Below are 50,656 nucleotides of genomic sequence, written 5' to 3'. Positions count from 1 at the left end.
TTCCAAAGAAGGAGCCTCCACCACACTACAGGGCAGAGAGTTCCACTGCTGAACAGCTCTCATGGTCAGGAAGTTCTTCCTCATGTTCAGATGGAATCTCCTTTCTTGTAGTTTGAAGCCATTGTTTCGCATCCTAGTCTCCAAGGAAGCAGAAAACAAGCTTTAAAAAATGACTAAGGTCTTCTGGATAAGGCAGCTGGGTTTTTTTTTTTTTACTCAGTCCAGAGAACACAGTGAGACGAGAGAGAGAGAGAGAGAGAGAGAGAGAGAGAGAGAGAGAGAGATTATGATGGCGAAGAATAACACTGGTCCCACCCAGCTCATGCCATGTTTTTAAACTTGCTCTCAGTCTGCAAAGGGGGAAATTCAAAACAGAGTTGAAACTCACATGTCTAGAACTTGATAAGGGAATATCCCTGTTCAGTTTCAGTTTCCCTCAAACTTTCACTGTAGGCAATCTCCCAAATTTTCCCTGAACATATCAGGTGGTTTTATGCAAATTGAAAGTTGCTTTTTTCCAGATTTGCATGAACAGCTTAAAATTGAGAAAGGAAGAAGCAAACATATGATTAACAGAACAACTGAAAACCGTTATAAGTTCAAGAAAATATATCCCTTTAGTGTTCCACATCTGAAGGTTTAATTTTTGTGGATTTTATTATACAGAGACTTGATTAAGATGTATTGGGGAATCTGAACTGGACACATTTTCATTCCAGGTGAAGTCTGGCCAAAGCATAATGGAGGAGGGACTATTTATTCCCTTGATTTATACTAGAGGCTTCCAAGCTGTGTGTCATGACACATTAGTGTGTCAGCTGTAGTGTGTAGGCGTGTTGTGCAAACATCTAATTATGTAAAATAATTATGCAAAATAAATAATAAATTATATATATATATAAGATTTTAATGAGAAACTTTGTCTCCTCATACATTTCATTATTACTATTTCTATGTTACTGTGTCACGAAATATTTTTTTTGGTCGTGTCAGGAGTGACTTGAGAAACTGCAAGTCGTTTCTGGTGTGAGAGAATTGGCCATCTGCAAGGACGTTGCCCAGGGGACGCCCGGATGATTTGATGTATTTATCATCCTTGTGGGAGGCTTCTCTCATGTCCCCGCATGAGGAGCTGGAGCTGATAGAGGGAGCTCATCCACCTCTCCCCAGATTCGAACCTGCGACCTGTCGGTCTTCAGTCCTACCAGTCCTACCAGCACAGGGGTTTAACCCACTGCACCACCGGGGGCTCCGTGTCATGAAATGATGCATGTCTAAAAAGTATGTCATTAACATGAAAAGTTTGGGAAGCTCTGATTTCAACTTTTTAAGCTACTGCATTGCACTATTGGCTCAAGTTTGTGGTTTACTAAGACCCCTAGATGCCTTTCACATGGACCGCTGCCAAGCCTAGGATACAAATGTTGAAAATGAATAATCACGGCCATTAAGGAGAATAGTAGAATCATAGAGTTGGAAGAGACCTCATGAGCCATCCAGTCCAACCCCCTGCCAAGAAGCAGGAAAATCACATTCAAAGCACCCCTGGCAGATGGCCATCCAGCCTCTGTTTAAAAGCCTCCAAAGAAGGAGCTTCCACCACACTCCGAGGCAGAGAGTTCCACTGCTGAACAGCTCTCATAGTTAGGAAGTTCTTCCTAATGTTCAGGTAGAATCTCCTTTCCTGTAGTTTGAAGCCATTGTTCTGCAACCCAATCTCCAGGGCAGCAGAAAACAAGCCTGCTTCCTATGACTTCCTCTCACATATTTATTTATTTATTTGGTGCATTTGTTAACCGCCATTCTCAGCCCTAGGGCGACTCATGGCGGTGTACAACATATAAAAGGCAGTTTACAAAAGGCAATTACAAAACAACATATTAGCAATACAACAATTATATAGTTACAACTAAATAATCCGCTTCGTCTCATAGTAGAATCGTAACCAATCTCATATTCCTTATTCCGTTCCAGTCATCTTTACCACATTATTATAGCACTTAATTAAATGCCTTCTCGAACAGCCATGTCTTTAGGCTTTTACGGAAGGACATAAGGGAGGGCGCCTGTCTGATGTCTACAGGGAGGGTGTTCCACAGCCGGGGGGCCACCACCGAGAAGGCCCTCTCTCTCGTCCCCGCCAGACGTGCCTGTGAGGCAGGCGGGATCGAGAGAAGGGCCTCCCCAGACGATCTCAAGGTCCTCGTGGGCTCATAGGCCATGATGCGGTCCAAAAGGTATTTTGGGCCGGAACCGTTTAGGGCTTTGTAGGCCAAAACCAGCACCTTAAATTGGGCCCGGTAGCAGATCGGCAGCCAGTGGAGCTGGGACAACAAGGGCGTTGTGTGCTCCCTGCATCCCGCTCCAGTTAGTAGCATGGCTGCCGCGCGCTGAACCAGCTGAAGCTTCCGGGCTGTCTTCAAGGGCAGCCCCACGTAGAGAGCGTTGCAGTAGTCAAGGCGGGATGTGACCAGAGCATGTACCACCGTGGCCAAGTCAGACTTCCCGAGGTACGGGCGCAGCTGGCGCACGAGCCTGAGCTGTGCAAATGCTCCCCTGGTCACCGCTGAAACCTGGGGATCCAGGCTCAACGATGAGTCCAGGATCACACCCAAGCTGCGAACCTGCGCCTTCAAGGGGAGTGCAACCCCATCCAGCACAGGCTGTAACCCTATACCCCATTCGGCCTTGCGACTGACCAGGAGTACCTCTGTCTTGTCTGGATTTAATTTCAGTTTGTTCGCCCTCATCCAGACCGTTACAGCGGCCAGGCACCGGTTCAGGACCTCGACAGCCTCCTTAGTAGCAGGTGGGAAGGAGTGACAGAGTTGGACATCATCTGCGTACAGATGACACCGCACCCCGAAACTCCGGATGATCTCACCCAGCGGCTTCATGTAGATATTAAACAGCATGGGGGACAGTATGGAACCCTGTGGAACCCCACAAGTCAAAGGTTGTGGTGTAGAACAGGAGTCCCCCAATAACACCTTCTAGGTGCGGCCCTCCAGGAATGACTGGAGCCACTGCAAAGCAATGCCCCCAAGACCCATTTCCGCAAGGCGCCCCAGAAGGATACCGTGGTCGACAGTATCGAAGGCCGCTGAGAGGTCCAGGAGCATCAACAGGGACACACTCCCCCTGTCTAGCTCCCGGCGCAGATCATCCACTAAGGCGACCAAGACCGTCTCGGTACCATGTCCCGGTCTGAAACCAGACTGTGCCGAATCCAGATAATCCGTGTCTCTCAAGAATACCTGGAGTTGTGAGGCCACCACGCTTTCCATGACTATCTTGTCTTATACATGGCTATCTTGTCTTCTCTCACTATTTGAAGTATTAGCAGGTTCTTGAACAAAACTAGTAGTGGAAAATGGATAGAGTTGCTTGATCCATGTGGCTTGTGCTGTGTACACCAACCAATCCTTTGCCTATTTCAGATTGGGGAAGTGGGTCTTACATTTCCTACAACTGAAGCGGCAATGTTTCTAAGGCCAGCCCAGGAAATGAAGAAATGGACCATGCTGAAATGCTCTTTTCTACAGATAGAAAAACTTTCAGTCCCAAACCCTTTGGAAAAGGGAAGGCCTCATTTGGAAAGCACAAAGCCGAAATAGAAACTGAACCCAGCTTATTTTCCAAATGGTACCAAAACAGGAACTGCAAAAGGTGAGAAACCCTCAATTTAAGTAATTGCAGTTGAGAATATCAGGGATTTTCCAGACTGGTAAACCCAAACTGAGCAAAACCCCTCATTTCTAAGTAACAGCTTTCACCATTCCCATGACCTTTTACAGCATAGTTAATTTTATTTATTAGATGATTGAATTTATACCTGCCTATCCTTTTCTCAAAAAAAAAATGCCCCATAAGTGTAGTTTTTAAATTTTATTTATCATGTCAGAAGTAAATTGAGAATACAGTTATAATGTATAGAAAAACCATAAACAAGGTTCTTGTGGGTTTTTTCGGGCTATCGGGCCATGTTCTAGAGGCATTTCTCCTGACGTTTCGCCTGCATCTATGGCAAGTATCCTCAGAGGTACCTACCTCTGAGGATACTTGCCATAGATGCAGGCGAAACGTCAGGAGAAATGCCTCTAGAACATGGCACGATAGCCCGAAAAAACCCACAAGAACCTAGTGATTCCAGCCATGAAAGCCTTCGACAAAACCATAAACAAAGTTAAAAACTTGGCATTATACTAAACTTCTTTGACCAGAAGTTGGCCACTTCGAGTGCCTCTGGTGTCACTACAAGTGCAGTATGTATATGTATATGTACACACACACATACACTTACTGTATGTCTAAATGTATCATCATTATCCTACTTTTTTTACAAGATGGCATTAAAGCACACAACAAAGACTACAATTAAATCATACAGGAGGTGAAAGAAAACTTATTCCTAGGACGGGAAAGAGGTATCATGAGGAAAATGTGTCTCCACAGAAGCTTTCTCACCAATCCTTGTTTCCACAACAAGCCCAATTTTGCAAAATCTAATTCTTACAGGGGCAGAAAGTGAGCTGAAATCCTCTGAACAGGAGTACAAACAGCAAAACAAACACCTCAGGGATGTTAACTCTTCCCTATGTTATGGCTGGAGTTACACTTTAAAATGTACCTGTTCCGACTTATACACAAATTCAACTTAAGAACAAACCTACAGAACTATTTTGTAGGACCTGTAGTTAGATATAACTACAAGACATTTTTTTCATAAACCTACATATTATGTCCATCAATAGACCTACAAGGTGAAACCTCCAAACTAATTTGTGTTTCAACCCTCAAATCCTCTCAGAGCTTTACAACTATAGTGGGGCTTCAAACCACATGGTTTTAGCTACACATGGCTCAAGCATAAACTATTGTTTTTGTTCTTGCTCTCTGTGTGTGTGTGTGTGTGTGTGTGTGTTAGTGAGCTGATTTTCTCAGATTTTCTGATATTTTATCTACATTATTGTGATATGAACCGGGCTTTAGCATAGCAAGTTCACTGCCAGCTGCAATAAATCTTGCCAACCAAAAGGCTGACAGTTCAAAACCTGGGTCACCAAGAGCTCCTGGTCTTTAGCCCAGCTTTTGCTTACCTAGCAATTTTGAAAACAGTAATGTGAGTAGATAAATAGGTACGGCTTAAATGGGGAAATATTCAAGGCACCCATAAGGAAATGCCAGACAAATGCTGGCGATTTGATAAAAGAGGAAGTTTACAAACAAAAGGCAAGGAAAATGGAGCGACAGCACACACACATGTGGCCAGAACCGAGCACAGCCTCCAAGATGCTGAAGATGGGAGAGCCTATATACACCTCTATCTATGTACAGTTGTCTGTCTTGTCTGTCTATAACAGCATTGAATGTTTGTCATATATGTCTTCTGTGATCTGCTTTGAGCCCCCTTCAGAGTGAAAAGGGCAGAATATAAATAAATACTGTAAATAAATAAAATAAATAAATATGGTCTGGTACATCAGGAGGTCCATAATGGTGACACCACTAATTATTGTACTGAATGGTATCAACCTTAGTGACACCACTGTGACATCCCAATGGATGCTTGAAACTTTTGAGACAGAGTGCATATGTCCAACTGAATATATGATTTGTTGTGTGGTTGTTACTAACAAAGAGAGAGGCTTGAACTACGATAGTGTGTGCAATATTTAATTGTAGCTGACAGCATAGAACCCAGAAAGAGCTATTATATATCCATATGCAGCTTTTATGAGTAACCACATTACCTGTAATAATATATTACTTTGTTTAGGAATAGGAGTGTATGACAACATTCTGAAGACCTAATTTGTTGTTATGAGATATGTTCTTTTTCTAACACTGTATGACAGAGCATTTTATTATACAAGCCTGGTCCAGCATTCACAATTTCCACATCCCCAATAAATGCAAACGAGACTGGGAAACAGTCACTCATTTAAACCACTGGTGAATTACCTGGAGCATCAAAGAAACATGTTCCATGAATTCAATTCAGCTTGGCTTCAGTGGCCCCGAGTCCCTCCCAATGGTTGCTATACCTTCATTTATTTTTCCACAATTAAGACTCACATCAGATCGACTCACCCTGGTTGCCAAGGGCCCTTCCACACTACAAAAGTATAGGTCTTCAGTCCTACTTGGTCATGGTCCCACGCTATTGAATGTAGGGATTTGTAGTTTCACAAGGTATTGGGAGTTCTCTGCCAGAAAGCAGTGAGTACCTGTCTAACATACAAATCCCAGACACCCACATGATACAGCCATGGAAGTTAGAGGACACCGTGATTATTTTGAGAGACCCTTCTCTCTATCCCACCACCCTCTCAATTTTGGCTGGTGGCAACAAGAGATGGGACCTTTTTGGTGGCTGCTCCCAAACTTTGGAACTCCCTCCCAAGGGAGGCCAGAATATTTTACCTTTCACCAGCAAGTTTAAAATATTCCTCTGCCATCAGACATTGATTAGGAGCCTCCGTGGCGCAATGGGTTAAACCCTTGTGCCGGCAGGGCTGCTGACCAAAAGGTCAGTAGTTTGAATCCAGGGAGTGGGATGAGCTCCCGTTTGTCAGCTCCAGCTTCTCATGTGGGGACATGAGAAAATCCTCCCACAGGATGGTAAAACATCCGGTGTCCCCTGGGCAGCATCCTTGCAGATGGCCAATTCTGTCACACCAGAAGCAACTTGCTGTTTCTCTAGTTGCTTCTGACACAAAAAAGGGCCTTGATAAAATGCTGTATGGTTTGGAGCTTACGATTTCAAAAAAGTATTCACATTTGTAATGTTTGCTTAATCATATAGATACAGATATAGATATAGATAGTGTTTCTATTGCTGTTAATTAGCATTGTTTTATATTTATTATTAGCTGCCTCGAGCAGGAACCCAAAGGAGCTAACAATTAATGAGTGAATAACTTTATTGTCGTTGTGCTATTGCACAATGAAAATAAATGCTTTCCCCAACACACACCACAAAACACACCCATACCTCAACCACCACCACACAGCCTCCAAATGCCACATCAATACAACACCATGGAGTTACAGATCTAGGATAAAAATTATCAATAAGTGTGTTTGTCCTTGTCTTTGTCACCCTGTACCATCTGCCCAATGGAAATAATTAAAAAAAAAGAATATGCTGGGTGAGATAGATCCCCAATAACATTCCGAGCTGCGGGACCTATAAAGATTTTCCAAAGAGGAGAGAAAGAGTGATTCTCTGTGCAGAAGTGGTGACCCTTTGGAGTGCCTTCTTATCTGCCACTGTGCAGTTACCAAACCATGCCAGATGCATAGGACACACTCTATAGCACAGAGTTACTAGCAGATTGGCATTCAGTTACTGGTTCCTTAGAAGTCTCATAATATAAAACAATATCAGGAGAAAGGTGAGATGAAAATTAATAATAATAATAATAATAATAATAATACACTTTATTTATATTCCACTCTATTTACCTGAGGGGACTCAGGATGGATTGCAATATACACATATATAGGCAAACATACATATGCAATGAACAATGACAAACAATATGCAAACAAAGCCAAAGGTTTCCCTTTCCATCTCCGGCGTCTGGAGGTGATGCTCAACTCTGGCCACAAGGAGGCGCTCTTATTCCATTTTCCAAGCCAAGGAGCCTGCTGTGCATAGACTCTCCTGGTTGTGTTTTGCTGGCATGGCTGCATGGGCGCCTTTTGCCTTCCCGATGAGGCGGTACCTATTGATCTACTCACATTACATGTTTTCGAACTCCTAGGCTGGCAGGAGCTAGGGCTGACAGCTGGGAGCTCACCTCGACACACGGCTTTGAACTCCTGATATTCTGGTCAGCAAGCTTTCCTGTAGCTAGTGGTTAAATCTGCTGTGCTACTGCAGCCCCTTCCCATGTCCTGATTGAAGGCCTTACATTCTTTAAATAAATGATGGATAAGAAGGCAAAGGAGATGCTGTCATAAAGGATAGCGTGTATGATACAATTGTCATATCCACAGGGGAATATCTTCTGCACTTCTCATGAATACTCTGAATAATGTATAATTGTGGTCCCTTTGGCCCAAGCATACCATAAAGTGGTGCTGGAGGATCTAGAAAAGACATGTTTTGCCAAGTGTGGATAAGTAAAAACATGGCTACTGGTCCCTTGGATACAGAGATCATACTGTACATGCAACTCCTTTGCAGAGCAGGGAGCTTGTTTCAACCTTCACTCCCTGAAAGAACATTTGCAAGAGCATTGCAATTGAGACTGAAGGCCTGCTTCGCTCTTTTCCTCTCCTCCAGACTAGTTTTCCTTTTATGTCATGTCTCTTATATTCTAAACCTATGAGCAGGTGCTGAATCATTGTTAGTCATTGTATGTGTTTGACTAATTTTCATTTTGGTGCATCTAAATAAATGGGTTGATGTAGGGTGCTCTGCTGTATCGGTCAACATTTCACAAATGTAAACTGGGGCACATGTGGCCAAGCAACATCACACTGTGGCCAGGAGTGATTTTAATTAATTCCTATCTTACCTTCACCTACGGATGTGAGAGCTGGACCTTAGGGAAGGCTGAGCGAAGGAAGATGGATGCTTTTGAGCTGTGGTGTTGGAGGAAAGTGCTGAGAGTGCCTTGGACTGCAAGAAGATCCAACCAGTCCATCCTCCAGGAAACAAAGTCTGGCTGCTCATTGGAGGGAAGGATACGAGAGACAAAGTTGAAGTACTTTGGCCACATCATGAGGAGACAGCAAAGCCTAGAGAAGACAATGATGCTGGGGAAAGTGGAAGGCAAAAGGAAGAGGGGCCGACCAAGGGCAAGATGGATGGATGGCATCCTTGAAGTGACTGGACTGACCTTGAGGGAGCTGGGGGTGGTAACGGCCGACAGGGAGCTCTGGCGTGGGCTGGTCCATGAGGTCACGAAGAGCCAGAGACGACTGAACGAATGAACAACAACATCTTACCTTCACTGTGTTTTTTAAAATCAGTTTTATCTTTATTTCAATCTAGCAGTGTTTCTCAACCTTCCTAATGTCGTGACCCCTTAATACAGTTCCCCATGTTGTGGTGACCCCCAACCATAACATTATTTTCGTTGCTGCTTCATAACTGTAATTTTGCTACTGTTATGCATCGTCATGTAAATATCTGATATGCAGGATGCATTTTCATTCACTGGACCAAACTGGGCACAAATACCCAATACATCCAAATTTGAATATTGGTGGGGTTGGAGAGGAGATTGATTTTGTCATTTGGGAGTTGTAGTTGCTGGGATTTATAGTTCACCTACAATCAAAGAGCTTTGTGAACTCCACCAGCGACGGAATTGAACCAAACTTGGCTCACAGAACTCTCACAACCAACAGACAATACTGGAAGGGTTTGGTGAGCATTGCCCTTGAGTTTTGGAGTTGTAGTTCACCTACATCCAAAGAGCACTGTGGATTCAAACAATGATGGATCTGGAGCAAACTTGGCACGAATACTTAATATGCCCAAATGTGAACACTGGTGGAGTTTGGGAACAATAGACCTTGACATTTGAGAGTTGTTGTTGCTGGGATTTATAGTTCACTTACAAACAAAGAGCATTCTGAACCCCACCAGTGATAGAATTGGGCCAAACTTCCCACACAGAACCCCTATGACAAATAGACAATACTGTGTTTTCTGGTGTTCCTTGGCGACCGCTCTGACACCCCCCATGACCCCCGGGTTGAGAAACATTGGTCTAGCACAGGGGTCCTCAAACTTTTTAAACAGAGGGCCAGGTCATAGTCCCTCAAACTGTTGGAGGGGTATATTATAATTTGGAAAAAAATGAAATACTATGCACACAGCACTACTATCTTATTAGTAGTTCAAAAAACACTTAAAAACAATACAATAATTAAAATGAAGAACAATTTTAACAAATATAAACTTATTAGTATTTTAGTGGGAAGTGTGGGCCTGCTTTTGGCTGATGAGATAGGACTGTTGCTGTTGCTGTTGCTGTTGTTGTGTGCTTTTAGGTCATTTCAGACTTAGGTTGACCCTAAGCAAGGGCCGGGTAAATGACCTTGGAGGGCCGCATCTGGCCCCCGGGCCTTAGTTTGAGGACCCCTGGTATAGTGTATTCCTTGTTTCCTTAATGTGATGAGGAAAGCAGAAAGAATGTGGTTTTTCCTCAGAATGTAGGCATTTTAGTTTGCTGGAGTCCATTTGGCTGATAGAGAGGTGCAATCAGTATTGCATTGTATTAGCTGACACTTTTTGGCACAAATGGTAGAAGGAAAGGTGACCACAACCTGAATGCTTTCACTTGTGCGTATAAACAAGAAAGTGGCATATTAATTTTAATTCACGTCCGACTGGCTGCCTCTCCCAGTTTCCTCTCATGGTTTCACTGGCTGAGTTGCCACAGGAAATTCATGCCTACAATGAGATTCCTCTATTACTCCTGCGTCAGTCTTGTTGGCAGGCCGTAATTAATTCACTCTCAGAACAAACAAAATAAGTTTCCTGGTCAAAATGTCTAGATCAGAGTTGTCTTTAGTGGGGTGGGCAGAGATGAAATATCTGGGTTTTTGTTTTTTATTTTGCAAGATATCAGAGAGTTGGAAGAGATCTCAAGGATCATCTAGTCCAACCACATTTTGTGATGACAGTAAACACTAGGCTTGCGTAAAATTTCGGATTAGATCAGAACTCGTATCTGATTAATTAAATTTGGGCATACAAAGGTGAGTTCCAAGGCATGCAGGTAAATTGTGTATGTGTGTGGGGGTGGAATTTAGAATTTGAATCACTTACCCATCCCCCCCCCCCCCCCCCCAGTAAATGTTCCTTAACATTTGAATGCCTCTCAAGGTCAGTTTAATTTTCACTATAAGCATTAAACAACTTTGGAAAAGCTGCTTTTAAAATGTATTGTCAAAGGCTTTCCAAAGATATATAAATCCAATTTTTCTAGTTTTCAACAGACCTCACAATCTCTGAGGGTGCCTGCCATAGATGCAGGCAAAATGTCAGGAGAGAGTGCTTCTGGAACATGGTCATACAGCCCGGAAAGCCTATAACAACCCATTGCTTTTAAAATCTTTTAAAATCTCATTCCTTTGGCCCCATCTTTTGCCGGTGCTGCCATAAGGTAGGCACTGTGGGCATGGCTAATCACAGCCATCTTAACCATAGTTTGGGAAGGCCAGGCTTCAAATGGTAGAGATTGCAAAAGGCTCTGCCTTAAACTACATTCCCCAGTATGACGCAGGAGGAGACTGTGCCAACCAGGAGAGGAGAGAGAAAATTATTCCTCCCCTTAAAGTTAGTTTTTGCTGAAAACTTAAAAAAAAAAATCCCTTTGATCAGTAGATGTTTTAGTATTTCTGAAAGTTGGGGGGAATGATCCCCTGTTACCTTGCATCATTGGAGAGAAAAATTATGGAGCTAGCTCTTGTAGTTTTTTTAATGTTGTTTTTAAAAACTTTAAAAATTCACCAAAAATCCATGGATAAGTCAAAAGTTTGTGGGCTCACAATGATAAATATGTTCTACAACTGTAGCAATTTTCATCAGGATATCTCAAAATATGAGGGAGAAAGAACCCCTGAAGTTTTCCCACTGCCAGTGATGTTTTCCCTATTGCGTACTTATGAAGATTTGGACGTTTTGTAAAGTTTTTGGATTTTTTACCCCCAAAATTCAGAAAGGACTTTAGAAACAAAGCGCCAGTGCCCCCTAATTTTGAACACAGTTTAGAACCATTTTTTTAATCGCACATGCCTGGAAAACACAATCCAAGCATTCCCAACAGAGAGCCACCCATCATCCAGATATTTATTTATTTATTATATTTCTATCCCACCTTTTTCAAGCTCAAAGGCGACTCAAAGTGGCTTTACAACATAGGCAGCTATTTGATGCCGTACCCATATACATTATAAAATATAAAACATTTAAAACATTAATAAGATCATACAATAAAAACCATTAAAACATATAAAACCAATACCTTCACTGTTCATCTTGTTGTCCAAAAAACATTGTCTGAGCCATTCCAAATCAGTTCTATATAAACCCGTGATTGTCTATAGCACTGTGTTCTCAAAGGCTTGTAAAAAAGCTAGGTTTTTACTTTCCTCCAAAAGATCAGGAGGGAGGGGGCTGATCTAATATCCCTTGGAAGGAAGTTCCACAGCTGAGGGGCCACCACTGAGAAGGCCCTGTCCCTCGTCCCCACCAAGCGAGCCTGAGAAGAAAGTGGGACCGAGAGAAGGGCCTCCCCAGTTGATTTTAAGCTCTTAGAAGGTTCATAAGGAGAGATATGTTTGGACAGGTAAGCTGGGCCGGAACCATTGTTGTTGTTATTTGTACAACACATTTCTCTCTAGATTGAGATCCAAAGCACTCTACCACACTTCTTGGCAGTATATTCCACTGTTGGACAGCTCTTAACATCAGGAAGTTCTTCCTAATATTTAGGTGGACTCTCTTTTCCTGCCATTTGAATCCATTGCTCTGTGCCGTAGTCTCCGGAGCAGCTGAAAACAAAGTGGCCGCTTACTCAGTATGACATCCTTTCAAATAATGAAACATGGCTCTCATATCCCTTCTTGGTCTTCTTTTCTCCAAGTTAAACATATCCAGCTCTCTCCGCCATTCCTTGTAGAGCTTGGTTTCCAGCTTTTGTCCTATTTTGGTCACTCTGTACATGTTCCTTCAACCCTCCTTTCTTCAGAGAGGGTTTGCCTTTCCACTCCTCTAAAGGTGAGAGAGGGTGACTTGTCCCATTTCTATGGCTGAGAAGGAATTCTTCACTTTCACCCATGTCATTGAATCACTTGGGTTGACTCACCATTCAACAATGGTCTGAATGAGTTGATACTCACTGAGGTAAAGCAAAGCCATCCTTGCCATAAAATGCTCTTCTATATACACATTCAGTGTATAAGAGTCTTCTTTTTTAAGGATCTTTGAAAGATAAAGGATAGAAAAAGTCATTCCCTTGTTACCTGCAGGGCACCTGTGAGCAAGCAAAAACTATAACAACTGACCTGCTTATGTTGAATCCTCCTCTAGCCTATTAAACAGTTCTGGGGAGGGATAAATAAGTCAATGTTAAGGGCATCGAGGGAAAGGGAGAAATTATCCATTATTATTATTTTTTGTCGTGTCAGGAGCGACTTGAGAAACTGCAAGTCACTTCTGGTGTGTAAACCATTGCTGGTTTACAATATGGTACAAACTGTAAATGGTGCCACGGAAACATGTTCCATATAAGCGGGAGCCCACAGTAAAAAAAAAAAACCTCTTCAATTGTAAAAAGTTGGAGAAAACTTTTTAAATATAAATAATCTGGAAGTATACAAGAATAAATATTTTTCCATTTTCTGTAAGTTTTGTTTCTTCTTTGAAACAAAAGGTTGAAATTATTTTTCTTTGAAAAACATGTTTATGGTTTATTATTGCTTATATGCCAGCATGCCAATGTGCTTAAATTACTTAAATCAAGAAACAGCTTCCTAAGATCTACAGAGATACTAGCAGGGACACCTCAGGCTGCAACCACTGGATTGTTGTAAGTCTTCCGCATTGTATGGCCATATTCCAAAGGCATTCTCTCCTGACATTTATTTTTTAATTTTATTTACAGCATTTTATATCCTGCTCTTTTCAGCCTGAAAGCAACTCATGACAGTGTACAGATTGGCAACAATTAGATGCCACAATGTACATACATACATATCAATTAAATAAATTTAATATTACATAATAAAAATAATATAAAACCAATTAAAACTATAATAATCAGTATCTTCCAGTATTGCTTTTGTCGGCTTTGCCTGCATCTATGGCAGGCATCCTTAGAAGTTGTGAGGTCTGTTGGAAACTAGGAAAATGGGGTTTATATATCTGTGGAAGGTCCAGGGTGGGAGAAAGAACTCTTGTCTGCTTGAGGCAAGTGTGGTTGTTGCAATTGGACACCTTGATTAGCATTAATAGCCTTGCAGCTTCAAAGCCTGGCTTAATCCTGACTGAGGGGATTCTTTGTTGGAAAGTGATTAGCTGGCCCTGATTGTTTCTTGCCTGGAAACAACTTTCTGGGTTGGAAAGAACTGAAAGCACAGGACAATATCACCAAGAACCTTTCTCTCATTATTAATATTTAAAATATTTAAAAGCAATGTTTTTGAATTTGGAAAGATTAGCTGTTTATGAGAAACGTTGCCCGGGGAACTTTACTCAGTCTTTGAGGAGGCTCTTTTCGTGTCTCTACATGGCTACCAGCCTCCTCCCAGTAGACTCAAATCAAGGAAAAGCTTTATGAGAACTACCACTCCTCTTGGTGTCCCCCCAGCAACAGCAAGAGTATCCCTCTGGGCAGCTAAATCAGGAAATTCTAACTGGATGTCCACCCACGAGGGTCTTCCTCCGGGAGCAAACCAAGAATAGGCAACTTGGAAGTCCCTGAACAGACTCAGAAGTGGAGTGAGCAGATCAAAAGACAACCTGGCAAAATGGCACTACCTAAAAGAATCCCACACCTTGTGTGACTGTGGAGCAGAACAGACAACTCCGCATCTGTATGCTTGTCCACTGTGCCCTGCCTCATGTACAGAGGAAGGATTGTTGGAGGCTACAGACAATGCCATTGCCGTTGCCAGTTTTTGGTCAAAAGATATTTAGCTGCCTGCGCTCCTTTCTATTTTTATCAGTTTTAGACTAATTTATACAATGCTTTTGATACGAAATAAAATCCTCAGAGGTTGTGAGGTCTGTTGGAAACTAGGAAAATGGGGTTTATATATTTGTGGAATGTCCAGGGTGGGAGAAAAAACTCTTGTCTGTTGGAGCTAGGTGTGAATGTTTCAATTGGCCACCTTGATTATCATGTAATGGCTTAGCTGTTTCACTGCTTCTTACTGCTTGGGGGCAGGCCCGGAGCCAGGATTTTGTTTCGGGGGGGGGGGGGGGGGGCTGAATTATTTTCGGGGGGGGGGTTTGGGGGGGCTGAGTTTCAGGGGGGGGGGCTGAGTCTGAGTGAAAGAGGGTCTACCCTAGCAAACCTTTTGTATCATTACCCCAATACCCCCATGCATATGGGATATATTGAGTATGGTGATCAGATCATGATATGAATAAACATAACAGTTTAAATAATGCACCAGTAAGGTCTTTTCGCGAACCATCATGAGAATTTCGAGGGGGGGGGGGGGGCTGAAGCTCCCTGAGCCCCCCCCCCCCTACATGCCTGCCTGGAAAACACTTGACTGGGCTTTCTGGGTTGGAAAGAACTGAAAGGACAGGACAATATCACCAAGAACCCTTCTCCCATTTTGATTTTGTATTCAAAGAAGCAAAGTTATCATCATAAGAAACAAACGAAGGCACAGGCAAAGAAACAAATGACATCAAACATGGAAAGCCTCCTTTTGGAAAAGGAAGAAGTGGATGCTCAGTTTGCAGGTAGTGGGGATGGAAGCTTCCCCTGTGGGGATTGGAGGCTGGGCTCCCAGGAAGGACGAGTTTCTCTCCACCCTCTTCCTGCCCAGGTTCCTCTTTCTGTGACTGCCTTTTTCCTTCCTCCTCTGACGACGGGGCGGTGCAGAGAGAGGCTCCGTGGGCGTCGAGGAGAGTTTGGCCTTATAAAGAGGCTCCCGGCGCCTCTCAGCCATCAGCCAGCCAGCCAAGAGAGAGCCAAGAAGTCCAAGAGAAGGAAGGGCTTGGAGAAGCAGACCAAGAAGCCCTCGCCAAGCCGACAACAGCAGCACTAGCAACGTCGCAGTCTTCTGCTTGGATCCCTTTCCTTGACGGGGAGCGCAATTGTCGGGCTGCATCCTCCTTCTCCTTCGAGGCTTCCCTCTTCCCTTCCAAACATGAGCTCTGAGCATCTGGTCCAGGATCCAGAGAAAGGGCTCCTTCCGACGGGGAAGGAGGCTCAGGACCGGCCTCTGTCACCCCCCAAAAGCCAAGGGGGGCCTTGGAAGTGCCTCACTATCACCGGCTTCCTGCTCCTGGCCTTGGCCACTGGGCTCTTCGCCTTCCTCCAGTATGGAAACCTCTTCGGGCAGAAGGTAAATGGGTACACAGGGAGAGGGATGGGTATTGTGTGTATATGGGAGAGGGGGGGGGGGGGGAGAAAGGAGAGAAGAGAGATAAATAATAATAATAATAATAACGATAATAATAATAATAATAGTAATAATAATAATAATAATAATTAATAATAATATGGTAAAACAAACAAAGTCTATACTGGTTCGGTCATCACCCAGGATAATAAGGACTACGGCGAGTGCTTCTCCTGGGCACCCATCGACAAGTGGGCTACAGGAAACAGGACCCATTGCTGAGCAACCAGGGCGTGGGCCTGTAGGGCAACTGGAAGCAAAACAACTACAGAAGTGGCAGAAATTTTCAATGCCACAGAACCAACTGTCATGAACTGCTATTATAGATCAGATTACAAAGACTCTGGCACAAGCCAGTAAAAGTGGTCCCAGTGGTGATCGGCACACTGGGTGCAGTGCCTAAAGACCTTGGCCTGCACTTAAACACAATTGGCGCTGATAAAATTACCATCTGCCAGCTGCAAACAGCCACCTTACTGGGATTTGCACACATTATTTGCTGATACATCAAACAGTCCTAGACGCTTGGGAAGTGTCCAACGTGTGATCCAATACAACAGCCAGCAGAATGATCTTGTTTGCTGTGGACTCATCTTGTTGTGTTTCAAATAATAATAATAAATAGAGTAATAATAATAGAGTAATAATAATAAATAGAGCTTGGAAAGTCCCAGAATACCCACAAGTCCCAGAATCCCCACACAGCTATTTTATTAAGCCTTTTGGGAAAACATGGGGTCATTGTGATGCAGCGGATTAAACTGCTAAGCTGCAGAATTTGCTGACTGGAAGGTCAGCGGTTCAAATTTGTAGGACGGGGTGAGCTCCCTTTGTTAGCTCAGCTCCTGCCAACCTAGCAGTTTGAAAACATGCAATATGAGTAGAATAAATACCACTTCAGCAAGAAGGTAACAGTACTCCATGCAAAGAAGGAGCCTCCACCACACTCCAGGGCAGAGAGTTCCACTGCTGAATAGCTCTCACAGTTAGGAAGCTCTTCCTAATGTTCGGGTAGAACCTCCTTTCCTGTAGTTTGAAATCATTGTTCTGCGTCCTAGTCTCCAGGACTTTTGGAACAGGCATTTCTTTGAAAATAGCCACTGGGATGGGTCATGGCTGACAGGGAGTCGAGTGCTGCTCTCCAGGGTCCTAGTCCAAGGTCCAATCCACTTCCCATACTCCTTTGCTCTATGTGGCCAAAATCGAGATCTGCCTCCTGTTCCTGCCTGCGAGTTTCCTTTTTGGGGCTCCAGCAGACCTGGCAGCCAAAATCAATAAGACGCCTCCATTCTTGATTGAGGGTACACATTGTCAAAGAGACTTTTCAAATTTAATCTGTTGCTGTAGCCATAGGGACACGAACTTTTGCCTGCTTAAAAGCGTAGGACTGTGGATTATGGGGATTCAAACACTCTCATATCTTCCCAGTGTCCCTTTTGTTAATCTCAGATCACAGGGTTGCCTTGATAGACAGTTGTTATTCCAGTTCATTGCAAACACTATACCGTTTTAATGGGTATGGTGATAATGATTGCTTTATTAATATGTCCCCTTGGGGAGTTGGGGAGTGGTAATAAATAAAATATTGTTGTTGGCTTTTGTATTTTCATGTAGATCTGAATAGGGTGGCCTTTTGCAGCTGACAGATGGTAATTTTGTCAGCACCAATTGTTTTTAAGTGCAGGCCAAGGTCTTTAGGCACTGCACCCATAATTATATTATTATTAATAATATTTAGTAGTGATGATGGTAATAGTATTATTAATAATAATAATGGTCTATCAGTACTTATCTCACTTCCCTTTTCTATTTTCAGGACTCTAAGGAGAACAGAAAGTCATTTTCTGGTAAGTTTCTTTTTCAGTTCATGCAATGGTTCATTCTCCTTAGTGCAAACTTCTGAGCTTCCTATTCATGTTTTCCCCAGTGAGAAACTGAGAAAAGGAAACAGCTCAAAGCAAAAGTTCAAAGGTTTTTAAACACTGAGGCCATAGGGGGGAAAGCATATGTTGTTTCCTAGACTTAAGTCTATGAGACAATAAACTGGCCTTAGCAAAATTGAAGACTCTAAGCAGGTTCTAGTTGTATAAATGTATAAGCAAGTTTACATCATTCGGGTTTACCAGTCTGAGATAATATAGCGAAAGTTAGAAAATGTCCAACTCTTACACAAAACAAATGTAAAGGTTTCCCCTTTCATTTCCGGCTTCTTGAGGTGGTGCTCAGCTCTGGCCATGGGGAGGTGCTCTTTTTCCACTTCCAAGCTGAGGAGCCTGTTATCCGTAGATGCCCCCTGGTCATGTTTGCCAGTATGGCTTCATGGGCATCTTTATTACCTTCCTTCTGAAGTGGTACCTATTGATCTACTCAGATTTGCATGTTTTCAAACTGCTAGGTTGGCAGGAGCTAGGGCTAAAAGCAGGAGCCGACCCTGTCCCATGGCTTCAAATTGCCAACCTTCCAGTCGGCAGTTCAGTAGCACAAGGGCTTAAGTCATTGCACCAGTAGCAGATTCTGAACCATATCCTGTAGTATCCAGATACTGAAGAGTTTCTAGCATTACAATTCATCTAGAGCAGTGGTTCTCAACCTGAGGTCCCCAGATGTTTTCGGCCTTCAACTCCCAGAAATCCTAACAGCTGGTAAACTAGCTGGGATTTCTGGAAGTTGTAGGCCAAAAACATCAGGGACCCCAGGTTGAGAACCACTGATCTAGAGCCTTCTGTGAAAATCCTTTAAAGAGAAGAATCTGTGACAATGTTCCCTGACCATTTGTCTTATTACAATCTTTGCAGAAGACATTCTACCAGAAACAATGAAAGTGCAAGCCCTTGTATCTGGGAAACCAGCTGCCCATGCCATCGGTGAGTAGACGTTTCAGAAAATAGATCGTGGAGGTGGCTTCCAGACTTTGTAGCTTCTTGGGATGAAATATATATATGTATATGCATACACACACACACACACACACACACACATATACATACATACATACATACATACATACATGCACACACCACTATAGCACATTCTTCCCCAATCTGGGTTCCTCCAGAGGCATCAGGCCACATTCCCCATCATCACTTAACCAGGACTGTGGTTATTCCATTTGGGGTGATGGGTACTGTAGTCAAAGAAATGATAGCGGGAACATTGAAGAGGACTGCAGTAGGGTTGAACTGGAAAATGCAATAATGACATCAGATGGGTTTAAGATGACTTTGAGTTGAGGGGCCATCCCATAAAATAAAACAGTTCAGCAACATACATTATTGATGTCTTGAGGTTATTTGGGGCACTTATTCAGAAAATTGCATTAGATAGACTGCATCATCTCTACTTCCTTAGATATGCTTATCCTGATTTTATTTTCTATGGGTGAACAAATGAAGAGCAGTATTAGACATATGTTCTGTATCTCACAACCTAGAGGTTATAGTGGAAAACTGGTGCCATTCAGGTCAAATATACCCAGAGACAGGTTTAAAATTTCATAGAAACATAGAGTTGGAAGAGACCTTGTGGGCCATCCAGTCCAACCCCCTGCTAGGAAGCAGGAAAATTTCATTCAAAGCACCCCTGACAGATGGCCATCCAGCCTCTGTTTCAAAGCCTTCAAAGAAGCCTCCACCGCACTCCGGGGCAGAGAGTTCCGTTGTTGAACAACTCTTACCATTAGGAAGTTCTTCCTCATGTTCAGGTGGAATCTCCCTTCCTGAAGTTTGAAGCCATTGTTCTGCGTCCTAGTCTCCAGGGCAGCAGAAAACAAGCTAACTCCCTCCTCCCTATGACTTCCCCTCACATCTTTATCCATGGCCCTCATCATGTTTCCTCCCAGACTACTCTTCTTCAGGTGAAACATGCCCAGCTCTTTAAGCCGCTCCTCATAGAGTTTGTTCTCCAGACCCTTGATCATTTGAGTCGCCCTCCTTTGGACACATTCCAGCTTGATAACATCTCCCTTCAATAGTGGTGCCCAGAATTGGACACAGTGTGATTCCAGGTGTGGTCTGACCAAGGCAGAATGGAGGGGGAGCATGACTTCCCTGGATCTAGACACTAGACTCCTATGTATGCAAGCCAAAATCGCATTGGCTTTCGAGGCAACAAAATGTGTATTGCCCAGTGTATGGATACGTTCAATTAGATGTGGCATAAAGATTCAAGATGAAACCATAAAGGCAAAAGGCCCATTTAAACAAAAGCTTTTCTAGGCTGCAACTTTTGTAGAGGGGCAGAGATACTGGAAGTTATAGTACAAAACAAAGCCTGTCTCCTAGAATCTGATTGGATGTTTTCTCTCTCTTCCTACCTTCACAGCTTCCTTGTACCATCCTAATCAATTGATCTGGACCACCGATGTGGCACCTTCAATGTTAGAGAATGGCATGAAGCTGGACAAGGCAGAGAACGCCCTGGTGGTGCCCTCCACGGGGCTCTATTTCGTCTACTCTCAGCTCCTCTTCCACAAAGGCAGCTGCACCTCTGCGGAGCCCGTGCTGCTCAGCCACATGATCACATCACACTCTGCCCAGTTCAACACCGAGGTGGTGCTGCTTAAATCCCTGAAGACCGCCTGTGAGCACGGGAGGGATCCCCCACACCAGGGCAAGATCTGGTTCGAATCCATTTATCAGGGGGCCGTTTTCAAGCTGCACAAAGGAGACCGCTTGTGGTCCAAAACAAATGCCGCACAGTATCTGGACCTAGATCACCAGGGACAAATATACTTTGGGGTCATTGCCATGTAAGGAAATTCTTGCACTGAGTGCCCTCTCTGGAGTCATTTGGGGGTTTCCCCGTCTTACGTGGTCCCATTACTTTCCTTTTTTGTGCCCACTCCCCAAATGCTGCCTTGTTGGGTCATAACGGTGAACTGACATATGGTATGTGGAAGTTTTGAGGGGATGGGTGACAACCTAGTATTATTTTTGTGCTGAATCATGACAACCTATTTATTTATTTCTATTTATTTATTTGTTTGTTTATTTATTCAATGAGAGTAACTATTGAAATGCTGAGATTATTTTGAATGTATAGTTTGTGAGCTACACAGCTACAAATATGCAAAAGTTGGGGAAGTCTCCCAAAAGTAACTTCTCCCAGTTCTGAAAGCAAAAAGTAATGTGCTGTGCACACAATGCAATATCTATGCATGTATGTGCAAGGATTTATCTGAGGCTTCAAAATGAAGGCATCCCAGTTGGGATCACTGAGGAATTTCTGAAGCTGCCTTCCATTGGGGAATTGTGCTCCTTTGGATCCAGCTTTCGGGACCCTTCCTCAGATTATTTGTCTATATACTATGTATATTTGCTGTAACCATTTGACTATGTCAATGTGATTATCACTGTTAATGGAAATTGCAACCAGAAGTGAAGTATGTTATGCCTATGTATTTTGTCTCCTAATATTGTGGAGGGTGGTATTCCCTTCTTCTCACTGCAGTGACCAAAATTCTCTCCTGGATTTACTACAGAGCCACTAAACTGGAACAGGAGATTAATCTGGCTGTGGCACTGTTCCCAGATGCAAAATGAGGATGCATCAGTGGATGATGTGACCATTTTGCATCTCACAATGAGAACACAGCCAAATGTTTCTCAGACTCCCTAGGCAAGAATGGCCAGGCACTGAGATGGCCCTGGAGCAATTGTTGTGAATGGCAAATAGCTGGCTGTGGAGCAGTTCTGCATTCAAAGTGCTATTCTACACTGAACCATATAAGATTCCAGCTAGAATATTTTACAGAACTGCTTCTGAATGCTTTGAGAGAAGACAGGGACACTAGAAACAGGAGTCTTAAGATACTCTTCCAATTTACTGAGGGAGATTTTTCTCCCTGTTGGATGGTGCCGTATCAAATATGCAATCTGATATCAGAGTACCTGAGATATTCCAGGTGTTTTAATGCTACCTTTCATATATGTTGTTGAAAAGCTTTATGTATTCTCTTCAAACAAATGTTTTCTAAAAGGTGTATATATTTTAAGAAGATTATTTATTTATCTATCTATTTATTTATATTGATATTTTATTTATGATGTGTGCTCTGTTTCACACAGGGCAGATTTTTTTTTAAAGGATTGCAAATGTTGTTTGCATCTGTACTTGAAGGAATTTTTGAAGACCAAGCAATAAATCTTGCAAAATAATAAAACTGGTTGGTTGCTTCATTCCTTTGTGTCATTTTAAAACTGGATGGTGTCCTTCAGAGTGAATTGATCTGGATCAATAGCAATTCCTTGGTTCTGTTGGGTTAGGGACTGGGCCCATAACTGAATTGTCAGAGTTTGACGGTGCACAGCAGAAATATTGCTAGATCAGCAGACACTGTGTTGCAAAATAAGGACTCTGCAGGCTTTGAGTTACAAAAGAAACTAAGTTTACTAAGCACACTCAATAGACACGTCTTACTACAGCGAGCTACAATTCAAGAACTAGTCGAAACGAAAGTCTCTTCACATCTGCTTATCTTTTCTCTTCTTGCTGAGGCTGGTTACTCCCTTCTGTTCCCAGCAAGAGCAAACCTTATCTTACTTTTCTCAAGGTTACATAATCACAGCCTCGTGGTATGAACATTCTGCACAGCATTTCTAATACACAGTGGAATCCATCTTGGCAATACATAGAAGCACATTTAAAACACATACATAACTAAATTAATCCTGACAGTTTTGTAAGGAGCCACAGTGGCACAATGGGTTAAACCCTTGTGCCGGCTGAACTGCTGACCTGAAGATCTGAAGGTCGGTGGTTTGAATCTGTGACACGGGGGTGAGCTCCTGTCTGTCAGCCCCAGCTTCCATGTGGAGACATGAGAGAAGCCTCCCACAGGATGCCCTGGGCAGCATCTCTGTAGATGGCCAATTCTCTCACACCAGAAGCGACTTGCAGTATATTCTCAATTTGCCTCTGACATGATACAAAAATTATTTTGTTCAGGTTGTTGTTTGTTTTAAGGCATGGGCCATAATAATGAAAAAAAGTTGCTGGTATGGACACACACTTAAATGGATGACTATAAGATGGTGTAAACAAAAAGCCACAGGAAGTAGGATAGTGTAGTGATTTGAACATTGGGCACAATTCTGAAGACCAGGGTTCAAATCCCCATTCAGCCTTGGAAACCCACCTGGTAACCTTGGGCAAGTCACATCTTATCCATCTCCAAGGAAAGTGAAGCCAAGCTCTGTCTAAACATGCATTGCCAAGAAACCACCAAGAGTGTTTCCTTAGAGTTGCCACAAGTTGGAAATGGCCTGAGGACACACTATAGCAGGGGTCCTCAAACATTTTAAGCTGAGGGCCAGGTCACGGTACTTCAGACAATTGGCCTGACTATAGTTTGAAAAAAAACATGAACTAATTCGTATGCACAGTTACACACTACACATATCTTATTCATAGTGCAAAAAATGTAACAATACAATATTTAAAGTGAGGAACAGTTTTAACCAACATAAACTTACCAATGGGAAGTGTGAGCCTAATAAAAGAGTCAAGTTAATTAGGATTGTTGCTGTTGTTGTGTGCCTTCAAGTCACTTCAGACTTAGAAAAAGTAAATGTAAAGGTAAAGGCTTTCCCCTGACATTAAGTCTAGTCATGCCCAAGTCTGTGGGGTGGTGCTCATCTTGATTTCTAGCCAAAGAGCCAGCATTGTCCATAGACACCTGCAAGGTCATGTGGCTGGCATGACTGCATGGAGCACTATTACCTTCCCGCCAGAGCAGTACCTAAAGATGAAAAGGTAGTTGAGGACACAGGGTTTCTAATACAATGGCCAGAAGGGACAGAGAGTTTGATCTATGCTGATGATCGTGCCATCACCACCCAAGCAGGGAGATTTGAAATGGTTGGAACAGAAGCTCTCCAAAGTTTTAGGTGCATTTATTGCCTATTACAGGGAAAACCAGCTGATTACTAATCTATCTAAAATGCATACATGTGCTTTTCACCTTAAGAACAGACAAGTATCTTGAGCTCTGATGATAACGTGGGAAGGAATTCCATTGGAGCATTGCAGCACACCCAAATACTTGAAAGTTACCCTGGACCGTGCTCCAACCTCTGACCTAGAAGAAGCACTGCCTAAATATCAAGCAAAAAGTGGGTGCTAGAAACAATATCATACAAAAGCTGACTGGCACAACCTGGGGACTACAACCAGATACAGTGAAGACATCTGCCCTTGTGCTTTGCTACTCTGCTGCTGAGTATGCATGCCCAGTGTGGAAAACATCTCACCACACTAAAACAGTGGATGTGTCTCTTAATGAGGCATGCCGCATTATCACAGGATGTCTACGTCCTTCACCACTGGAGAAATTATACTATTTAGCCGGCATTGCACCACCTGACATTTCCCGGGAAGTAGCAGCCAATAATGAAAGGACAAAAGCAGTGACATCTCCGGCCCATCCCCTGTTTGGATATCAGCCAGCACAGCAACGTCTTAAATAAAAAAAAATAGTTTTCTAAGATCTACAGAAATGCTTGCAGGAACAACCAAGCAAGCAAGAGTTCAAAAGTGGCAGGCTAAATCCTGGAACCTCAAGCCATGGCTGATACCTAATGAGATACTCTCTCCCCTGGGCATACAGAAGGCTGGGTGACTTGGAAGGTGCTGAACAGACTGCACTTTGGCACCATGAGATACAGAGCCAACCTTAAGAAATGGGGCCACAAAGTGGAGTCCACAACATGCAAGTGGGGAGGAAAGCAAACCACAGACTATTTACTACAATGCAGTCAGAGCTCTGCCACATGCACAATGGAGGACCTTCATATAGCAACACCAGTGGCTTATACATATTTAAGAATGGGGGAAAGACAACAGAAAGTGAGAGAAATCTACCCCTTGGAAGGGAAATCCACTCCTGAAAGAGTTATTTGTTGTTGTTTATTTGTTCAGTCTCTTCCAACTCTTCGTGACCTCATGGACCAGCCCACGCCAGAGCTCCCTGTCGGCCATCACTATCCCCAGCTCCTTCAAGGTCAAGCCAGTCACTTCAAGGATGCCACCCATCCTTCTTGCCCTTGGTCGACCCCTCTTCCTTTTTCCTTCCATTTTTCCCAGCATCATTGTCTTCTCTTAAGCTTTCCTGTCTCCTCATGATGTGGCCAAAGTACTTCAACTTTGTCTCTAGTATCCTTCCCTCCAATGAGCAGTTGGGCTTTATTTCCTGGAGGATGGACTGGTTGGATCTTCTCGTGGTCCAAGGCACTCTCAGAACTTTCCTCCAACACCACAATTCAAAAGCATCTATCTTCCTTCACTCGGCCGAAGAGTTATTGTCACGGGGAAAAGGTGTCTCCACTGAAGCTTTATCACCAATCCTTATTTCCACAACAATCCAATTGACGCAGGGACAGAAAGTGAAGAAGGGCACAGACAGGAAAACAAACACCACAGGAATGTTAATCCTTTCTTATGTTATCCAAAGCTCATATATGTGTGTGAGTGTGTGTTAAATTTGCATGTAAATTGGAACAGTTACATTTTAAGTGCATCTCTCTCTCTCTCTCTCTCTCTCAGCACAGGGAAGGATTAACACCCCTGTTTGTTCTGCTGTGTCTGTCTTCAGAAGATATTTGGCTGGAGTGGCACTTAAAAATGTACCTGTTTCAACTTTCATACGAATTCAACTTATGAATTAACCTACAGAACCTATCTTGTTCACAGTTTGAGGACTGCCTGTAGCTGTATGTTTAGAATGAATTTATTAGTTTTGGCTTGTTTTATGTTATGGTGATGATTACCTTAAATATAATTGTGTTCTAGGTACTCCCTTCCTAGAGAGGTGCAATCAGCCTCCTCCTTTTTGGCCTTTTGTTCACAAATTAAGACCTTTTTTGTGGAGCCAGGCCTTCCCTAACGACTTATAATAGGCAACTGAATGTTATTTCAGTTCCTCGGGTTTTGGTGACCTCCAACCATAAAATTATTTTCGTTGCTACTCCATAACTATAATTTTGCTACTGTTATGAATCGTAATGCAAATATCTGATATGCAGGATGTATTTTCATTCACTGGACCAAATTTGGCACAAATACCCGATGCTCTTAAATTTGAATACTGGTGGAGTTGGGGGGTTGATTTTGTCATTTGGGAGTTGTTGTTGCTGGGATTTATAGTTCACCTACAATCAAAGGACATTTTGAACTCCACCAACAAAGGAATTGAACCAAACTTGGCACACAGAACTCCCATGACCAACAGAAAATACTGGAAGGGTTTGCTGGGCGCTGACCTTGGGCTATGGAGTTGTAATTCACCTACATACAAAGAGCACTATGGATCTGGATCAAACTTGGCATGAATACTCAATATTCTCAAATTTGAACACTGGTGAAGTTTGGGGAAAATAGACCTTGACATTTGGGAGTTGTAGTTGCTGGGATTTATAGTTCCCCTACAATCAAAGAGCATTCTGAACCCCACCAATGATAAAATTAGGCCAAATTCTCAAAACAGAACCTCTGTGACCAACAGAAAATATTGTGTTTTCTGGCGGTCTTTGGTATTGTCTCTGTGTGTGTGTGTGTGTGTGTGTTTAACTTTCTGTATGTTTAAAAAATAATTTTAAAAGGTAGTAGGAAAAGAAGGAGACAGTGCTACAGATGGATTGTGTCCATCAAGAAAACTATGGCTCTGAATTTGCAATATCTGATCAGGATGTTTGCTCTTGCCTTTACAGTGTTGTTGTAAGTCACAATTGATTTGATGGCAAATAACCCAAACTAGTGGGGAAGCTTCTTCTGTGAGACTGGAGGCAGCAATCCTAGGAAAAAATAGTTTCTCTGAAGCTTTCCTTTTGGGGAGGCCCCAGGAGCAGAGAGATGCTCTTCCTTCCTGCCCAGGTTCCTCTTTCTGTGACAGCTTCTTTCCTTCCTTCTCTGATGATGGGGCGGTGCAGAGAGGCTCCGTGGGCGTCAGAAGAGGGTTGATAAAGGCGCTCCTGCCACCTTGCCTCAGCAGTCAGCCAGAAAAGAGAAAAACAAGAGGATCCCAAGGGAAGGAAGGGCTTGCAGAGGCAGACCAGGCACACGAGGCCTTCACAAAGCCGGCAGCAGCAGCACTAGAAACACCACAGTCTTCTGCTTGGACCCATTTCCTTGACAAGGACCTCAGTTTTGGGGCTGCTTCCTCCTCTCCTTGTTTTCAGCTTACCTCTCCTCCTTCAGTCATGAGCTCGGAGCATCTGGTCCAGGATCCGGAGAAAGGGGTCCTTCCAGCGGGGAATGAGGCTCAGGACCGGCCCTTGTCATCCCCCAAAAGCCAAGGGGGGCCTTGGAAGTGCCTCAGCATCACCGCCTTCCTGCTCCTCGTCTTGGCCACCGGGCTCTTCGCCTTCCTCCAGTACGGGACCCTCTTTGGGCAAAAGGTAAAGGGGCAGAGAGGGAGAGGGATGTAGTTGTGTGTATATATATGAGAGAAAGAGAGATGGGCTTGGAGAGGGCCCTTTTTGGATCACAAGCCCCAGAATCCCCCATCCAGCAATGCATGTTCTAAAACAGGCATGGGCAAACTTGGACCCTCCAGGTGTTTCGGACTTCAACTCTCACAATTCGTAACAGTCTATTTCAAGAGCTCGAGCCTTTCTCAAAGCTAGATCTCTGGAAATAGAAGTCCTACACATCCCCATAAGCTCCGTCCAGGAGTAAAAGGGGGAGATGTGTTTGGAAAGGTTCCCTTTTTAGACTGCAAGGCTTGGAATTGTGCAAACGTGACGCCTTTTCATAGGGTCACTCAGTCGGTTTCCAAGGCCAAGCAGGGCTTCAGATCCGCTCTCCAGGGTCCTGCTCCAACTCCCAAAGCACTCAACAAATTTCCCTTCTAGAGCAGTGGTTCTCAACCTGGGGTTCCCAGATGCTTTTGGCCTACAACTCCCAGAAATCTCAGCCAGTTTACCAGCTGTTAGGATTTCTGGGAGTTGAAGGCTAAAAACATCTGGGGACCCCAGGTTGAGAACCAATGCTCTAGAGCATTGCTTCTGAAACTGGGGGTCCTGACCCCAATTGGGGTTACCTTACCTCAGTGTTAGGATCCCAAACATTTGGCCAGAGTAAAACTTTTTTAAATATCACTTAGTGACTGTTTTCAATACGTACATGAATTTGCTGTACTTCTGATATTGCAGAAGATACTGTACTTCATAAAAGAAGAAAATCGGCCTGTTTAGCAAGCCTTGCAAATGCTGATTTCAATAAATGTTTGGGTTTTATATCTAATATATTTACATACCTGGGGCCATTTAAAAAAATTAGGGGTTGCAATGGGAAAAGTTTAAGAAGTGGTTTTAGTGCACCAATGGAGCCGAGATATATATAGCTATAGATATAGATATAGATACTTTTGGTCCTGTTTGCACTTTACTTGGGCTCCAAAACGGAGATAGATAAGAAAAGGGTTCTGTTTAAGACTGAGGGTACACAATGTCAGAGAGACCAGATAAGTAACTTTTTAATGTTTGATCAATTGTTGTAGCCATTGGCATACAAAATTTTACCCACTTGTGGTCGTTGAGGGATTATTGCAATTCAGTGGTGATCAGATTTTTTAATATATCTTTTTGTTAATCTGACATTTTAAAAAAACGATCTTATTAGACACTTATACATCAACTCACTGTAAGCACTATGGGTGGTGATGACTTCTATTAATAGTAATTAAAATGATGTTGACCTCACTTCTCCTTTGCATTTTCAGGACTCTCAGGGAAATGGAAAGTCATTTGCTGGTAAGTTTCTTTCTCAATTCCCTCTATGGTTCATTCCCCTTTCTACAAACAAAGGGATTTTTTTAATCCACATGTACTCCCAACAATAGAAAAAAATGGCCAGATCTAGGCAATGTTTGAAGTTTCTTAGGTCCCTTTCATACAGCTGAATAAAATCTCAGAATATCCGCTTTTAACTGGAATATATGGCAGTGTGGACTCAGATAGCCCAGTTCAAAGCAGATATTATGGGATTTTCTCCCTTGATATTCTGGGTTATATGTCTGTGTGGAAGGGCCCTTAAACTCTACTGAACGCCATTTAAAGGGTTGTAACAACTCAGGCTTAAATCAATGAGATCAGACAATAATAGGCCCTCTGCAAGATTTAAGGCAATGGCCACAATCCTATGGTAACATTTTCCTGGGAATATGCTTACACGATCAGAGTCGATTTTGTTCAGATGGTGCAGTAAATGTTAGAAAAAGCCCAGCTTCTCCAGAGATAGGAGAAAATCTGATCTCTCTTAAAAGGAGGGCAGATGAGCCATAAGCAAGAGCAAGTGAAAGAATATAGAAGTCCTGTGTTAGGAGAGTCAGCTCTACCATTAGGCAGAGTTTAACATTGCCAGTGACAAGGGTAAACATCCAGCAATCTATCCATAGGTTTCCCGGACATTAAGTCTAGTTGTGACTGACTCGGGGGGGGGGGGGGGAGGGTGCTCATCTCCATTTCTAAGCAGAAGAGCCAGCTTTGTCCGTAGACACCTTCAAGGTTATATGGGCAGTATGACTGCATGAAGCGCCGTTATCTTCCCGCAAAAGTGATACCTATTTATCTACTCATATTTGCATGTTTTCGAACTGCTAGGTTGGCAGAAGCTGGCCCTAACAGCAGGAGCTCACTCCACTTCCTGAATTTGAACTGCTGACCTTTCGGTCAGCAAGTTAAGCAGCTCAGCAGTTTAAAGCGCTGCATCACCACGGGGGCCAATCTATTCATAATGTAGCTTAAATCCTTTCTCAGAACACATAAACTACTTCTTTGGACCAGATTCCAAAATGTCCCAGCTAGGAAGGCATTCTAGTAAAAAACAAAATTTCTGTATTGTTATAAATAGAAATGGAATTAGGGTTTTTAGTTTGAGGAACAAAATGCAGTACGATTTCTGTAACTGTTTAAGATATTGATTGTCTACCCACTTGCAAAGTTTCCCATATTCAAATTAATTTAGGCCTTTATGAGGGTAATCCTTTAAAGAGAAGAGGTTGTGAAGATGTTCCCTGACCGTTTGTCTTTTTTACAATCTTTGCAGAAGACATCCTACCAGAAACAATGAAACTGCAAGCCCTGGTGTCTGGGAAACCAGCTGCCCATGCCATCGGTGAGTAGACATCTCTGAAATTAGTTTGTTGAGATCGCTTCCAAACTTTGTACCTTCTTATGACTAGATCAATGTACAGCACAACCTTCTCCAATCTGATGTTTGCCACATGCATTGGCCCATCATTACATACGCCAGGCTTTGATTGTACTATTTGGGAGGTGATGGGAACTGTAGAATCATAGAATCATCATAGAGTTTGGAATAGACCTCGTAGGCCATCCAGTCCAGGAAGCAGGAAAATCACACTCAAAGATCCTCAGACAGAGTCGAAGAAAAGGATAGGGGAAGGTTGTGGGGAGATACATGGTGATGGGGAATATTTTGAGATGAAGAGCCATCCCTTAAAGTAATTGATCCTTTCAATTACATGGAGCTGTAATGTTTCAAGGTGAAGCCATAAAGCCAAAATGGTGGCCTGAGATCAAGCTTTAGTATGTATGATGAAGCCTTTGTGGAGGAGTGGCAAAACTATGTGCCAACAAAGCCTATCTTCTTGGATCTCACTGGATTTTTTCTCTCTTTCTACCTTTACAGCTTCCTTGTACCATCCTAATCAACTGATCTGGACCACCGACGTGGCACCCTCAGTGTTGGAGAATGGCATGAAGCTGGACAAGGCAGAGAATGCCCTGGTGGTGCCCTCCACGGGACTGTATTTTGTCTACTCTCAACTCCTCTTCCACAAAGCTAGCTGCACCTCTGTGGAGCCCGTGCTGCTCACACACGAGATCACGTGGCATTCTGCCCAGTTCAACACAAAGGTGGACCTGCTGAAATCCCTGAAGACCGCCTGTGAACACGGGAGGGATCCTCCACACCAGGGCAAGATGTGGTTCGAATCCATTTATCAGGGGGCTGTCTTCAAGCTGCACAAAGGTGATCGCCTTTGGTCCAAAACAAATGCCGTGGAGTATCTGGACCTAGATCAACAAGGACAAATCTACTTTGGGGTCATTGCCATGTAAGGAAATTCTTGCACTGAGTGTCCTCTCTGGAGTCATTCAGGGTTTTCCCCCTCTTACCTGGTCCCATTACTTTCCTTTTTTGTGCCCACTCCCCAAATGCTGCCTCGTTGGGCCAAAACTGTGAACTGACACAAGAAGAATGGGATTTTAGAGTGGATGAGAGACAACCTAGTATTATTTCAGCCTGAATTATGCTTGATCAATACCGTATTTATATCTATTTATTTATGTGTTCAGTGATAATATTATTGAGATGCTGAGACTATAATGAATGTTCACTTGATTTGTCAGCTGGCTGGCTGCAAAGCTACAAAGGTTGGAAAAGTTATCTTTAAGACACTTTCCCCATTCAACCTAGTCCTAAAGGTAACTTTTCCAAGTTCTGGGATGGGGGGGGGGGGGGGGAGAGAAAGAAAAATAACCACACACACAATAATATGTCATGAACACATGCAATGTGTATTTATGTATGTGCAAGGATTTAATTGTGGCTCCATTATAGTGGCCAAAAATCAAACTGCGATCTCTGTGGAATTTCTTTAGCTGCCTTTCATAGGAATTGGGCTACTTTGGATCCAGCTTTCAGGAACCTTCCTCAGATTATTTGTATATATACTATGTATATCTGCTTCCGATGATTTGACTATGTCAATGTAATGGCTGGCATCCTGTTAATGGCATCCTCCAGTGGAAGACAATGAAGTTAAGCCTGAATAACTGTCCCCTAAACATTGTAGAGTTTGATATTCCCTTGATCCCTCTGCAAGGACAAAAATCCCCTCCTGGACTTACCATCAAGCCACTATATGGGAAATGGAGAACTGTCTGGCTATGTCCCTGTAACCAAATGCAAAATGAGATCTCAGTGGATGACATAATTGTTTTGCGTCTGGCAATGAGGACACAGCCAGATGCCTTTCAATCTCCCCCAGGCAAGAATACTTTGGGGTTGATGTGGCTGTACTATAAGTCCTGGGAGTATTGAATGGCTGGCTTGGGGTAGTTCTGCATATTGAATCATACAGAGATGTTTCTCTGCTGGATGATGTCATATTAAATGCAATCTGATGCCAGAATGCCTGGGATATTCCAGGCATTTTAATGCTACTTTTGGACTATGTTGCTTTACATATCCCCTCAAACCAAGGGTTTCTAAAAAGTATGTTATAATATGTATATATTTTAGAAGATTATTTATTTATTTATGTATATGTATATTTATTATAATGTGTGCTCTGCTTGCCACAGGGCAGTTAAAAAAAAGAAGAATTGCAAACATTTTTGTTTACATCGGTGCCTGAAAGAGACCAAGCAATAGATTTTGAGAAAATAAAAGAAACTAAACTCAACATCCTGCTTGATTCCTTTTATGTCTTTTTCAAACTGGACTAAATCCTTCAAGTGAATTGTTGAGAGTTTTGATCTTTTCAAGGCATGGACCATAATAATGACAATATGAATAATAGAATCAAAGAGTTGGAAGAGACCTCATGGGCCATCCAGTCCAACCCCCTGCCAAGAAGCAGGAATATTGCATTCAAATCACCCCTGACAGATGGCCATCCAGCCTCTGCTTAAAAGCTTCCAAAGAAGGAGCCTCCACCACACTCCGGGGCAGAGAGTTCCACTGCTGAACGGCTCTCACATGGACACATTTAAATGGAAAAATATGTAGAAGAAGGTGTGAAATGAGCCATGATGAGGTATACCTTGTCCAGCTTCTCTTAGCCTTGATGGCCAACCAAATTCAACATTAGGAGAAACTCCGAAGCAGGGCGTGTGATAAAGATCAGCTTCCCTCTTATATTCCCCAAATTCCTTTTTTCACTGAGAAACAATAGAGAACAAGTCAGTTTCATCTTCTGTGTGACATAACCCTTTGCATATTTGAAGCCACACTTCCCATTTATCTTCCTTTGCTCAGGAAAAGCATATATACATACTCAAGTCTCACAAAAACCTCCTTATAGGCTTCTGAATGCAGATTCATTACCTCTATAACACAGTTTGACCAGTGTACTTACCTTGTTGTTGTGTGCTTTCACCCTAAAGCAGTGGTTCCCAACTTTTTTTGGTTGAGGGACCACTTGACCAAGGACCACTCTCCAAAATTAGTACCAAAAGGGTTATGAATCAGTTTTTGGTCAACTCTAGATTCGGTGCTGTTACTTGGGGTGCTGATTCAGAAAATTGCATTGGATAGACCATATCAGCTTTAGTTTCTGATACAGAAAATATGCCATCCAGTAGTTTGTCAGAGTGAGACCCTCCGGTCTGGCACAGTGAACATGAGGTTTCCAAAAACACACAGACTCAATTACCACATAGCATTCTTCTTCGGTTCCAAAATAGCTTTACTAGAAGCATCTATCTACAGGCGACTACATGTTGATAATGAAAGATGGCGACTGCAAAGTACAGGACTAAACACACAGACAAAGAAAACATCCTACCCTTCCTGCTGGTTAACTCCCTTTTTGTTCTCTGGGCAAAAGAATTTCTGTTATCTCAGTCTCAAGGACTTTACTCTCACTGCCTCTAGTGACTACAATTCTAGCACACAGCTGAACATAACTGAATCCATCTTTGAAATACAATACTAACACATTGAAAAACATATATGTGAAATAACTACAACTATCCTGACATAGTTGCAGAAAAACATATTTAATAAACCTCAGCATTATAAGAGAGTTGCAATGGTGTAGTAACAGTGAGGGTGGGGACCATATTTTAGTCCCTGTGGACCACTGGTAGTCCACAGACCACCACTGGTTGGGAGCCACTGCCCTAAAACATGGGGTATCCTAGCATGTTTTATTCCAGTGAGGTTTCATCTTAATGTCTGATCATCTCTGCCTCTTCTACAACTCAGAATCTCGTAGGACTAACAGGAAAATCAAATAATAAATCCTCTCTTGAAATGTGTGTGTGAGAAAGAGAGAAAGAGCGCATGCATCAACATATATTCAACACAGAGAACAGCTGCCATTGATTCTCCAAAGGGAAATATATATTCTAATCTTAGAATAAAAGAATTGGAAGAGACTCCATATGGTAAAGTCCAGCCCTATTTAGCCATGTAGGAATGCATAGTCCGAGTACTCCTGACAGATGGCCATCCTGCCTTTGCTTAAAAACTTCTAAAGAAGGAGACTTCATCACACTCTGAGCCAGCCTATTCCATCATTTCACAATTGCCACCACCAGGAAGTTCTTGCTCATGTTTAGGAAGAATATATTGTCCTATATTTTGAACACAGGAAATAAAGCCCGACAGCTCATTGGAGAGAAGGATATTAGAGGCAAAGTTGAAGTACTTTGGCCACATCATGAGAAGACAGAAAAGCTTAGAGAAGACAATGATGCTGGGGAAAATGGAAGGAAAAAGGAAGAGGGGTCGACCAAGGGCAAGATGGAGGGATGGTATCCTTGAAGTGACTGGATTGACTCTGAAGGAGTGGGGGTGGTGACGGCGACAGGGAGCTCTGGCTTGGGCTGGTCCATGAGGTCATGAAGAGTGGAAAGTGACTCAATGAATAAACAACAACATTTTTGAATCCCATGATCCATTTCCTAGTTTCTGGAGCAGCAAAAACAAAACAAACAAACCCCGCCAAAAAACCCCAAAACAAAACAAATCCAAGCTTGTTCCAACTTCAATATGACAATCTTTTCAAATATTTAAACAAGGCGACCCCAGTTAAAGATAAACAGCTCCTTAAGGCACTCCTTGTAAAGCATGTCTCATTCATCCCGCTCTGAATTATGTTTAACAGCATTATGTGTAAGATGGAAACACAATCCAATATAAAAAAGTGCTTTCAGAGTACAATCCATTTATCTTTGGAACATGAACATGGTTTATATATCTGTGGAATGTCCAGGGTGGGAGAAAGAACTCTTATCTGTTGGAGGTAAGTGTGAATATTTCAGTTGGCCACCTTAATTAGCATTTGATGGCCTGGCAGTTTTTTTGATGTGGCTTATTAGTGCCTGGGGGAATCCTTTGTTGAGAGGTGATTACGTGTTCCTGATTGTTTCTTGTCTGGAGTTCCCCTATGTTTGAGTTTTGTTTTTATTTACTGTTATAATTATAGAGGTGTTTGGGACTGGTAGCCAGGTATTGTTCATTTTCATGGTTTCTTCCTTTCTGTTGAAATTGTCCATATGCTTGTGGATTTCAATGGCTTCTCTGTGTAGCCTGACATGGTGGTTGTGAGAGTGGTCCAGCATTTCTGTGTTCTCAAATAATATGCTGTGTCCAGGTTGGTTCACCAGGTGATCTGCTATGGCTGACTTCTCTGGTTGAAGTGAAGTGCCTTTCATATTCCTTGGTTTGTGTTTGGGCAATGACACTGCATTTGGTGGTCCCTATGTAGACTTGTCCACAGCTGCAGGGTATACGGTAGATTCCTGCAGAGGTGAGAGGATCCCTCTTGTCCTTTGCTGAACGTAGCATTTGTTGGATTTTCTTAGCGGGTCTGTAGATAGTTTGTAGGTTGTGTTTCCTCATCAGTTTCCCTATGCGGACAGTGGTTCCCTTGATTTATGGCAAGAAGAGACAAGAGTTCTTTCTCCCACCCTGGACCTTCCACAGATATATAAACCCAATTTTCCTACTTTCCAACAGACCTCACAACCTCTGAGGATGCCTGCCATAGATGCAGGTGAAACGTCATGAGAGAATGCTCCTAGAACATGGCCATATAGCCCGAAAAACTTACGACAACCCAGGAATTCCAGCCATGAAGGCCTTCAACAATACATTGGATATTGTCTATGAGGCAGCATGAGCTACTATAATTCTACTATAGTTTGTACTGTTAGGAAGTTATTATTTGGTATGTTAATACTGGCTCCTAGACCTAGAAGTATTACTATAGACGCTCCTAGAGCAGCACTCTGGAGAACAATTAAAAAATGGGTCATTGTAGGTTTTTTGGATTGTATGGCCATGTTCTAGAAGCATTCTCTCCTGACGTTTCACCTGCATCTATAGCAAACATCCTCAGAGGTTGTGAGGTCATAATGACTTCCTAACAACTTCCTAATAATAACTTCTTAACAGTAAAAACTATGTTAGAATTACAAACTACGTTAGAATTATTTTAAAATGTAAATAAAATTTAACCAGCATTTCCAAATCTACTACATTATTGTCAGAAGGGGCCTACAGGTTTATTTGAGAGAACATTTTAATCAAATGTGTGAATAATGAAATCTACAAAAGTCAGATTTGAAAATATGGAGGGCAGAGTGCATGCACACGAGAATCTCTAATGATTCATATTGTCGCTCTTTTCGGCTAATAAAGTCTATGTCCATTCTGTCAATTTGGTAAGATGCTTGGAATGTTTACTGGGGGTCACTGATACTTCTTACATTCCTAGCATGATAGGTAAGAGCCGTTGGTTTACTCAAAGAAAGGTGTGATTATCTCATTTTGGAAAAACCTTCAGCTCATGAGCACATTTTGATTCATCACGATGTCCTCCCCACTTCAATGAAAGAAAAGAGGAAAGAACAGAATGGTCATAAAGGTGAAAAAATTGGGGAGGGAAAACTGTGATTTAAAGATAAAATCATTGCGTTAACCCACCCGAAAAGAACAAGGAATAAATCAGATGTTTTATCTAACGCTACAGGTAAACAAGTATCTTGTGTCTTGAAGGCACACAGCAGTAACATGTTTCTAGTGTGTAAAGTTTGAACTTACTCATTTTTTAATCCATACCCACAGATTTTATAAGCATCATATATGAAACCATATAGATCCACTCCCTAGTATGGATTTTCTCATTTTAATGTTGTGAATTCCTGGTCTTAATGTTAACATTAACGTAAAAACTATGTTTTTAATGTTTCAAAATTTGAAAGTTTTACACTTTTGGTCTGTGACCAAGAGTGTAAAAATAGTAAAGCATTTATGTTATTTATCGTATCAGGAGCAAACCAAGGGTACAACTGTAATGTGTTTAAAAAGCAAACAACAACAAAAAACCCCCCACAAAGTCTGAAAACTTAGCATTATATTAAGTGTTCTTGGACCAGTAGCTGGCCCTTTTGTGTTGCTACAAGAAGGTCCTCCATTGTGCACGTGGAAGGGCTCAGGTTGCATTGTAATAGGTTTGCTCTTCTCCATACTCAAATGTTGTAGACTCCACTTTGTGACCCCATTTCTTAAGGTTGGCTCTGCATCTTGTGGTGCCATTGCGTAGTCTGCTCAGCATCTTCCAAGTTGCCCAGTCTTCTGTGTGCCCAGGAGGGAGTCTTTCATTTGGTATTAGCCATGGATTGGGGTTCCGGGTTTTAGCCTGCCACTTTTGGACTCTCGCTTGCTGAAGTGTTCATGTGAGTGTCTTAGAAATCTGTTTCTTGATTTAAGGTGTTGGTGTGCTGGCTGATATCCAATAGGAGATGGGCCAGAGATGTCACTGCCTTGGTCTTTTCACTATTAGCTGCTAGATGTCAGGTGCTGCAATAACGGCTAAACAGTGTCATTTCTCCAGTGGTGTAGGGTGCAAACACCCTGGGATAATGTGGCATGTCTCACTGAGAGCCACATTTACTGTTTTAGCATGGTGAGATGTGTTCCACACTGGGCATGCATACTCAGCAGCAGAGTAGCATAGCGCAAGGGCAGATGTATTCACCTTGTCTGGTTGTGATCCCCAGGTTGTAAAGTAATCTTGGCTAGAAAGAAAATATCTCCAGGGTGAAACTCATAACCAAGAAGGGCAGGACCTTTGGAGGAGCTCCTCTTTTGGCAAAATGGTTGCTGTGCCTTCCTCCCACATTTATTTGTCATTCTCAGGACAGGGATCGGCACAGGTTACATGTTGGTAACTTTGGATGTACTTTGTGTGCTATTTAAGCACCCTGGGACACCTGCCAAACTGTCTAGAATGGCTATGTGAATCCATAAATCTATCAATGAAAGAACTTGGTGTGTTTGCCTTATCAGATCCCTGAAAGAGTCAGCATGATTCATAAAATGTTGTTTTTTTCTCTTTCAGGCCACAGTCGCTCGCTGCTCTTCTCTTTGCAGTCCTGGAGTTCAACCAGTTGACTTTGAGTCACTTCCGGTGCTAGAAAGACAAGTTGCTATCACAGTCTCTTGTATTGCACATCACTTTTCTGCCAAAAAAGGTGTCTTACAACAACAAAAATTGGTTTCAAAAAGAACAGATTACAAATAAGAGCTCCCTAAATATAAATCTACCCAAATCTACACATTTACAAGAAAATTTACAACCAAAGACATAATGGTAAATATACAAAAGAGAGTTTAAAACGTAGCAATAAACCAGAGCTTGGAAAAATTCTTTTTTGGACTACAACTCCCATGGATCTCCAGCTACCCTGAGTATTTTATGGTTTTCAAATTTTTGTGATTTTATCAATGAGATTTTTATGAGCTATCGATTGTATTTGTATCATTGTGTTTGTGCTTATGTATTGTTGTTTGCGTGTGGCACTTGGAGTGCTTCTGTGAGCCACTCCGAGTCCCTTTGGGGAGATGGTGGTGAGGTACAAATAATAATAATAATAATAATAATAATTATTATTATTATTATTATTATTATTATTATTATGTAGTTTGGTGAGGCATCAGCCCTCTTTGGTAGAGAAGGTTAAAGACCTTGTGAAACTACAAAAGCCAAGATTTCACATCATTGAGCCATGAGGCTTAAAGCAGTGTCAAACTGCATTAATTTCACAGTGTTGTTGCCCCCTATGACTCTGTAAGATCAAGGGAAATATTTTTTTAAAACAATATTTGCACATCACAGGTTTTGGTTGTCCCACAAAGTTTGCGCTTCAGACTGAGCTTTTCTTGTGGGGCTGGTGGCAAAACTATTTCCTTCCTCATTTTAATTTAGTAACAGACTGCAAGAGCTAATTCACTCAATCTGCCATTGATTCTCATTTCGTTTCCACTATGGCTTTGAGGTCTGATATTAAAATAAAACTGTGATGGAGATTGTCTTAAGCAATTGTGATGGTAGTACTGGTATTACATAATTGTGCTGAAGGCCATCTGAAAAGCACTTGGAAAGATTATGGCTCCTCCTCTTCATCCTTGAGAGAAGTGTCCCAGTTTTGGTGGGAGCCCTATACATTTTTTGGGATCCTCCGAAATTGGGAGGGTAGATATCTGTTTTTGATCTGGGGTGTCTGTTTCTATTGGTCCATTATGGGGGGAAGGGGCTTCCCAGGCTCCCCTTCCTGTCATTTGAGGCACTGAAGCTGTTTTACTCTAGAGGAGAGAGGCTCACTTCAGAGATAGTGAGGTCTGTTGGAAATTAGGAAAATGTGGTTTATATATCTGTAGAATGTCCAGGGTGAGAGAAATAACTCTTGTCTGTTTGAGGTAGGTGTTGGCCACCTTGATTAACATTTAATGGCTTAGCAGTTTCAAGGTCTGGCTTCTTACTTCCTTACTTTGTTGGGAGGTGATTCACTGGTCCTGATTGTTTCTTGTCTGGAATTCCCCTGTTCTTGAGTGTTGTTCTTTATTTACTGTTATGATTAAAAAATACTGGTAGCCAGATTTTGTTCATTTTCATGGTTTCCTCCTTTCTGTTGAAATTGTCCACGTGCTTGTGGATTTCAATGGCTTCTCTGTGTAGAGTGATATGGTAGTTGTTTGAGTGGTCCAGCATTTATGTGGAAGTGATAGTTTGATGACGCACTGGCTCTCTTTGGCGGAGAAACCTGAAAGCCTTGTAAAACTACAACTCCCATAATTCCATAACATTGAGCACCTGCCAATCAAGTGATATCAATCTGCAGTCATTCTACTGTGTAGATGCATTTTCAAATGAAAACATAGTCACTTTACCAAGAATGGGAAAAACCCACAACATCTGCTGCTTGTCAAATGCTTTCTTAGACCTGACTTGTGAGTAAGGTTTTACCAAAATTCTTTACCAGGGTGGATTATAGGAGAAGAAGGGAGGGGAGAGAAATAGTTATAAATGTGCAAAAAGCAGATCAGATGTTATAGCTGATGTTGAAATTACTGGCAATGAACAGATACATGGATCTGATCCAGGGCATCACTAGCCCATAACCCCAGGGCCTTATTTCTATTGCCAAAGTTCATTCTTGAATATGCAAAGCATCAAGGAATGCTTAAAATAGTATCTCTGGGAGCTGAGTGCTGGGACTTTTTGGTTAGTAGGGACCATGATGTCATTGGCCTCCAGCTTCAAGCTTTCCAATCCCTTTGAGTTCAGCTGCAACCCTTCCATTATCTGGGAGGGGTTGGCATTGGCAGCGGATTCTCCCAGCAAGAATATCATATTGTTATGCAATGTATTTTGAAATGGGCAATTCAGATCTACTTTTTAAGAAATCCCAAATCACCATTACAAGTGCATGACAATGGTAAACTGCTTTTGCATCCAGCTCATAGCAGAAACCACAATGGCAAATGACAGCCCTTGAGCATGATTCACACATTCTTCATTTCCTTTTAACACTGCAACAGTATCTTTTGCACCTTGAACATCCCCCAAAAGAGGAACCCTTGAGGGCATGTTTGAGAATGTGGGTCTGAGTCTTCCTTTCCCTTCTCCACCTACCTTTCCTTTTATGTCATGCCTTCTTTCTTTCTTTTTTCCTTTTTAGATTATAATACTTTTTTCTGTGTCAGGAGAGACTTGAGAAACTGCAAGTCGCTTCTTGTGTGAAAGAATTGGCCGTCTGCAAGGATGTTGCTCAAGGGACACCCGGATGTTTTGATGTTTTGCCATCCTTGTGGGAGGCTTCTCTCATGTCTCCGCATGGGGAGCTGGAGCTGACAGAGAGAGCTCATCCGCATTCTTCCCAGATTCAAACCTCTGACCTGTCGGTCTTCAGCCCTGATGGCACAAGGGTTTAACCCATTGTGCCACTGGGGGCTCCCATAACAACTGAGAAACCTAATTTGCCTTGCACTAATACTAGTGGATACCTCTCCCACCTTCCCCTTCACTAAAGAGAAGATTCACTCTTACAAGTTTTTAGCTCTTCTCAGGAAGATCATACTTTACAAAAGGGTTATGATTTTGTTGGTTATGATTCTGTTGGAAATAGGACAATGGGTTTATATATCTGTGGAATGGCTGGGGTGGGGCAAAGAGCTCTTCTCTGCTAGAGCTAGGTGTGAATGTTTCAACTGACCACCTTCATTAGCATTTGAAGGCCTGCCTGAGCCTGGGAAAATCTTTGTTTAGAGGTGTTAAGATGTGCCTTAGCTCTAGCAGAGAAGAGCTCTTTGCCCCACCCCAGCCATTCCACAGATATATAAACCCATTGTCCTATTTCCAACAGACCTCACTACCTCTGAGGATGCTTGCCATAGATGCAGGCGAAATGTCAGGAGAAATGCCTCTAGAACATGGCCCTATAGCCTGAAAAAACCCACAAGAACCTAGTGATTCCAGCCATGAAAGCCTTCGACAATACGTCATCTTTTTCATCCTTTAGACTTCTCTAGAAGCCTTTGCAGATGATGGGCAGCATATGTATGCTTTAAATAAAGTAACAATATGAATTGATGGATATCACAACCATAAAGTGTATCCAGCTGAAAGGAGAAAGTTCCTAGAAGCCTCAATAACTTTTCTTTCTTATTTGTTTAATTGTACCTATTTACAGGTTGCATGCAGTTTCCTTCTTGAAACATTCAGGTTTATTTTCCCCTCTCCTCCCTCCCTTATATCTTTTCCCCTCCCATTTATTTATTTATCGTGTCCGAAGCAAATTGAGAGTACAGTTGTAATCTATTTATTAAAAAAACCCAAAAGTTTAAAACTTGGCATTATACTAAATGTCCTTTGACCAGAAGCTGGCCACTAGGAGTGTCTCTGGTGTTGCTGTAAGAAGGTCCTCCATTGTGCACGTGGCAGGGCTCAGGCTGCATTGTAGTAGGTGGTCTGAACACACAACATGGGAGATACTAACATGTTTGCTTTTGTTAGAATCTAACAGAAAAGACAAGAAATAATCAGCATTGTTTTATATTTATTATTATTATTATTAACTTTATTTGTACCCCGCTAGCATCTCCCGAAGGACTCGATGCGGCTTACAAAGGCCAATTCCTCAAAACACAACATAACAATACACAACCTAAAGCAAATTAAAAACAGTTGAAGCAATATTAAACAACAGGCAATAAACAATACACCAGGACACAATAAAACTGGGCCAGGCCAGATTAATGGGTACAGATTAAAAGTGCTGATGTGACAGGCGATATGTAAGGATTATAGGGTAAGTGCAGTGTGCCAGCAATCTTAATTTCTAATAAAGTGCTTCTGGGACTTGTTGTTGGAGTTTTCCTATTCTGGAAAGGCACATCGGAACAGCCAAGTCTTCAAGTTCTTTCTAAAGACTGCCAACGTAGGGGCCTGTCTAAGAGGGTATTCCAGAGTCGGGGGGCCACCACAGAAAAGGCCCTGTCTCGCGTCCCCACCAAACGTGCCTGCGACGCAGGCGGAATCACGAGCAGGGCCTCTCTGGATGAACGAAGTGAACGCGTGGGTTCATAAACGGAGATGCGGTCACGCATTTATTGTTAGTTGCCTTGAGTTGAGAGAAACGTGAGATACAAAGAAAGCAAATAATTATTTTGGCATTGAGTTCAAACACAGTTTGTAGCAATTAAAGTAAGATGAGGGCAAAAGGTGAAGGTGGGAGAGGGAGAGAGAAACTGGCATATTTTTAAAGCAGTTGGGATTTTTTTTTGTCATATCAGGAGTGACTTGAGAAAAACGGGGAGCCACTGGCGGCACATTAGGTTAAACCCCTGTGCCGGCAGAACTAAAGACTGACAGGTCACAGGTTCAAATCTGGGGAGAGTGCGGATGAGCTCCCTCTATCAGCTTTGTGCAGGGACATGAGAGAAGCCTCCCACAAGGATGGTAAAACATCAAAATATCCGAGCGTCCCCTGGGCAATGTCCTTGCAGACGGCCAATTCTCTCACACCAGAAGCGACTAGCAGTTGGGATGGCAGAGGACTTGTGCCTGACAAACTGAGACGGGTGGATGTCATCTGAATTCTTGTTATAATTCTCCATTTGGGCTTTGTCGCCATTTATACTTATATATGGTAATCTCTAACTGGTGCCCAGAATCTTTATTGGTATCCATCAAGATATGATAGCCATGTATAAATATGTGAGACAGGCCCATAGCCAGGATTTCGTTTCGGGGGGGGGGGGGGGGGGAGGGGGCTAAAAAAATTTCAGGTTTTTTTTGGGGGGGCTGAGTTTCGGGGGGGGGGGGGCTGAGTCTGAGTGAAAGAGGGTCTAGCCTAGCAAACCTTTTGTATCATTACCCCAATACCCCCATGTATATGGGATATATTGAGTATAGTGATCAGATCATGATATGAATAAACATAACAGTTTAAATAATGCACCAGTAAGACCTTTTCGCGAACCACCATGAGAATTTCGGGGGGGGGGGGGGCTGAAGCCCCTCAAGCCCCCCCCCCCCCCCTGGCTACATGCCTCATGTGAGAGGAAGCCACAGGGAGGAGGGAGCAAGCTTGTTTTCTGCTTCCTTGGAGACTAGGACACGGAACAATGGCTTCAAACTACAAGGAAGGAGATTCCATCTGAACATGAGGAAGAACTTCCTGACTGTGAGAGCCGTTCAGCAGTGGAACTCTCTGCCCTGGAGTCTGGTGGAGGCTCCTTCTTTGGAAGCTTTTAAACAGAGGCTGGATGGCCATCTGTCAGGGGTGATTTGAATGCAATATTGCTGCTTCTTGGCAGGGGGTTGGACTGGATAGCCCACGAGGTCTCTTCCAACTCTTTGATTCTATGATTCTAAGATGTGGTGGAGGCTCCTTCTTTGGAGGCTTTTAAGCAGAGGCTGAATGGCCATCTGTCGGGGTGCTACGATTGTGATGGTCCTGATTCTTGGCAGAGGGTTGAACTGAATGGCCCACAAGGTCTCTTCCAACTCTAGGATTCTATAATTCTAAGATGGAATTGGGATGTCAGTCTGTCAAACTTCCCACTTGGGGAGGATAAGATTCTGGGGAATCTCAGTTTTGGTCCATCTAGAATTTCCCAGTTTAAATTTGGTACTCTCCCTTTGTTGCTCTCTCTTTCAGCTGCTCTTAGTCCTTCCTCTTTCTTCTGGCCTCAGGCAAAAGTGAAGCTATTTTTAGAGCCCGGATTTTTCCCAAGAGGTGATTCAACAGCCATGGCGTTCAGCCAGCAGCACTCTCAGGCATCCATTAGTATAACATTCTTCTGTCTGGGTTTTTACAAGGACAGACAGTAGTTTCACCCTAGCTGTGAATTAGATTGTGGTCCTATATCAAGTATATAGGGAGTGGAGGACTCAAATGAGTGGTCAGAAGTACACTCAGCATCCCCTTAGCTTGCATTTCTCAGATAAGACAAGAGGAATGTATAATACACATTCAGACCGGTGCATTACATCATTCGGTGTTGGCAAATTAGCTGCCAAAACCAAGTGTTTGATGTTACAAAATCCACTTCCTTATTGTGATGCCAGGATGTCTGGGGAAGCCTCCGGGATTGGCAATGGACTCAGCTGAGTTGTCATTGGCTGTGACCTCAGCACCACAAGCCGGATCAGCAGGTTTCCTAATTCAAATTTCCCCAAGAGGATCCTTCCACACCTCCAAGGAAAGAGTGCCAAGGCACCTTGCCATGCAACAACTCTCCTCCAGAAGAACAACGTTGCTTGGCTGAGGATCTTGGGATATATTATCCTAGTTATTATGTTTTCTTTGTTAACATTAGAAGAATGACTAAAGTCACTTTACAGTCAAACTGTACAAAAGGTGAAAAAAAAAATCATTATCCATGGACTTAATATGCCAGGGTTCACATATCCATGCTCTGAAAAATACTTCTCTGAGAAGTGTCTGTGGGCCTCTCTACAGCTGGCTCTGCATTAAAGAATCAGTGTAGTTTGACACAAATTTAACTGCCATGGCTCAAAACAGAAGCTGAATGGCCATCTGTCGGGGGTGCTTTGAATATGATTTTCCTGCTTCTTGGCAGGGGGTTGGACTGGATGGCCCATGAGGTCTCTTTCAACTCTATGATTCTATGATGTGAGCACCACACTGAATGAATTAATGCTGTCGAATCCTGGGATTTGTAGTTTAGTGAGGCATCAGCACTATTTGACAGAGAAGGCTAAAGACCTTATGGAACCACAACTCCCAGCATATGATAGCATTTTTTTTGTCGTGTCAGGAGTGCCTCCTGGTGTGAGAGAATTGACCATCTGCAAGGACGTTGCCCAGGGGACGCCCAGATATTTTGATGTTTTATTATCCTTGTGGGAGGCTTCTCTCATGTCCCCACATGAGGAGCTGGAGCTGATAGAGGGAGCTCATCCGCCTCTCCCCGGATTCGAACCTGCGACCTGTCGGTCTTCAGTCCTGCTGGCACAGGGGTTTAACCCACTGTGCCACCGGGGGCTCCTATATGATAGCATGAAGCCATGACAATGAAAGTAGTTTCAGACTACATTAATTCTACAATCTAGATTAGTATTTCTCAACCTTTTTAATGCTGTGCCCCCTTAATACAGTTCCTCATGTTGTGGTGACCCCCAACTATAAAATTATTTTCGTTGCTACTTCGCAATTGTAATTTTGCTACTGTTATGCATCTTCATGTAAATATCTGATATGCAGGATATATTTTCATTCACTGGATCAAATTTGATATGTCCAAATTTGAATACTGGTGGGGTTGGGGGTAGGTGATTGATTTTGTAATTTGGGAATTGTAGTTGCTGGGATTTATAATTCATCTACAGTCAAAGAGCATTCTGAACTTCACCAAGGATGGAATTGAACCGAACTTGGCACACACAACTTCCATGACCAACAGAAAATACTGGAAAGGTTAGGTGGGCATTAACCTTGAGTTTTGGAGTTCTAGTTCACCTACATCCAGAGACCATTGTGGACTCAAACTGATGGATCTGGACCAAATACTCAGTATGCCCAAATGTGAAGAATGGTGGAGTTTGGGAAAAATAGACCTTGACATTTGGGAGTTGTAGTTGCTGGGAAGTACTTTGACCACATCATGAGAAGAAAGGAAAGCTTAGAGAAGACAATGATGCTGGGGGAAATGGAAGGAAAAAGGAAGAGGGGGTGACCAAGGTCAAGATGGATGGATGGGATCCTTTAAGTGACTGGATTGACCTTGAAGGAGCTGGGGGTGGTGACGGCTGACAGGGACCTCTGGCGTGGGCTGGTCCATGAGGTCATGAAGAGTTCGAAACGGCTGAACGAATGAACAACAAAGTTGCTGGGATTTATAGTTCACCAACAATCAAAGAGCATTCTGAACCCCACCAATGATAAAATAGGCCCAGACTTCCCACAAAGAATCCTCACACCTTGAAGGGACTTGCTGACGCAAGCCTCCTTCCAGCCTTGCATGCTTCCCTCGCCCACACATGTGTATCACTTTGCCATGCACGGAGCATATCTGCTCTCCCCTCCCCAATTGGAGTCTCAGAAACAGCCCTCTACTTGGTTGAGAGACATGCTGAGAGGCTCGTCAATCACAGTGTTGGAGGGCTATTGATGGGAAGATTCACTGTCTGTTTCCAAAAAGGAAGAGGACAGGCGAAGAGATCTTCAGCCTTCCCTGCCAATATATGTTTTCTGATGGTCTTTGGAAACCTTCTGAAACCCCCGCGTGACACATGGGGGTCTCAACCCCCATGTTCAGAAATGCTGATCTAGATGCACCCTTAGAGGAGAAAACCTGTATCTGGTTTGCCACTGTAGAAACTTCACACATTGCTGGGATGAGTGGTTGGGACACAGTTGCAATCCATTGCATGGCCTACAGCAGCAGAAGGAAATGCCTTGAAGAAATGGAATAAATATCCCTCAGTGATTTCAACACTTTGTAAATTCTGCCTCTTGTTGTGTTGTGGTTCCTTGCAGGTCCCAAGTGTGGTAGCTTCATGAGCTCAATGACAGCAGCCAGGCTGGAGAATTACATTCAATTCTTTCCAGCCTGAATGTGAAATTGTGGGTGAGTTGATTACGGAAACATTGCCTTCATGGCACATCTCCCCACCTCAACAGGCTTGTGGGTGGCTTAGCACAGCGAAGATAACCAAAACCAGGTCAGGTTTTTGTGCAGTTCCGCTTCCCAGTATGATAGGGAAATGATGTATTTCCCTGATCTAGAAGTAGAGCTTTTGCCTCTTTCACAAAGCTTCCATGACAGGTAGAAATTCAGCTGGAGAAGCCTTTTGTGCCACAACAGGTTTACCTGTTACAGCTACATGCTTTGGAATCTTGGGACTTATAGTTTGATGAAGCACAAACCCAGAGAAGGTGGAAAACCTTGTAAAATAGCAACTCCCGGGGTGCTATCACCTGGAGACATGGCAGTTAAAGTGGTGTCAAATTGCATTTATTCGACATTGTGGGTGCACCCTATGTCTCCATTGGAGGACAGAGTATTTATCCGTCACACAGATATTAGCATATGGGAGTTATTGCCATTATTATTAGTACCACACCTTATTCTCAGTTTGGGGCTCAACATGACATAGAACAGTTGCAACACAGCTCAATATTCAGAGCATACATAAACAATAAGCAATAAAGCCATTATAAAAGCGAAACAGTAATTCGTTTGCTGTTCTTGTGTGCCTTGAAGTCATTTCCAACTTATTGTGACCCCAAGGTGAATTTATCAAGGAGTTTTGCGAGGCCGAGTGTGTGACTCACACAAGGTGGGCTTTCATAGTCAAGAAGGGAATGAAACCCGCATTTTCAGGGTTGTGGTCCAATGCTCAAACCATTGTACCACAACGTATTGTCGAAGGCTTTCATGGTTGGAATCACTGGGTTGTTGTAGATTTTTTGGGCAATGTGGCCATGTTCTAGAAGCATTCTCTCCTGACATTTTGCCTGCATCTATGGCAAGCATCCTCAGAGGTTGAGATAATACTTCTAGAACACGGACACATAGCCCAAAAAACCTACAACAACCCATTGTACCACACATATTGTCAGTTGAATATATAACCAATTAAAAAACAACAACTAAAACTCCAGTACATTATATAATGACTATTCCCCCTAAAAAAAAATTCTCAAAGGAATATAATGGGTTCTATCCATTTGTAGAATAATACTAAGGAGGATACCAGTCTAACTTCTCTGGAAAGGTAGTTTGGTGGGACCTTCCACAGAGCCCTAAATCCCAGAATATCAATACAGAAAATCCCACATTATCTGAGTGTAGTCTCAGATAACCCAGTTCAAAGCAGATATTGTGGGATTTTCTGCTTTGATATTCTGGGATACTGGGCTGTGTGGAAGGACCCAGAGATTAGAAGAAGCACTGAGAAGGTCTTCTTCTATGTTTCCATCAGATGTAGCTGTGAGGATGGAGGAACAAAGAGAAGCACATTTGAAGATCTCAAAACACAAGCAAGTACACAGGGGAGAATATAGTCCTCCAAGTAACCTGGATTTATATAGGAAGGAACCTGCAGGTTATAATCGTCTGTTAAATAACTCTGGAAACTGAGACATGTCTCCTTGCTTGGCCATGAACCCTACTGGGCAACCTTGGATGAGTCACGCTCTCTTGGCTTCAGAGGAAGGAAATGGCAAGCCTCTGAAAAAATCTTGCCAAGACCTCCCTGTGATAGGATCATGTTAAGGTCTTCACTGGTCAGAAATGACTTAAAGGCAAATTACCACCACAAACTGCATAGGACTTTGTAGGTCAAAACCCAGCATATTAAATTGTGCTTGGAAATGTTATGGGTAGGAGTTGTGTACTCCTTGTAGACAGTCACTGGCTGCAGCTCTTTGGACCAGTTGAAGCTTCTGAACACTCTTCAAAGGCAGCCTGACATTGTGCTTTTGCCAGTAATTAAAAAAGGAATGTAACTAAAGACGTACGTCACTATCTATCTCAAGGAACAGGCAGAGCAAGTGCACAAGGTTTTAGATATGCAAATGTACTCCTGGCCACCACTGAAGTCTGAGTTTCCAGGTTGTGGATTGGATACAGGAGCAAACCCAGGAGTCGAATTTGCATCTTCAGACAGAATGTATCGTATATACTCAAGTATAAGCCGACCTGAATATAAACTGAGACACCTAATTTTACCACAAAAACTTGGAAAATGTATTGACTCGAGTATAAGCCTAGGGTGGGAAATACAGCAGCTACTGGTCAGTTTAAAAAAAAACCCAGATACCAATAAAATTACATTAATTGAAGCATCAGAAGGTTGAATGTTTTTGAATATTTACATAACACTGTAATTTAAGATAAGACTGGCCAACTCTGAATCTAACCTTCTTCAACGTAAATGTGCTTATGTATCCTTCCAATAAGAATAAAGAGAATAACATAATGTAATAATAATAATAATAATAATAATAGAGTAAAATAATGGAAATGTAATAACAGTAATAATTGAGTAAAATAATACATGTAATAATAACAATAATACTCAATTAATACATGTAATAATAGCAATAATAAAGTAAAATAATAATGTAATAATAATAATTGAGTAAAATAATCAATGCAACAACAACAACAATAATAATAATAAGAGTAAAATAATACATGTAATAAAAAATAATAGAGTAAAATATTAAATAACATTTACCCGAGTATAAGCCGAGAGGAACTTTTTCAGCCTATAAAAACGGCTGAAAAACTAGGCTTATACAGTGCCGGCTGAATATATATTCCTTGATCTGCCTGGGATGGGGTAGAAATGGTTCAGCCAGAGCATCCTAAAAACCTTTCTCTTGTTTCTCAGGCTAGACATACATTGCCATAGAATAGGGCTGTGCAAAATTATCATTACTCCTTGTAAGTCATATCAAATTTGTTAAATTTGTGCATATGAATCAATATGAGAAATGTCCTGGAAAGGGGAGGAGGAAAGTTTTAGAATAGAAACACTCACCATTTTTTTTAAAGATTGTCTAACATTTGGATGCTTTCCAAAGTTAGTTTAGTTTTCATTATAAGTATTAAGCAACTTTGGTAAAAAGCCCACTGCTAGTTTTTAAATTAAGATCCAGGCTGTTTTTTTGTTGGTCGCTGCAGAGTTGAGCTGGAGACTGAGAACACAGCATTCTGGGAAATGTAGTTTGGAAAGGCAAGGTCCCCAGTGGCAGGGAATACAAAAGGCCCTGCCCTAAACTACATTTCCCAGAATGCAGTACTCAGCATCACAAAGCCCCAATGAGGGCTGCAGCAGCCAGCCATTTAGAGTCAGTCTAATAATAATAAATAAAATAATTGGATATGCAAAGAGGACCAAAGTAAATAAGTAACAGTATAAATCTGTGCTAAGTTGAAGTTATGTGGTTCATTGTGTGACATATAGACACACGGTTAGACAGACATTCATTCATTCAAGGGGACTGCTTTTGCACCTTTTGGG

The 50,656-nt window shown here is 42.5% G+C and overlaps 2 protein-coding genes across 2 annotated transcripts; both read left to right on the top strand.

Moving 5' to 3' along the window:
• The first annotated feature begins 15,616 nt into the window (after nt 1-15,616).
• LOC132766767 (tumor necrosis factor-like) lies at nt 15,617-22,246 on the top strand. Its single transcript, XM_060761074.2, has 4 exons — nt 15,617-16,059; nt 17,933-17,963; nt 18,912-18,980; nt 20,437-22,246. Exons 1-4 carry the CDS (start codon nt 15,862-15,864, stop codon nt 20,865-20,867), a joined length of 729 nt encoding a protein of 242 aa, XP_060617057.2. The 5' UTR covers nt 15,617-15,861; the 3' UTR covers nt 20,868-22,246.
• A 4,830-nt stretch (nt 22,247-27,076) lies between these two features.
• On the top strand, nt 27,077-31,574 carry TNF (tumor necrosis factor). The gene is made up of 4 exons (XM_060761075.2): nt 27,077-27,506; nt 28,832-28,862; nt 30,157-30,225; nt 30,763-31,574. Exons 1-4 carry the CDS (start codon nt 27,309-27,311, stop codon nt 31,191-31,193), a joined length of 729 nt encoding a protein of 242 aa, XP_060617058.2. The 5' UTR covers nt 27,077-27,308; the 3' UTR covers nt 31,194-31,574.
• The last annotated feature ends 19,082 nt before the right edge of the window (nt 31,575-50,656 follow it).

Source organism: Anolis sagrei, chromosome 2 (assembly GCF_037176765.1).
Source record: "Anolis sagrei isolate rAnoSag1 chromosome 2, rAnoSag1.mat, whole genome shotgun sequence".
NCBI lineage: Eukaryota > Metazoa > Chordata > Lepidosauria > Squamata > Dactyloidae > Anolis > Anolis sagrei.
This window is presented reverse-complemented; position numbering and strand designations above follow the sequence as displayed.

Bases quoted from the DNA above. Each gene is read 5' to 3' on its own strand.
- TNF (XM_060761075.2), top strand. From the start codon at position 27,309: ATGAGCTCGGAGCATCTGGTCCAGGATCCGGAGAAAGGGGTCCTTCCA. The intron at 27,507-28,831 runs GTAAAGGGGCAG...TTGCATTTTCAG, and splicing joins GGACCCTCTTTGGGCAAAAG to GACTCTCAGGGAAATGGAAA. The intron at 30,226-30,762 runs GTGAGTAGACAT...CTACCTTTACAG, and splicing joins ACCAGCTGCCCATGCCATCG to CTTCCTTGTACCATCCTAAT.
- LOC132766767 (XM_060761074.2), top strand. From the start codon at position 15,862: ATGAGCTCTGAGCATCTGGTCCAGGATCCAGAGAAAGGGCTCCTTCCG. The intron at 17,964-18,911 runs GTAAGTTTCTTT...CAATCTTTGCAG, and splicing joins GAACAGAAAGTCATTTTCTG to AAGACATTCTACCAGAAACA. The intron at 18,981-20,436 runs GTGAGTAGACGT...CTACCTTCACAG, and splicing joins ACCAGCTGCCCATGCCATCG to CTTCCTTGTACCATCCTAAT.